Below are 69,463 nucleotides of genomic sequence, written 5' to 3'. Positions count from 1 at the left end.
GGTAGGGTTCGGGTTAGGGAACGGCAAGGTTTAGGGCACAGGTGAGGGTACGGACACGGGCTGGTGTCAGGGCACGTGCGGACGCACGGGTCAGTGTCAGCGTACGCATCAGGATTAGGGCACGGCGGAGGGTAAGGTGTAGGGCTGCTGGTGGGTTTCCGTTCCGGGCTAGGGTTCGGGTTAGGGAACGGCAAGCTGTAGGGCACAGGTGAGGGTACGGAAACGGGCTGGGGTCAGGGTACGTGCGGACGCACGGGTCAGTGTCAGCGTACGCATCAGGATTAGGGCACGGCGGAGGGTAAGGTGTACGGCTCCTGGTGGGTTTCCGTTCCGGGCTAGGGTTCGGGTTAGGGAACGGCAAGCTGTAGGGCACAGGTGAGGGTACGGAAACGGGCTGGTGTCAGGGTACGTACGACGCACGGTTCAGTATCAGCGTACGCATGAGGATTAGGGCACGGCGAAGGGTAAGGTGTAGGGCTGCTGGTGGGTTTCCGTTCCGGGCTAGGGTTCGGGTTAGGGAACGGCAAGCTGTAGGGCACAGGTGAGGGTACGGACACGGGCTGGTGTCAGGGCACGTGCGGACGCACGGGTCAGTGTCAGCGTACGCATCAGGATGAGGGCACGGCGGAAGGTAAGGTGTAGGGCTGCTGGTGGGTTTCCCTTCCGGGCTAGGGTTCGTGTTAGGGAACGGCAAGCTGTAGGGCACAGGTGAGGGTACGGAAACGGGCTGGTGTCAGGGTACGTGCGGAGGCACGGTTCAGTGTCAGTGTACGCATCAGGATTAGGGCACGGCGGAGGGTAAGGTGTAGGGCTGCTGGTGGGTTTCCGTTCTGGGCTAGGGTTCGGCTTAGGGAACGGCAAGGTTTAGGGCAGACGTGAGGGTACGGACACGGGCTGGGGTCAGGGCACGTGCGGACGCACGGGTCAGTGTCAGCGTACGCATCAGGATTAGGGCACGGCGGAGGGTAAGGTGTAGGGCTGCTGGTGTGTTTCCGTTCCATGCTAGGGTTCGGGTTAGGTAACGGAAAGGTTTAGGGCACAGGTGAGGGCACAGACACGGGCTGGGGTCAGGGCACGTGCGGACGCACAGGTCAGTGTCAGCGTACGCATCAGGATTAGGGCACGGCGGAGGGTAAGGTGTAGGGCTGCTGGTGGGTTTCCGTTCCGGGCTAGGGTTCGGGTTAGGGAACGGCAAGCTGTAGGGCACAGGTGAGGGTACGGACACGGGCCGGGGTCAGGGCACGTGCAGACGCACGGGTCAGTGTCAGCGTACGCATCAGAATTAGGTCACGGCGGAGGGTAATGTGTAGGGCTGCTGGTGGGTTTCCGTTCCGGGCTAGGGTTCGGGTTAGGGAACGGCAAGGTTTAGGGCACAGGTGAGGGTACGGACACGGGCTGGGGTCAGGGCACGTGCGGACGCACGGGTCAGTGTCAGCGTACGCATCAGGATTAGGGCACGGCGGAGGGTAAGGTGTAGCGCTGCTGGTGGGTTTCCGTTCCGGGCTAGGTTTCGGGTTAGGGAACGGCAAGGTTTAGGGCACAGGTGAGGGTACGGACACGGGCTGGTGTCAGGGCACGTGCGGACGCACGGGTCAGTGTCAGCGTACGCATCAGGATTAGGGCACGCCGGAGGGTAAGGTGTAGGGCTGCTGGTGGGTTTCCGTTCCGGGCTAGGGTTCGGGTTAGGGAACGGCAAGCTCTAGGGCACGGGTGAGGGTACGGAAATGGGCTGGGGTAAGGGTACGTGCGGACGCACGGTTCAGTGTCAGTGTACGCATCAGGATTAGGGCACGGCGGAGGGTAAGGTGTAGGGCTGCTGGTGGGTTTTCGTTCCGGTCTAGGGTTCGGGTTAGGGAACGGCAAGCTGTAGGGCACAAGTAAGTGTACGGAAACGGGCTGGGGTCAGGTTACGTGCGGACGCACGGTTCAGTGTCATTGTACGCATCAGGATTAGCGCACGGCGGAGGGTAAGGTGTAGGGCTGCTGGTGGGTTTCCATTCCGGGCTAGGGTTCGCTTTAGGGAACGGCAATGTTTAGGGCACAGGTGAGGGTACGGACACGGGCTGGGGTCAGGGCACGTGCGGACGCACGGGTCAGTGCAAGCGTACGCATCAGGATTAGGGCACGGCGTAGGGTAAGGTGTAGGGCTGCTGGTAGGTTTCCGTTCCGGGCTAGGGTTCGGGTTAGGGAACGGCTAGGTTTCGGGCACAGGTGAGGGTACGCACTTGGCCTGGGTTCGGCACGGGCGGACGCATGGGTCAGTGTCAGCGTACGCATCAGGATTAGGGCATGGCGGAGGGTAAGGTGTAGGGCTGCTGGTGGGTTTCCATTCCGGGCTAGGGTTCGCTTTAGGGAACGGCAAGGTTTAGGGCACAGGTGAGGGTACGGGCACGGGCTGGTGTCAGGGCACGTGCGGACGCACGGGTCAGTGTCAGCGTACGCATAAGGATTAGGGCACGGCGGAGTGTAAGGTGTAGGGCTGCTGGTGGGTTTCCGTTCCGGGCTAGGGTTCGGGTTAGGGAACGGCAAGCTGTAGGGCACACGTGAGGGTACGGACACGGGCTGGTGTCAGGGCACGTGCGGACGCACGGGTCAGTGTCAGCGTACGCATCAGGATTAGGGCACGGCGGAGGGTAAGGTGTAGGGCTGCTGGTGGGTTTCCGTTCCGGGCTAGGGTTCGAGTTATGGCACGGCAAGATTTAGGGCACTGGTGAGGGTACGGACATGCGTTGGGGTCAGGGCACGTGCGGACGCACTGGTCAGTGTCAGCATACGCATCAGGATTCGGGCACGGCGCAGGGTAAGGTGTAGGTCTGCTCGAGGGTTTCTGTTCCGGGCTAGGGTTCGGGTTAGGGAAGGGCAAGGTTTAGGGCACAGGTGAGGGTACGGACACGGGCTGTGGTCAGGGCACGTGCGGACGCACGGGTCAGTGTCAGCGTATGCATCAGGATTAGGGCACGGCCGAGGGTAAGGTGTAGGGCTGCTGGTGGGTTTCCGTTCCGGACTAGGGTTCGGGTTAGGGAACGGCAAGGTTTAGGGCACAGGTGAGGGTACGGACACGGGCTGGGATCAGGGCACGTCCGGACGCACGGGTCAGCGTCAGTGTACGCATCAGGATTTGGGCACGGCGGAGGGTAAGGTGTAGGGCTGCTGGTGGGTTTCCGTTCTGGGCTAGGGTTCGGGTTAGGGCACGGCAAGGTTTAGGGCACAGGTGAGGGTACGGACACGCGCTGGGGTCAGGGCATGTGTGGACGAAGTGGTCAGCGTCAGCGTACGCATCAGGATTCGGGCAAGGCGGAGGGTAAGGTGTAGGACTGCTGGCGGGTTTCCGTTCAGGGCTAGGGCTCGGGTTAGGGCACGGCAAGGTTTAGGGCACAGGTGAGGGTACAGACACGCGCTGGGGTCAGGGCACGTGCGGACGCACGGGTCAGCGTCAGCGTACGCATCAGGATTAGGGCACGGCGGAGGGTAAGTTGTAGGGTTTCTGGAGGGTTTCCGTTCCGGGCTAGGGTTCGGGTTAGGTCACGGCAAGGTTTAGGGCACAGGTGAGGGTACGGACACGGGCTGGGGTCAGGGCACGTGTGGACATACGGGTCAGTGTCAGCGTACGCATCAGTATTCGGTCACGGCGGAGGGTAAGGTGTAGGGCTGCTGGTGGGTTTCCGTTCCGGGCTAGGGTTCGGGTTAGGGAACGGCAAGCTGTAGGGCACAGGTGAGGGTATGGAAACGGGCTGCGGTCAGGGTACGTGCGGACACACGGTTCAGTGTCAGTGTACGCATCAGGATTAGGGCACGGCGGAGGGTAAGGTTTAGTGCTGCTGGTGGGTTTCCGTTCCGGGCTAGGTTTCGGGTTAGTTAACGGCAAGCTGTAGGGCACAGGTGAGGTTACGGAAACGGGCTGGGGTCAGGGTACGTGCGGACGCACGGTTCAGTGTCAGTGTACGCATCAGGATTAGGGCACGGCGGAGGGTAAGGTGTAGGGCTCCTGGTGGGTTTCCGTTCCGGGCTAGGGTTCGGGTTAGGGAACGGCAAGCTGTAGGGCACAGGTGAGGGTACGGAAACGGGCTGGGGTCAGGGTACGTGCGGACGCACGGTTCAGTGTCATTGTACGCATCAGGATTAGGGCACGGCGGAGGGTAAGGTGTAGGGCTGCTGGTGGGTTTCCGTTCCGGGTTAGGGTTCGGGTTAGGGAACGGCAAGGTTTAGGGCACAGGTGAGGTTACGGACACGGGCTGGGGTCAGGGCACGTGCTGACGCACGGGTCAGTGTCAGCGTACGCATCAGGATTAGGTCACGGCAGAGGGTAAGGTGTAGGGCTGTTGGTGGGTTTCCGTTCCGGGCTAGGGTTCGGGTTAGGGAACGGCAAGCTGTAGGGCACAGGTGAGGGTACGGAAACGGGCTGGTGTCAGGGCACGTGCGGACGCACGGTTCAGTGTCAGAGTACGCATCAGTGTTAGGGCACGGCGGAGGGTAAGGTGTAGGGCTGCTGGTGGGTTTCCGTTCCGGCCTAGTGTTCGGGTTAGGGAACGGCAAGCTGTAGGGCACGGCTGAGGGTACGGAAACGGGCTTGGGTCAGGGTACGTGCGGACGCACGGTTCAGTGTCAGTGTACGCATCAGGATTAGGGCACGGCAGAGGGTAAGGTGTAGGGCTGCTGGTGGGTTTCCGTTCCGGGCTATTGTTCGGGTTAGGGAACGGCAAGCTGTAGGGCACAGGTGAGGGTACGGAAACGGGCTGGGGTCAGGGTACGTGCGGACGCACGGTTCAGTGTCAGTGTACGCATCAGGATTAGGGCACGGCGGAGGGTAAGGTGTTGCTGGTGGGTTTCCGTTCCGGGCTAGGGTTCGGGTTAGGGAACCACAAGGTTTAGGGCACACGCGAGGGTACGGACACGGGCCGGGTCAGGGCACGTGCGGACGCACGGGTCAGTGTCAGCGTACGCATCAGGATTAGGTCACGGCGGAGGGTAAGGTGTAGGGCTGCTGGTGGGTTTCCGTTCGGGGCTAGAGTTCGGGTTAGGGAACGGCAAGCTGTAGGGCACAGGTGAGGGTACGGAAACGGGCTGGGGTCAGGGTACGTGTGGACGCACAGTTAAGTGTCAGTGTACGCATCAGTATTAGGGCACTGCGGAGGGTAAGGTGTAGTGCTGCTGGTGGTTTTCCGTTCCGTGCTAGGGTTCGGGTTAGGGAACGGCAAGGTTTAGGGCACAGGTGAGGGTACGGACACGGGCTGGGGTCAGGGCACGTGCGGACGCACGGGTCAGTGTCAGCGTACGCATCAGGATTAGGTCACGGCGGAGGGTAAGGTGTAGGGCTGCTGGTGGGTTTCCGTTCCGGGCTAGGGTTCGGGTTAGGGAACGGCAAGGTTTAGGGCACAGGTGAGGGTACGGACACGGGCTGGGGTCAGGGCACGTGCGGACGCACGGGTCAGTGTCAGCGTACGCATCAGGATTAGGGCACGGCGGAAGGTAAGGTGTAGGGCTGCTGGTGTGTTTCCGTTCCGTGCTAGGTTTCGGGTTAGGTAACGGAAAGGTTTAGGGCACAGGTGAGGGCACGGACACGGGCTGGGGTCATGGCACGTGCGGACGCACGGGTCAGTGTCAGCGTACGCATCAGGATTAGGGCACGGCGGAGGGTAAGGTGTAGGGCTGCTGGTGGGTTTCCATTCCGGGCTAGGGTTCGGGTTAGGGAACGGCAAGGTTTAGGGCACAGGTGAGGGTACGGACACGGGCTGGTGTCAGGGCACGTGAGGACGCACGGGTCAGTGTCAGCGTACGCATCAGGATTAGGGCACGCCGGAGGGTAAGGTGTAGGGCTGCTGGTGGGTTTCCGTTCCGGGCTAGGGTTCGGGTTAGGGAACGGCAAGCTCTAGGGCACGGGTGAGGGTACGGAAATGGGCTGGGGTAAGGGTACGTGCGGACGCACGGTTCAGTGTCAGTGTACGCATCAGGATTAGGGCACGGCGGAGGGTAAGGTGTAGGGCTGCTGGTGGGTTTTCGTTCCGGGCTAGGGTTCGGGTTAGGGAACGGCAAGCTGTAGGGCACAAGTGAGTGTACGGAAACGGGCTGGGGTCAGGTTACGTGCGGACGCACGGTTCAGTGTCAGTGTACGCATCAGGATTAGGGCACGGCGGAGGGTAAGGTGTAGGGCTGCTGGTGGGTTTCCATTCCGGGCTAGGGTTGGCTTTAGGGAACGGCAATGTTTAGGGAACAGGTGAGGGTACGGACACGGGCTGGGGTCAGGGCACGTGCGGACGCACGGGTCAGTGTCAGCGTACGCATCATGATTAGGGCACAGCAGAGGATCACGTGTAGGGCTGTTGGTGTGTTTCCGTTCCGGGCTAGGGTTCGGGTTAGGGAACGGCAAGGATTAGGGCACAGGTGAGGGTACGGACACGGGCTGTGGTCAGGGCACGTGCAGACGCACGGGTCAGTGCCATCGTACGCATCAGGATTAGGGGACGGCGGAGGGTGTGGTGTACGGCTGCTCGTGGGTTTCCGTTCCGGGCTAGGGTTCGGCTTTAGGGAACGGCAAGCTTTAGGGCACAGGTGAGGGTACGGACACGGGCTGGGATCAGGGCACATGCGGACGCACGGGTCAGTGCCAGCGTACGCATCACGATTAGGGCACGGCGGAGGGTGAGGTGTAGGGCTGCTGATGGGTTTCCGTTCCGGGCTAGGGTTCGGGTTAGGGAACGGCAAGCTTTAGGGCACAGGTGAGGGTACGGACACGGGCTGGGGTCAGGGCACGTGCCGATGCACGGGTCAGTGCCAGCGTACGCATCAGGATTAGGGCACGGCGGACGGTGAGGTGTAGGGCTGCTGGTGCCTTTCCGTTCCGCGCTAGGGTTCGGGTTAGGGAACGGCAAGCTTTAGGGCACAGGTGAGGGTACGGACACGGGCTGGGGTCAGGGCACGTGCGGACGCACGGGTCAGTGCCAGCGTACAGATCACGATTAGGGGACGGCGGAGGGTGAGGTGTAGGGCTACTGGTGGGTTTCCGTTCCGGGCTAGGGTTCGGGTAAGGGAACGGCAAGCTTTAGGGCACAGGTGAGGTTACGGACACGGGCTGGGGTCAGGGCACGTGCGGACGCACGGGTCAGTGCAAGCGTACGCATCAGGATTAGGGCACGGCGGAGGGTAAGGTGTAGGGCTGCTGGTAGGTTTCCGTTCCGGGCTAGGGTTCGGGTTAGGGAACGGCTAGGTTTCGGGCACAGGTGAGGGTACGCACTTGGGCTGGGCTCGGCACGGGCGGACGCATGGGTCAGTGTCAGCGTACGCATCAGGATTAGGGCATGGCGGAGGGTAAGGTGTTGGGCTGCTGGTGGGTTTCCGTTCCGGGCTAGGGTTCGGGTTAGGGAACGGCAAGGTTTAAGGCACAGGTGATGGTACGGACACGGGCTGGTGTCAGGGCACGTGCGGACGCACGGGTCAGTGTCAGCGTACGCATAAGGATTAGGGCACGGCGGAGTGTAAGGTGTAGGGCTGCTGGTGGGTTTCCGTTCCGGGCTAGGGTTCGGGTTAGTGAACAGCAAGCTGTAGGGCACACGTGAGGGTACGGAAACGGGCTGGGGTCAGGGTACGTGCGGACACACGGTTCAGTGTCAGTGTACGCATCAGGATTAGGGCACGGCGGAGGGTAAGGTTTAGTGCTGCTGGTGGGTTTCCGTTCCGGGCTAGGTTTCGGGTTAGTTAACGGCAAGCTGTAGGGCACAGGTGAGGTTACGGAAACGGGCTGGGGTCAGGGTACGTGCGGACGCACGGTTCAGTGTCAGTGTACGCATCAGGATTAGGGCACGGCGGAGGGTAAGGTGTAGGGCTGCTGGTGGGTTTCCGTTCCGGGCTAGGGTTCGGGTTAGGGAACGGCAAGCTGTAGGGCACAGGTGAGGGTACGGAAACGGGCTGGGGTCAGGGTACGTGCGGACGCACGGTTCAGTGTCATTGTACGCATCAGGATTAGGGCACGGCGGAGGGTAAGGTGTAGGGCTGCTGGTGGGTTTCCGTTCCGGGCTAGGGTTCGGGTTAGGGAATGGCAAGGTTTAGGGCACACGTGAGGTTACGGACACGGGCTGGGGTCAGGGCACGTGCTGACGCACGGGTCAGTGTCAGCGTACGCATCAGGATTAGGTCACGGCAGAGGGTAAGGTGTAGGGCTGTTGGTGGGTTTCCGTTCCGGGCTAGGGTTCGGGTTAGGGAACGGCAAGCTGTAGGGCACAGGTGAGGGTACGGAAACGGGCTGGGGTCAGGGCACGTGCGGACGCACGGTTCAGTGTCAGAGTACGCATCAGTGTTAGGGCACGGCGGAGGGTAAGGTGTAGGGCTGCTGGTGGGTTTCCGTTCCGGGCTAGGGTTCGGGTTAGGGAACGGCAAGCTGTAGGGCACGGTTGAGGGTACGGAAACGGGCTGGGGTCAGGGTACGTGCGGACGCACGGTTCAGTGTCAGTGTACGCATCAGGATTAGGGCACGGCAGAGGGTAAGGTGTAGGGCTGCTGGTGGGTTTCCGTTCCGGGCTAGGGTTCGGGTTACGGAACGGCAAGCTGTAGGGCACAGGTGAGGGTACAGAAACGGGCTGGGGTCAGGGTACGTGCGGACGCACGGTTCAGTGTCAGTGTACGCATCAGGATTAGGGCACGGCGGAGGGTAAGGTGTTGCTGGTCGGTTTCCGTTCCGGGCTAGGGTTCGGGTTAGGGAACCGCAAGGTTTAGGGCACACGCGAGGGTACGGACACGGGCCGGGTCAGGGCACGTGCGGACGCACGGGTCAGTGTCAGCGTACGCATCAGGATTAGGTCACGGCGGAGGGTAAGGTGTAGGGCTGCTGGTGGGTTTCCGTTCGGGGCTAGAGTTCGGGTTAGGGAACGGCAAGCTGTAGGGCACAGGTGAGGGTACGGAAACGGGCAGGGGTCAGGGTACGTGTGGACGCACAGTTCAGTGTCAGTGTACGCATCAGGATTAGGGCACGGCGGAGGGTAAGGTGTAGTGCTGCTGGTGGTTTTCCGTTCCGTGCTAGGGTTCGGGTTAGGGAACGGCAAGGTTTAGGGCACAGGTGAGGGTACGGACACGGGCTGGGGTCAGGGCACGTGCGGACGCACGGGTCAGTGTCAGCGTACGCATCAGGATTAGGTCACGGCTGAGGGTAAGGTGTAGGGCTGCTGGTGGGTTTCCGTTCCGGGCTAGGGTTCGGGTTAGGGAACGGCAAGTTTTAGGGCACAGGTGAGGGTACGGACACGGGCTGGTGTCAGGGCACGTGCGGACGCACGGGTCAGTGTCAGCGTATGCATCAGGATTACGGCACGGCGGAGGGTAAGGTGTAGGGCTGCTGGTGGGTTTCCGTTCCGGGCTAGGGTTTGGGCTAGGGAACGGCAAGCTGTAGGGCACAGGTGAGGGTACGGAAACGGGCTGGGGTCAGGGTACGTGCGGACGCACGGTTCAGTGTCAGTGTACGCATCAGGATTAGGGCACGGCGGAGGGTAAGGTGTAGGGCTGCTGGTGGGTTTCCGTTCCGGGCTAGGGTTCGGGTTAGGGAACGGCAAGGTTTAGGGCACACGTGAGGGTACGGACACGGGCTGGGGTCAGGGCACGTGCGGACGCACGGGTCAGTGTCAGCGTACGCATCAGGATTAGGGCACGGCGGAGGGTAAGGTGTAGGGCTGCTGGTGTGTTTCCGTTCCGTGCTAGGGTTCGGGTTAGGTAACGGAAAGGTTTAGGGCACAGGTGAGGGCACGGACACGGGCTGGGGTCAGGGCACGTGCGGACGCACGGGTCAGTGTCAGCGTACGCATCAGGATTAGGGCACGGCGGAGGGTAAGGTGTAGGGCTGCTGGTGGGTTTCCGTTCTGGGCTAGGGTTCGGGTTAGGGAACGGCAAGGTTTAGGGCACAGGTGAGGGTACGGACACGGGCTCGTGTCAGGGCACGTGAGGACGCACGGGTCAGTGTCAGCGTACGCATCAGGTTTAGGGCACGCCGGAGGGTAAGGTGTAGGGCTGCTGGTGGGTTTCCCTTCCGGGCTAGGGTTCGGGTTAGGGAACGGTAAGCTCTAGGGCACGGGTGAGGGTACGGAAATGGGCTGGGGTAAGGGTACGTGCGGACGCACGGTTCAGTGTCAGTGTACGCATCAGGATTAGGGCACGGCGGAGGGTAAGGTGTAGGGCTGCTGGTGGGTTTTCGTTCCGGTCTAGGGTTCGGGTTAGGGAATGGCAAGCTGTAGGGCACAAGTGAGTGTATGGAAACGGGCTGGGGTCAGGTTACGTGCGGACGCACGGTTCAGTGTCAGTGTACGCATCAGGATTAGGGCACGGCGGACGGTAAGGTGTAGGGCTGCTGGTGGGTTTCCATTCCGGGCTAGGGTTCGCTTTAGGGAACAGCAATGTTTAGGGCACAGGTGAGGGTACGGACACGGGCTGGGGTCAGGGCACGTGCGGACGCACGGGTCAGTGTCAGCGTACGCATCAGGATTAGGGCACAGCAGAGGATCACGTGTAGGGCTGTTGGTGTGTTTCCGTTCCGGGCTAGGGTTCGGGTTAGGGAACGGCAAGGATTAGGGCACAGGTGAGGGTACGGACATGGGCTGTGGTCAGGGCACGTGCAGACGCACGGGTCAGTGCCATCGTACGCATCAGGATTAGGGGACGGCGGAGGGTGTGGTGTACGGCTGCTCGTGGGTTTCCGTTCCGGGCTAGGGTTCGGCTTTAGGGAACGGCAAGCTTTAGGGCACAGGTGAGGGTACGGACACGGGCTGGGATCAGGGCACATGCGGACGCACGGGTCAGTGCCAGCGTACGCATCACGATTAGGGCACGGCGGAGGGTGAGGTGTAGGGCTGCTGATAGGTTTCCGTTCCGGGCTAGGGTTCGGGTTAGGGAACGGCAAGCTTTAGGGCACAGGTGAGGGTACGGACACGGGCTGGGGTCAGGGCACGTGCCGATGCATGGGTCAGTGCCAGCGTACGCATCAGGATTAGGGCACGGCGGACGGTGAGGTGTAGGGCTGCTGGTGGCTTTCCGTTCCGCGCTAGGGTTCGGGTTAGGGAACGGCAAGCTTTAGGGCACAGGTGAGGGTACGGACACGGGCTGGGGTCAGGGCACGTGCGGACGCACGGGTCAGTGCCAGCGTACAGATCACGATTAGGGGACGGCGGAGGGTGAGGTGTAGGGCTACTGGTGGGTTTCCGTTCCGGGCTAGGGTTCAGGTAAGGGAACGGCAAGCTTTAGGGCACAGGTGAGGTTACGGACACGGGCTGGGGTCAGGGCACGTGCGGACGCACGGGTCAGTGCAAGCGTACGCATCAGGATTAGGGCACGGCGGAGGGTAAGGTGTAGGGCTGCTGGTAGGTTTCCGTTCCGGGCTAGGGTTCGGGTTAGGGAACGGCTAGGTTTCGGGCACAGGTGAGGGTACGCACTTGGGCTGGGCTCGGCACGGGCGGACGCATGGGTCAGTGTCAGCGTACGCATCAGGATTAGGGCATGGCGGAGGGTAAGGTGTTGGGCTGCTGGTGGGTTTCCGTTCCGGGCTAGGGTTCGGGTTAGGGAACGGCAAGGTTTAGGGCACAGGTGAGGGTACGGACACGGGCTGGTGTCAGGGCACGTGCGGACGCACGGGTCAGTGTCAGTGTACGCATAAGGATTAGGGCACGGCGGAGTGTAAGGTGTAGGGCTGCTGGTGGGTTTCCGTTCCGGGCTAGGGTTCGGGTTAGGGAACGGCAAGCTGTAGGGCACACGTGAGGGTACGGACACGGGCTGGTGTCAGGGCACGTGCGGACGCACGGGTCAGTGTCAGCGTATGCATCAGGATTAGGGCACGGCGGAGGGTAAGGTGTAGGGCTGCTGGTGGGTTTCCGTTCCGGGCTAGGGTTCGAGTTATGGCACGGCAAGATTTAGGGTACTGGTGAGGGTACGGACATGCGTTCGGGTCAGGGCACGTGTGGACGCACTGGTCAGTGTCAGCGTACGCATCAGGATTCGGGCACGGCGCAGGGTAAGGTGTAGGTCTGCTGGAGGGTTTCTGTTCCGGGCTAGGGTTCGGGTTAGGGAAGGGCAAGGTTTAGGGCACAGGTGAGGGTACGGACACGGGCTGTGGTCAGGGCACGTGCGGACGCACGGGTCAGTGTCAGCGTATGCATCAGGATTAGGGCACGGCCGAGGGTAAGGTGTAGGGCTGCTGGTGGGTTTCCGTTCCGGGCTAGGGTTCGGGTTAGGGAACGGCAAGGTTTAGGGCACAGGTGAGGGTACGGACACGGGCTGGGGTCAGGGCACGTGCGGATGCACGTGTCAGCGTCACCGTACGCATCAGGATTCTGTCACGGCGGAGGGTAAGGTGTAGGGCTGCTGGTGGGTTTCCGTTCCGGGGTAGGGTTCGGGTTAGGGCACGGCAAGGTTTAGGGCACAGGTGAGGGTACGGACACGGGCTGGGATCAGGGCACGTCCGGACGCACGGGTAAGCGTCAGTGTACGCATCAGGATTTGGGCACGGCGGAGGGTAAGGTGTAGGGCTGCTGGTGGGTTTCCGTTCTGGGCTAGGGTTCGGGTTAGGGCACGGCAAGGTTTAGGGCACAGGTGAGGGTACGGACACGCGCTGGGGTCAGGGCATGTGTGGACGAAGTGGTCAGCGTCAGCGTACGCATCAGGATTCGGGCAAGGCGGAGGGTAAGGTGTAGGGCTGCTGGCGGGTTTCCGTTCAGGGCTAGGGCTCGGGTTAGGGCACGGCAAGGTTTAGGGCACAGGTGAGGGTACAGACACGCGCTGGTGTCAGGGCACGTGCGGACGCACCGGTCAGCGTCAGCGTACGCATCAGGATTAGGGCACGGCGGAGGGTAAGGTGTAGGGCTGCTGGTGGGTTTCCGTTCCGGGCTAGGGTTCGGGTTAGGGAACGGCAAGCTGTAGGGCACAGGTGACGGTACGGAAATGGGCTGGTATCAGGGTACGTACGACACACGGTTCAGTGTCAGCGTACGCATCAGGATTCGGTCACGGCGGAGGGTAAGGTGTAGGGCTGCTGGTGGGTTTCCGTTCCGGGCTAGGGTTCGGGTTAGGGAACGGCAAGCTGTAGGGCACAGGTGAGGGTACGGAAACGGGCTGGGGTCAGGGCACGTGCGGACGCACGGTTCAGTGTCAGCGTACGCATCAGGATTAGGGCACGGCGGAGGGTAAGGTGTAGGGCTGCTGGTGGGTTTCCGTTCCGGGCTAGGGTTCGGGTTAGGGAACGGCAAGGTTTAGGGCACATGTGAGGGTATGGACACGGGCTGGGGTCAGGGCACGTGCGGACGCACTGGTCAGTGTCAGCGTACGCATCAGGATTAGGTCACGGCGGAGGGTAAGGTGTAGTGCTGCTGGTGGTTTTCCGTTCCGGGCTAGGGTTCGGGTTAGGGAATGGCAATGTTTAGGGCACAGGTGAGGGTACGGACACGGGCTGGGGTCAGGGCACGTGCGGACGCACGGGTCAGTGTCAGCGTACGCATCAGGACTAGGTCACGGCGGAGGGTAAGGTGTAGGGCTGCTGGTGGGTTTCCGTTCCGGGCTAGGGTTTGGGTTTGGGAATGGCAAGGTTTAGGGCACAGGTGAGGGTACGGACACGGGCTGGTGTCAGGGCACGTGCGGACGCACGGGTCAGTGTCAGCGTACGCATCAGGATTAGGGCACGGCGGAGGGTAAGGTGTAGGGCTGCTGGTGGGTTTCCGTTCCGGGCTAGGGTTCGGGTTAGGGAACGACAAGCTGTAGGGCACAGGTGAGGGTACGGAAACGGGCTGGGGTCAGGGTACGTGCGGACGCACGGTTCAGTGTCAGTGTACGCATCAGGATTAGGGCACGGCGGAGGGTAAGGTGTAGGTGTGCTGGTGGGTTTCCGTTCCGGGCTAGGGTTCGGGTTAGGGAACGGCAAGCTGTAGGGCACAGGTGAGGGTACGGAAACGGGCTGGTGTCAGGGTACGTGCGGACGCACAGTTCAGTGTCAGTGTACGCATCAGGATTAGGGCACGGCGGAGGGTAAGGTGTAGGGCTGCTGGTGGGTTTCCGTTCCGGGCTAGGGTTCGGGTTAGGGAACGGCAAGCTGTAGGGCACAGGTGAGGGTACGGAAACGGGCTGGGGTCAGGGTACGTGCGGACGCACAGTTCAGTGTCAGTGTACGCATCAGGATTAGGGCACGGCGGAGGGTAAGGTGTAGTGTTGCTGGTGGTTTTCCGTTCCAGGCTAGGGTTCGGGTTAGGGAACGGTAAGCTGTAGGGCACAGGTGAGGGTACGGATACGGGCTGGGGTCAGGGCACGTGCGGACGCACGGGTCTGTGTCAGCGTACGCATCAGGATTAGGTCACGGCGGAGGTTAAGGTGTATGGCTGCTGGTGGGTTTCCGTTCCGGGGTAGGGTTCGGGTTAGGGAACGGCAAGGTTTAGGGCACAGGTGAGGGTCCGGACACGGGCTGGTGTCAGGGCTCGTGCGGACGCACGGGTCAGTGTCAGCGTACGCATCAGGATTAGGGCACGGCGGAGGGTAAGGTGTAGGGCTGCTGGTGGGTTTCCGTTCCGGGCTAGGGTTCGGGTTAGGGAACGGCAAGCTGTAGGGCACAGGTGAGGGTACGGAAACGGGCTGGGGTCAGGGTACGTGCGGACGCACGGGTCAGTGTCAGTGTACGCATCAGGATTAGGTCACGGCGGAGGGTAAGGTGTAGGGCTGCTGGTGGGTTTCCGTTCCGGGCTAGGGTTCGGGTTAGGGAACGGCAAGGTTTAGGGCACAGGTGAGGGTACGGACACGGGCTGGGGTCAGGGCACGTGCGGACGCACGGGTCAGTGTCAGCGTACGCATCAGGACTAGGTCACGGCGGAGGGTAAGGTGTAGGGCTGCTGGTGGGTTTCCGTTCCGGGCTAGGGTTCGGGTTAGGGAACGGCAAGCTGTAGGGCACAGGTGAGGGTACGGACACGGGCTGGTGTCAGGGCACGTGCGGACGCACGGGTCAGTGTCAGCGTACGCATCAGGATGAGGGCACGGCGGAAGGTAAGGTGTAGGGCTGCTGGTGGGTTTCCCTTCCGGGCTAGGGTTCGTGTTAGGGAACGGCAAGCTGTAGGGCACAGGTGAGGGTACGGAAACGGGCTGGGGTCAGGGTACGTGCGGACGCACGGTTCAGTGTCAGTGTACGCATCAGGATTAGGGCACGGCGGAGGGTAAGGTGTAGGGCTGCTGGTGGGTTTCCGTTCCGAGCTAGGGTTCGGGTTAGGGAACGGCAAGCTGTAGGGCACAGGTGAGTGTACGGAAACGGGCTGGTGTCAGGGTACGTGCGGACGCACGGTTCAGTGTCAGTGTACGCATCAGGATTAGGGCACGGCGGAGGGTAAGGTTTAGGGCTGCTGGTGGGTTTCCGTTCGGGGCTAGATTTCGGGTTAGGGAACGGCAAGCTGTAGGGCACAGGTGAGGGTACGGAAACGTGCTGGGGTCAGGGTACGTGCGGACGCACAGTTCAGTGTCAGTGTACGCATCAGGATTAGGGCACGGCGGAGGGTAAGGTGTAGTGCTGCTGGTGGTTTTCCGTTCCGTGCTAGGGTTCGGGTTAGGGAACGGCAAGGTTTAGGGCACAGGTGAGGGTACGGACACGGGCTGGGGTCAGGGCACGTGCGGACGCACGGGTCAGTGTCAGCGTACGCATCAGGATTAGGTCACGGCGGAGGGTAAGGTGTAGGGCTGCTTTTGGGTTTCCATTCCGGGCTAGGGTTCGGGTTAGGGAACGGCAAGGTTTAGGGCACAGGTGAGGGTATGGACACGGGCTGGTGTCAGGGCACGTGCGGACGCACGGGTCAGTGTCAGCGTATGCATCAGGATTAGGGCACGGCGGAGGGTAAGGTGTAGGGCTGCTGGTGGGTTTCCGTTCCGGGCTAGGGTTCGGGCTAGGGAACGGCAAGCTGTAGGGCACAGGTGAGGGTACGGAAACGGGCTGGGGTCAGGGTACGTGCGGACGCACGGTTCAGTGTCAGTGTACGCATCAGGATTAGGGCACGGCGGAGGGTAAGGTGTAGGGCTGCTGGTGGGTTTCCGTTCTGGGCTAGGGTTCGGGTTAGGGAACCGCAAGGTTTAGGGCAGACGTGAGGGTACGGACACGGGCTGGGGTCAGGGCACGTGCGGACGCACGGGTCAGTGTCAGCGTACGCATCAGGATTAAGGCACGGCGGAGGGTAAGGTGTAGGGCTGCTGGTGGGTTTCCGTTCCGGGCTAGGGTTCGGGTTAGGGAACGGCAAGGTTTAGGGCACAGGTGAGGGTATGGACACGGGCTGGGGTCAGGGCACGTGCGGACGCACGTGTCAGCGTCACCGTACGCATCAGGATTCTGTCACGGCGGAGGGTAAGGTGTAGGGCTGCTGGTGGGTTTCCGTTCCGGGGTAGGGTTCGGGTTAGGGCACGGCAAGGTTTAGGGCACAGGTGAGGGTACGGACACGGGCTGGGATCAGGGCACGTCCGGACGCACGGGTTAGCGTCAGTGTACGCATCAGGATTTGGGCACGGCGGAGGGTAAGGTGTAGGGCTGCTGGTGGGTTTCCGTTCTGGGCTAGGGTTCGGGTTAGGGCACGGCAAGGTTTAGGGCACAGGTGAGGGTACGGACACGCGCTGGGGTTAGGGCATGTGTGGACGAAGTGGTCAGCGTCAGCGTACGCATCAGGATTCGGGCAAGGCGGAGGGTAAGGTGTAGGGCTGCTGGAGGGTTTCCGTTCAGGGCTAGGGCTCGGGTTAGGGCACGGCAAGGTTTAGGGCACAGGTGAGGGTACAGACACGCGCTGGTGTCAGGGCACGTGCGGACGCACGGGTCAGCGTCAGCGTACACATCAGGATTAGGTCATGGCGGAGGGTAAGTTGTAGGGTTTCTGGTGGGTTTCCGTTCCGGGCTAGGGTTCGGGTTAGGTCACGGCAAGGTTTAGGGCACAGGTGAGGGTACGGATACGGGCTGGGGTCAGGGCACGTGTGGACATACGGGTCAGTGTCAGCGTACGCATCAGGATTCGGTCACGGCGGAGGGTAAGGTGTAGGGCTGCTGGTGGGTTTCCGTTCCGGGCTAGGGTTCGGGTTAGGGAACGGCAAGCTGTAGGGCACAGTTGAGGGTACGGAAACGGGCTGGGGTCAGGGTACGTGCGGACACACGGTTCAGTGTCAGTGTACGCATCAGGATTAGGGCACGGCGGAGGGTAAGGTTTAGTGCTGCTGGTGGGTTTCCGTTCCGGGCTAGGTTTCGGGTTAGTTAACGGCAAGCTGTAGGGCACAGGTGAGGTTACGGAAACGGGCTGGGGTCAGGGTACGTGCGGACGCACGGTTCAGTGTCAGTGTACGCATCAGGATTAGGGCACGGCGGAGGGTAAGGTGTAGGGCTGCTGGTGGGTTTCCGTTCCGGGCTAGGGTTCGGGTTAGGGAACGGCAAGCTGTAGGGCACAGGTGAGGGTACGGAAACGGGCTGGGGTCAGGGTACGTGCGGACGCACGGTTCAGTGTCATTGTACGCATCAGGATTAGGGCACGGCGGAGGGTAAGGTGTAGGGCTGCTGGTGGGTTTCCGTTCCGGGCTAGGGTTCGGGTTAGGGAATGGCAAGGTTTAGGGCACACGTGAGGTTACGGACACGGGCTGGGGTCAGGGCACGTGCTGACGCACGGGTCAGTGTCAGCGTACGCATCAGGATTAGGTCACGGCAGAGGGTAAGGTGTAGGGCTGTTGGTGGGTTTCCGTTCCGGGCTAGGGTTCGGGTTAGGGAACGGCAAGCTGTAGGGCACAGGTGAGGGTACGGAAACGGGCTGGGGTCAGGGCACGTGCGGACGCACGGTTCAGTGTCAGAGTACGCATCAGTGTTAGGGCACGGCGGAGGGTAAGGTGTAGGGCTGCTGGTGGGTTTCCGTTCCGGGCTAGGGTTCGGGTTAGGGAACGGCAAGCTGTAGGGCACGGCTGAGGGTACGGAAACGGGCTGGGGTCAGGGTACGTGCGGACGCACGGTTCAGTGTCAGTGTACGCATCAGGATTAGGGCACGGCAGAGGGTAAGGTGTAGGGCTGCTGGTGGGTTTCCGTTCCGGGCTAGGGTTCGGGTTACGGAACGGCAAGCTGTAGGGCACAGGTGAGGGTACAGAAACGGGCTGGGGTCAGGGTACGTGCGGACGCACGGTTCAGTGTCAGTGTACGCATCAGGATTAGGGCACGGCGGAGGGTAAGGTGTTGCTGGTCGGTTTCCGTTCCGGGCTAGGGTTCGGGTTAGGGAACCGCAAGGTTTAGGGCACACGCGAGGGTACGGACACGGGCCGGGTCAGGGCACGTGCGGACGCACGGGTCAGTGTCAGCGTACGCATCAGGATTAGGTCACGGCGGAGGGTAAGGTGTAGGGCTGCTGGTGGGTTTCCGTTCGGGGCTAGAGTTCGGGTTAGGGAACGGCAAGCTGTAGGGCACAGGTGAGGGTACGGAAACGGGCAGGGGTCAGGGTACGTGTGGACGCACAGTTCAGTGTCAGTGTACGCATCAGGATTAGGGCACGGCGGAGGGTAAGGTGTAGTGCTGCTGGTGGTTTTCCGTTCCGTGCTAGGGTTCGGGTTAGGGAACGGCAAGGTTTAGGGCACAGGTGAGGGTACGGACACGGGCTGGGGTCAGGGCACGTGCGGACGCACGGGTCAGTGTCAGCGTACGCATCAGGATTAGGTCACGGCTGAGGGTAAGGTGTAGGGCTGCTGGTGGGTTTCCGTTCCGGGCTAGGGTTCGGGTTAGGGAACGGCAAGTTTTAGGGCACAGGTGAGGGTACGGACACGGGCTGGTGTCAGGGCACGTGCGGACGCACGGGTCAGTGTCAGCGTATGCATCAGGATTACGGCACGGCGGAGGGTAAGGTGTAGGGCTGCTGGTGGGTTTCCGTTCCGGGCTAGGGTTTGGGCTAGGGAACGGCAAGCTGTAGGGCACAGGTGAGGGTACGGAAACGGGCTGGGGTCAGGGTACGTGCGGACGCACGGTTCAGTGTCAGTGTACGCATCAGGATTAGGGCACGGCGGAGGGTAAGGTGTAGGGCTGCTGGTGGGTTTCCGTTCCGGGCTAGGGTTCGGGTTAGGGAACGGCAAGGTTTAGGGCAGACGTGAGGGTACGGACACGGGCTGGGGTCAGGGCACGTGCGGACGCACGGGTCAGTGTCAGCGTACGCATCAGGATTAGGGCACGGCGGAGGGTAAGGTGTAGGGCTGCTGGTGTGTTTCCGTTCCGTGCTAGGGTTCGGGTTAGGTAACGGAAAGGTTTAGGGCACAGGTGAGGGCACGGACACGGGCTGGGGTCAGGGCACGTGCGGACGCACGGGTCAGTGTCAGCGTACGCATCAGGATTAGGGCACGGCGGAGGGTAAGGTGTAGGGCTGCTGGTGGGTTTCCGTTCTGGGCTAGGGTTCGGGTTAGGGAACGGCAAGGTTTAGGGCACAGGTGAGGTTACGGACACGGGCTCGTGTCAGGGCACGTGAGGACGCACGGGTCAGTGTCAGCGTACGCATCAGGTTTAGGGCACGCCGGAGGGTAAGGTGTAGGGCTGCTGGTGGGTTTCCCTTCCGGGCTAGGGTTCGGGTTAGGGAACGGTAAGCTCTAGGGCACGGGTGAGGGTACGGAAATGGGCTGGGGTAAGGGTACGTGCGGACGCACGGTTCAGTGTCAGTGTACGCATCAGGATTAGGGCACGGCGGAGGGTAAGGTGTAGGGCTGCTGGTGGGTTTTCGTTCCGGTCTAGGGTTCGGGTTAGGGAATGGCAAGCTGTAGGGCACAAGTGAGTGTATGGAAACGGGCTGGGGTCAGGTTACGTGCGGACGCACGGTTCAGTGTCAGTGTACGCATCAGGATTAGGGCACGGCGGACGGTAAGGTGTAGGGCTGCTGGTGGGTTTCCATTCCGGGCTAGGGTTCGCTTTAGGGAACAGCAATGTTTAGGGCACAGGTGAGGGTACGGACACGGGCTGGGGTCAGGGCACGTGCGGACGCACGGGTCAGTGTCAGCGTACGCATCAGGATTAGGGCACAGCAGAGGATCACGTGTAGGGCTGTTGGTGTGTTTCCGTTCCGGGCTAGGGTTCGGGTTAGGGAACGGCAAGGATTAGGGCACAGGTGAGGGTACGGACATGGGCTGTGGTCAGGGCACGTGCAGACGCACGGGTCAGTGCCATCGTACGCATCAGGATTAGGGGACGGCGGAGGGTGTGGTGTACGGCTGCTCGTGGGTTTCCGTTCCGGGCTAGGGTTCGGCTTTAGGGAACGGCAAGCTATAGGGCACAGGTGAGGGTACGGACACGGGCTGGGATCAGGGCACATGCGGACGCACGGGTCAGTGCAAGCGTACGCATCACGATTAGGGCACGGCGGAGGGTGAGGTGTAGGGCTGCTGATAGGTTTCCGTTCCGGGCTAGGGTTCGGGTTAGGGAACGGCAAGCTTTAGGGCACAGGTGAGGGTACGGACACGGGCTGGGGTCAGGGCACGTGCCGATGCATGGGTCAGTGCCAGCGTACGCATCAGGATTAGGGCACGGCGGACGGTGAGGTGTAGGGCTGCTGGTGGCTTTCCGTTCCGCGCTAGGGTTCGGGTTAGGGAACGGCAAGCTTTAGGGCACAGGTGAGGGTACGGACACGGGCTGGGGTCAGGGCACGTGCGGACGCACGGGTCAGTGCCAGCGTACAGATCACGATTAGGGGACGGCGGAGGGTGAGGTGTAGGGCTACTGGTGGGTTTCCGTTCCGGGCTAGGGTTCAGGTAAGGGAACGGCAAGCTTTAGGGCACAGGTGAGGTTACGGACACGGGCTGGGGTCAGGGCACGTGCGGACGCACGGGTCAGTGCAAGCGTACGCATCAGGATTAGGGCACGGCGGAGGGTAAGGTGTAGGGCTGCTGGTAGGTTTCCGTTCCGGGCTAGGGTTCGGGTTAGGGAACGGCTAGGTTTCGGGCACAGGTGAGGGTACGCACTTGGGCTGGGCTCGGCACGGGCGGACGCATGGGTCAGTGTCAGCGTACGCATCAGGATTAGGGCATGGCGGAGGGTAAGGTGTTGGGCTGCTGGTGGGTTTCCGTTCCGGGCTAGGGTTCGGGTTAGGGAACGGCAAGGTTTAGGGCACAGGTGAGGGTACGGACACGGGCTGGTGTCAGGGCACGTGCGGACGCACGGGTCAGTGTCAGTGTACGCATAAGGATTAGGGCACGGCGGAGTGTAAGGTGTAGGGCTGCTGGTGGGTTTCCGTTCCGGGCTAGGGTTCGGGTTAGGGAACGGCAAGCTGTAGGGCACACGTGAGGGTACGGACACGGGCTGGTGTCAGGGCACGTGCGGACGCACGGGTCAGTGTCAGCGTATGCATCAGGATTAGGGCACGGCGGAGGGTAAGGTGTAGGGCTGCTGGTGGGTTTCCGTTCCGGGCTAGGGTTCGAGTTATGGCACGGCAAGATTTAGGGCACTGGTGAGGGTACGGACATGCGTTGGGGTCAGGGCACGTGTGGACGCACTGGTCAGTGTCAGCGTACGCATCAGGATTCGGGCACGGCGCAGGGTAAGGTGTAGGTCTGCTGGAGGGTTTCTGTTCCGGGCTAGGGTTCGGGTTAGGGAAGGGCAAGGTTTAGGGCACAGGTGAGGGTACGGACACGGGCTGTGGTCAGGGCACGTGCGGACGCACGGGTCAGTGTCAGCGTATGCATCAGGATTAGGGCACGGCCGAGGGTAAGGTGTAGGGCTGCTGGTGGGTTTCCGTTCCGGGCTAGGGTTCGGGTTAGGGAACGGCAAGGTTTAGGGCACAGGTGAGGGTACGGACACGGGCTGGGGTCAGGGCACGTGCGGATGCACGTGTCAGCGTCACCGTACGCATCAGGATTCTGTCACGGCGGAGGGTAAGGTGTAGGGCTGCTGGTGGGTTTCCGTTCCGGGGTAGGGTTCGGGTTAGGGCACGGCAAGGTTTAGGGCACAGGTGAGGGTACGGACACGGGCTGGGATCAGGGCACGTCCGGACGCACGGGTAAGCGTCAGTGTACGCATCAGGATTTGGGCACGGCGGAGGGTAAGGTGTAGGGCTGCTGGTGGGTTTCCGTTCTGGGCTAGGGTTCGGGTTAGGGCACGGCAAGGTTTAGGGCACAGGTGAGGGTACGGACACGCGCTGGGGTCAGGGCATGTGTGGACGAAGTGGTCAGCGTCAGCGTACGCATCAGGATTCGGGCAAGGCGGAGGGTAAGGTGTAGGGCTGCTGGCGGGTTTCCGTTCAGGGCTAGGGCTCGGGTTAGGGCACGGCAAGGTTTAGGGCACAGGTGAGGGTACAGACACGCGCTGGTGTCAGGGCACGTGCGGACGCACCGGTCAGCGTCAGCGTACGCATCAGGATTAGGGCACGGCGGAGGGTAAGGTGTAGGGCTGCTGGTGGGTTTCCGTTCCGGGCTAGGGTTCGGGTTAGGGAACGGCAAGCTGTAGGGCACAGGTGACGGTACGGAAATGGGCTGGTATCAGGGTACGTACGACACACGGTTCAGTGTCAGCGTACGCATCAGGATTCGGTCACGGCGGAGGGTAAGGTGTAGGGCTGCTGGTGGGTTTCCGTTCCGGGCTAGGGTTCGGGTTAGGGAACGGCAAGCTGTAGGGCACAGGTGAGGGTACGGAAACGGGCTGGGGTCAGGGCACGTGCGGACGCACGGTTCAGTGTCAGCGTACGCATCAGGATTAGGGCACGGCGGAGGGTAAGGTGTAGGGCTGCTGGTGGGTTTCCGTTCCGGGCTAGGGTTCGGGTTAGGGAACGGCAAGGTTTAGGGCACATGTGAGGGTATGGACACGGGCTGGGGTCAGGGCACGTGCGGACGCACTGGTCAGTGTCAGCGTACGCATCAGGATTAGGTCACGGCGGAGGGTAAGGTGTAGTGCTGCTGGTGGTTTTCCGTTCCGGGCTAGGGTTCGGGTTAGGGAATGGCAATGTTTAGGGCACAGGTGAGGGTACGGACACGGGCTGGGGTCAGGGCACGTGCGGACGCACGGGTCAGTGTCAGCGTACGCATCAGGACTAGGTCACGGCGGAGGGTAAGGTGTAGGGCTGCTGGTGGGTTTCCGTTCCGGGCTAGGGTTTGGGTTTGGGAATGGCAAGGTTTAGGGCACAGGTGAGGGTACGGACACGGGCTGGTGTCAGGGCACGTGCGGACGCACGGGTCAGTGTCAGCGTACGCATCAGGATTAGGGCACGGCGGAGGGTAAGGTGTAGGGCTGCTGGTGGGTTTCCGTTCCGGGCTAGGGTTCGGGTTAGGGAACGACAAGCTGTAGGGCACAGGTGAGGGTACGGAAACGGGCTGGGGTCAGGGTACGTGCGGACGCACGGTTCAGTGTCAGTGTACGCATCAGGATTAGGGCACGGCGGAGGGTAAGGTGTAGGTGTGCTGGTGGGTTTCCGTTCCGGGCTAGGGTTCGGGTTAGGGAACGGCAAGCTGTAGGGCACAGGTGAGGGTACGGAAACGGGCTGGTGTCAGGGTACGTGCGGACGCACAGTTCAGTGTCAGTGTACGCATCAGGATTAGGGCACGGCGGAGGGTAAGGTGTAGGGCTGCTGGTGGGTTTCCGTTCCGGGCTAGGGTTCGGGTTAGGGAACGGCAAGCTGTAGGGCACAGGTGAGGGTACGGAAACGGGCTGGGGTCAGGGTACGTGCGGACGCACAGTTCAGTGTCAGTGTACGCATCAGGATTAGGGCACGGCGGAGGGTAAGGTGTAGTGTTGCTGGTGGTTTTCCGTTCCAGGCTAGGGTTCGGGTTAGGGAACGGTAAGCTGTAGGGCACAGGTGAGGGTACGGATACGGGCTGGGGTCAGGGCACGTGCGGACGCACGGGTCTGTGTCAGCGTACGCATCAGGATTAGGTCACGGCGGAGGTTAAGGTGTATGGCTGCTGGTGGGTTTCCGTTCCGGGGTAGGGTTCGGGTTAGGGAACGGCAAGGTTTAGGGCACAGGTGAGGGTCCGGACACGGGCTGGTGTCAGGGCTCGTGCGGACGCACGGGTCAGTGTCAGCGTACGCATCAGGATTAGGGCACGGCGGAGGGTAAGGTGTAGGGCTGCTGGTGGGTTTCCGTTCCGGGCTAGGGTTCGGGTTAGGGAACGGCAAGCTGTAGGGCACAGGTGAGGGTACGGAAACGGGCTGGGGTCAGGGTACGTGCGGACGCACGGGTCAGTGTCAGTGTACGCATCAGGATTAGGTCACGGCGGAGGGTAAGGTGTAGGGCTGCTGGTGGGTTTCCGTTCCGGGCTAGGGTTCGGGTTAGGGAACGGCAAGGTTTAGGGCACAGGTGAGGGTACGGACACGGGCTGGGGTCAGGGCACGTGCGGACGCACGGGTCAGTGTCAGCGTACGCATCAGGACTAGGTCACGGCGGAGGGTAAGGTGTAGGGCTGCTGGTGGGTTTCCGTTCCGGGCTAGGGTTCGGGTTAGGGAACGGCAAGCTGTAGGGCACAGGTGAGGGTACGGACACGGGCTGGTGTCAGGGCACGTGCGGACGCACGGGTCAGTGTCAGCGTACGCATCAGGATGAGGGCACGGCGGAAGGTAAGGTGTAGGGCTGCTGGTGGGTTTCCCTTCCGGGCTAGGGTTCGTGTTAGGGAACGGCAAGCTGTAGGGCACAGGTGAGGGTACGGAAACGGGCTGGGGTCAGGGTACGTGCGGACGCACGGTTCAGTGTCAGTGTACGCATCAGGATTAGGGCACGGCGGAGGGTAAGGTGTAGGGCTGCTGGTGGGTTTCCGTTCCGAGCTAGGGTTCGGGTTAGGGAACGGCAAGCTGTAGGGCACAGGTGAGTGTACGGAAACGGGCTGGTGTCAGGGTACGTGCGGACGCACGGTTCAGTGTCAGTGTACGCATCAGGATTAGGGCACGGCGGAGGGTAAGGTTTAGGGCTGCTGGTGGGTTTCCGTTCGGGGCTAGATTTCGGGTTAGGGAACGGCAAGCTGTAGGGCACAGGTGAGGGTACGGAAACGTGCTGGGGTCAGGGTACGTGCGGACGCACAGTTCAGTGTCAGTGTACGCATCAGGATTAGGGCACGGCGGAGGGTAAGGTGTAGTGCTGCTGGTGGTTTTCCGTTCCGTGCTAGGGTTCGGGTTAGGGAACGGCAAGGTTTAGGGCACAGGTGAGGGTACGGACACGGGCTGGGGTCAGGGCACGTGCGGACGCACGGGTCAGTGTCAGCGTACGCATCAGGATTAGGTCACGGCGGAGGGTAAGGTGTAGGGCTGCTTTTGGGTTTCCATTCCGGGCTAGGGTTCGGGTTAGGGAACGGCAAGGTTTAGGGCACAGGTGAGGGTATGGACACGGGCTGGTGTCAGGGCACGTGCGGACGCACGGGTCAGTGTCAGCGTATGCATCAGGATTAGGGCACGGCGGAGGGTAAGGTGTAGGGCTGCTGGTGGGTTTCCGTTCCGGGCTAGGGTTCGGGCTAGGGAACGGCAAGCTGTAGGGCACAGGTGAGGGTACGGAAACGGGCTGGGGTCAGGGTACGTGCGGACGCACGGTTCAGTGTCAGTGTACGCATCAGGATTAGGGCACGGCGGAGGGTAAGGTGTAGGGCTGCTGGTGGGTTTCCGTTCTGGGCTAGGGTTCGGGTTAGGGAACGGCAAGGTTTAGGGCAGACGTGAGGGTACGGACACGGGCTGGGGTCAGGGCACGTGCGGACGCACGGGTCAGTGTCAGCGTACGCATCAGGATTAGGGCACGGCGGAGGGTAAGGTGTAGGGCTGCTGGTGTGTTTCCGTTCCGTTGTAGGGTTCGGGTTAGGTAACGGCAAGGTTTAGGGCACAGGTGAGGGCACGGACACGGGCTGGGGTCAGGGCACGTGCGGACGCACGGGTCAGTGTCAGCGTACGCATCAGGATTAGGGCACGGCGGAGGGTAATGTGTAGGGCTGCTGGTGGGTTTCCGTTCCGGGCTAGGGTTCGGGTTAGGGAACGGCAAGCTGTAGGGCACAGGTGAGGGTACGGACACGGGCCGGGGTCAGGGCACGTGCAGACGCACGGGTCAGTGTCAGCGTACGCATCAGAATTAGGTCACGGCGGAGGGTAAGGTGTAGGGCTGCTGGTGGGTTTCCGTTCCGGGCTAGGGTTCGGGTTAGGGAACGGCAAGGTTTAGGGCACAGGTGAGGGTACGGACACGGGATGGGGTCAGGGCACGTGCGGACGCACGGGTCAGTGTCAGCGTACGCATCAGGATTAGGGCACGGCGGAGGGTTAGGTGTAGGGCTGCTGGTGGGTTTCCGTTCCGGGCTAGGTTTCGGGTTAGGGAACGGCAAGGTTTAGGGCACAGGTGAGGGTACGGACACGGGCTGGTGTCAGGGCACGTGCGGAGGCACGGGTCAGTGTCAGCGTACGCATCAGGATTAGGGCACAGCAGAGGATCACGTGTAGGGCTGTTGGTGTGTTTCCGTTCCGGGCTAGGGTTCGGGTTAGGGAACGGCAAGGATTAGGGCACAGGTGAGGGTACGGACATGGGCTGTGGTCAGGGCACGTGCAGACGCACGGGTCAGTGCCATCGTACGCATCAGGATTAGGGGACGGCGGAGGGTGTGGTGTACGGCTGCTCGTGGGTTTCCGTTCCGGGCTAGGGTTCGGCTTTAGGGAACGGCAAGCTATAGGGCACAGGTGAGGGTACGGACACGGGCTGGGATCAGGGCACATGCGGACGCACGGGTCAGTGCCAGCGTACGCATCACGATTAGGGCACGGCGGAGGGTGAGGTGTAGGGCTGCTGATAGGTTTCCGTTCCGGGCTAGGGTTCGGGTTAGGGAACGGCAAGCTTTAGGGCACAGGTGAGGGTACGGACACGGGCTGGGGTCAGGGCACGTGCCGATGCATGGGTCAGTGCCAGCGTACGCATCAGGATTAGGGCACGGCGGACGGTGAGGTGTAGGGCTGCTGGTGGCTTTCCGTTCCGCGCTAGGGTTCGGGTTAGGGAACGGCAAGCTTTAGGGCACAGGTGAGGGTACGGACACGGGCTGGGGTCAGGGCACGTGCGGACGCACGGGTCAGTGCCAGCGTACAGATCACGATTAGGGGACGGCGGAGGGTGAGGTGTAGGGCTACTGGTGGGTTTCCGTTCCGGGCTAGGGTTCAGGTAAGGGAACGGCAAGCTTTAGGGCACAGGTGAGGTTACGGACACGGGCTGGGGTCAGGGCACGTGCGGACGCACGGGTCAGTGCAAGCGTACGCATCAGGATTAGGGCACGGCGGAGGGTAAGGTGTAGGGCTGCTGGTAGGTTTCCGTTCCGGGCTAGGGTTCGGGTTAGGGAACGGCTAGGTTTCGGGCACAGGTGAGGGTACGCACTTGGGCTGGGCTCGGCACGGGCGGACGCATGGGTCAGTGTCAGCGTACGCATCAGGATTAGGGCATGGCGGAGGGTAAGGTGTTGGGCTGCTGGTGGGTTTCCGTTCCGGGCTAGGGTTCGGGTTAGGGAACGGCAAGGTTTAGGGCACAGGTGAGGGTACGGACACGGGCTGGTGTCAGGGCACGTGCGGACGCACGGGTCAGTGTCAGTGTACGCATAAGGATTAGGGCACGGCGGAGTGTAAGGTGTAGGGCTGCTGGTGGGTTTCCGTTCCGGGCTAGGGTTCGGGTTAGGGAACGGCAAGCTGTAGGGCACACGTGAGGGTACGGACACGGGCTGGTGTCAGGGCACGTGCGGACGCACGGGTCAGTGTCAGCGTATGCATCAGGATTAGGGCACGGCGGAGGGTAAGGTGTAGGGCTGCTGGTGGGTTTCCGTTCCGGGCTAGGGTTCGAGTTATGGCACGGCAAGATTTAGGGCACTGGTGAGGGTACGGACATGCGTTGGGGTCAGGGCACGTGTGGACGCACTGGTCAGTGTCAGCGTACGCATCAGGATTCGGGCACGGCGCAGGGTAAGGTGTAGGTCTGCTGGAGGGTTTCTGTTCCGGGCTAGGGTTCGGGTTAGGGAAGGGCAAGGTTTAGGGCACAGGTGAGGGTACGGACACGGGCTGTGGTCAGGGCACGTGCGGACGCACGGGTCAGTGTCAGCGTATGCATCAGGATTAGGGCACGGCCGAGGGTAAGGTGTAGGGCTGCTGGTGGGTTTCCGTTCCGGGCTAGGGTTCGGGTTAGGGAACGGCAAGGTTTAGGGCACAGGTGAGGGTACGGACACGGGCTGGGGTCAGGGCACGTGCGGATGCACGTGTCAGCGTCACCGTACGCATCAGGATTCTGTCACGGCGGAGGGTAAGGTGTAGGGCTGCTGGTGGGTTTCCGTTCCGGGGTAGGGTTCGGGTTAGGGCACGGCAAGGTTTAGGGCACAGGTGAGGGTACGGACACGGGCTGGGATCAGGGCACGTCCGGACGCACGGGTAAGCGTCAGTGTACGCATCAGGATTTGGGCACGGCGGAGGGTAAGGTGTAGGGCTGCTGGTGGGTTTCCGTTCTGGGCTAGGGTTCGGGTTAGGGCACGGCAAGGTTTAGGGCACAGGTGAGGGTACGGACACGCGCTGGGGTCAGGGCATGTGTGGACGAAGTGGTCAGCGTCAGCGTACGCATCAGGATTCGGGCAAGGCGGAGGGTAAGGTGTAGGGCTGCTGGCGGGTTTCCGTTCAGGGCTAGGGCTCGGGTTAGGGCACGGCAAGGTTTAGGGCACAGGTGAGGGTACAGACACGCGCTGGTGTCAGGGCACGTGCGGACGCACCGGTCAGCGTCAGCGTACGCATCAGGATTAGGGCACGGCGGAGGGTAAGGTGTAGGGCTGCTGGTGGGTTTCCGTTCCGGGCTAGGGTTCGGGTTAGGGAACGGCAAGCTGTAGGGCACAGGTGACGGTACGGAAATGGGCTGGTATCAGGGTACGTACGACACACGGTTCAGTGTCAGCGTACGCATCAGGATTCGGTCACGGCGGAGGGTAAGGTGTAGGGCTGCTGGTGGGTTTCCGTTCCGGGCTAGGGTTCGGGTTAGGGAACGGCAAGCTGTAGGGCACAGGTGAGGGTACGGAAACGGGCTGGGGTCAGGGCACGTGCGGACGCACGGTTCAGTGTCAGCGTACGCATCAGGATTAGGGCACGGCGGAGGGTAAGGTGTAGGGCTGCTGGTGGGTTTCCGTTCCGGGCTAGGGTTCGGGTTAGGGAACGGCAAGGTTTAGGGCACATGTGAGGGTATGGACACGGGCTGGGGTCAGGGCACGTGCGGACGCACTGGTCAGTGTCAGCGTACGCATCAGGATTAGGTCACGGCGGAGGGTAAGGTGTAGTGCTGCTGGTGGTTTTCCGTTCCGGGCTAGGGTTCGGGTTAGGGAATGGCAATGTTTAGGGCACAGGTGAGGGTACGGACACGGGCTGGGGTCAGGGCACGTGCGGACGCACGGGTCAGTGTCAGCGTACGCATCAGGACTAGGTCACGGCGGAGGGTAAGGTGTAGGGCTGCTGGTGGGTTTCCGTTCCGGGCTAGGGTTTGGGTTTGGGAATGGCAAGGTTTAGGGCACAGGTGAGGGTACGGACACGGGCTGGTGTCAGGGCACGTGCGGACGCACGGGTCAGTGTCAGCGTACGCATCAGGATTAGGGCACGGCGGAGGGTAAGGTGTAGGGCTGCTGGTGGGTTTCCGTTCCGGGCTAGGGTTCGGGTTAGGGAACGACAAGCTGTAGGGCACAGGTGAGGGTACGGAAACGGGCTGGGGTCAGGGTACGTGCGGACGCACGGTTCAGTGTCAGTGTACGCATCAGGATTAGGGCACGGCGGAGGGTAAGGTGTAGGTGTGCTGGTGGGTTTCCGTTCCGGGCTAGGGTTCGGGTTAGGGAACGGCAAGCTGTAGGGCACAGGTGAGGGTACGGAAACGGGCTGGTGTCAGGGTACGTGCGGACGCACAGTTCAGTGTCAGTGTACGCATCAGGATTAGGGCACGGCGGAGGGTAAGGTGTAGGGCTGCTGGTGGGTTTCCGTTCCGGGCTAGGGTTCGGGTTAGGGAACGGCAAGCTGTAGGGCACAGGTGAGGGTACGGAAACGGGCTGGGGTCAGGGTACGTGCGGACGCACAGTTCAGTGTCAGTGTACGCATCAGGATTAGGGCACGGCGGAGGGTAAGGTGTAGTGTTGCTGGTGGTTTTCCGTTCCAGGCTAGGGTTCGGGTTAGGGAACGGTAAGCTGTAGGGCACAGGTGAGGGTACGGATACGGGCTGGGGTCAGGGCACGTGCGGACGCACGGGTCTGTGTCAGCGTACGCATCAGGATTAGGTCACGGCGGAGGTTAAGGTGTATGGCTGCTGGTGGGTTTCCGTTCCGGGGTAGGGTTCGGGTTAGGGAACGGCAAGGTTTAGGGCACAGGTGAGGGTCCGGACACGGGCTGGTGTCAGGGCTCGTGCGGACGCACGGGTCAGTGTCAGCGTACGCATCAGGATTAGGGCACGGCGGAGGGTAAGGTGTAGGGCTGCTGGTGGGTTTCCGTTCCGGGCTAGGGTTCGGGTTAGGGAACGGCAAGCTGTAGGGCACAGGTGAGGGTACGGAAACGGGCTGGGGTCAGGGTACGTGCGGACGCACGGGTCAGTGTCAGTGTACGCATCAGGATTAGGTCACGGCGGAGGGTAAGGTGTAGGGCTGCTGGTGGGTTTCCGTTCCGGGCTAGGGTTCGGGTTAGGGAACGGCAAGGTTTAGGGCACAGGTGAGGGTACGGACACGGGCTGGGGTCAGGGCACGTGCGGACGCACGGGTCAGTGTCAGCGTACGCATCAGGACTAGGTCACGGCGGAGGGTAAGGTGTAGGGCTGCTGGTGGGTTTCCGTTCCGGGCTAGGGTTCGGGTTAGGGAACGGCAAGCTGTAGGGCACAGGTGAGGGTACGGACACGGGCTGGTGTCAGGGCACGTGCGGACGCACGGGTCAGTGTCAGCGTACGCATCAGGATGAGGGCACGGCGGAAGGTAAGGTGTAGGGCTGCTGGTGGGTTTCCCTTCCGGGCTAGGGTTCGTGTTAGGGAACGGCAAGCTGTAGGGCACAGGTGAGGGTACGGAAACGGGCTGGGGTCAGGGTACGTGCGGACGCACGGTTCAGTGTCAGTGTACGCATCAGGATTAGGGCACGGCGGAGGGTAAGGTGTAGGGCTGCTGGTGGGTTTCCGTTCCGAGCTAGGGTTCGGGTTAGGGAACGGCAAGCTGTAGGGCACAGGTGAGTGTACGGAAACGGGCTGGTGTCAGGGTACGTGCGGACGCACGGTTCAGTGTCAGTGTACGCATCAGGATTAGGGCACGGCGGAGGGTAAGGTTTAGGGCTGCTGGTGGGTTTCCGTTCGGGGCTAGATTTCGGGTTAGGGAACGGCAAGCTGTAGGGCACAGGTGAGGGTACGGAAACGTGCTGGGGTCAGGGTACGTGCGGACGCACAGTTCAGTGTCAGTGTACGCATCAGGATTAGGGCACGGCGGAGGGTAAGGTGTAGTGCTGCTGGTGGTTTTCCGTTCCGTGCTAGGGTTCGGGTTAGGGAACGGCAAGGTTTAGGGCACAGGTGAGGGTACGGACACGGGCTGGGGTCAGGGCACGTGCGGACGCACGGGTCAGTGTCAGCGTACGCATCAGGATTAGGTCACGGCGGAGGGTAAGGTGTAGGGCTGCTTTTGGGTTTCCATTCCGGGCTAGGGTTCGGGTTAGGGAACGGCAAGGTTTAGGGCACAGGTGAGGGTATGGACACGGGCTGGTGTCAGGGCACGTGCGGACGCACGGGTCAGTGTCAGCGTATGCATCAGGATTAGGGCACGGCGGAGGGTAAGGTGTAGGGCTGCTGGTGGGTTTCCGTTCCGGGCTAGGGTTCGGGCTAGGGAACGGCAAGCTGTAGGGCACAGGTGAGGGTACGGAAACGGGCTGGGGTCAGGGTACGTGCGGACGCACGGTTCAGTGTCAGTGTACGCATCAGGATTAGGGCACGGCGGAGGGTAAGGTGTAGGGCTGCTGGTGGGTTTCCGTTCTGGGCTAGGGTTCGGGTTAGGGAACGGCAAGGTTTAGGGCAGACGTGAGGGTACGGACACGGGCTGGGGTCAGGGCACGTGCGGACGCACGGGTCAGTGTCAGCGTACGCATCAGGATTAGGGCACGGCGGAGGGTAAGGTGTAGGGCTGCTGGTGTGTTTCCGTTCCGTTGTAGGGTTCGGGTTAGGTAACGGAAAGGTTTAGGGCACAGGTGAGGGCACGGACACGGGCTGGGGTCAGGGCACGTGCGGACGCACGGGTCAGTGTCAGCGTACGCATCAGGATTAGGGCACGGCGGAGGGTAATGTGTAGGGCTGCTGGTGGGTTTCCGTTCCGGGCTAGGGTTCGGGTTAGGGAACGGCAAGCTGTAGGGCACAGGTGAGGGTACGGACACGGGCCGGGGTCAGGGCACGTGCAGACGCACGGGTCAGTGTCAGCGTACGCATCAGAATTAGGTCACGGCGGAGGGTAAGGTGTAGGGCTGCTGGTGGGTTTCCGTTCTGGGCTAGGGTTCGGGTTAGGGAACGGCAAGGTTTAGGGCACAGGTGAGGGTACGGACACGGGATGGGATCAGGGCACGTGCGGACGCACGGGTCAGTGTCAGCGTACGCATCAGGATTAGGGCACGGCGGAGGGTTAGGTGTAGGGCTGCTGGTGGGTTTCCGTTCCGGGCTAGGTTTCGGGTTAGGGAACGGCAAGGTTTAGGGCACAGGTGAGGGTACGGACACGGGCTGGTGTCAGGGCACGTGCGGAGGCACGGGTCAGTGTCAGCGTACGCATCAGGATTAGGGCACGCCGGAGGGTAAGGTTTAGGGCTGCTGGTGGGTTTCCGTTCCGGGCTAGGGTTCGGGTTAGGGAACGGCAAGCTGTAGGGCACAGGTGAGGGTACGGACACGGTCTGGGGTCAGGGTACGTACGACGCACGGTTCAGTGTCAGCGTACGCATGAGGATTAGGGCACGGCGGAGGGTAAGGTGTAGGGCTGCTGGTGGGTTTCCGTTCCGGGCTACGGTTCGTGTTAGGGAACGGCAAGCTGTAGCTCACAGGTGAGGGTACGGAAACGGGCTGGGGTTAGGGTACGTGCGGACGCACGGTTCAGTGACAGTGTACGCATCAGGATTAGGGCACGGCGGAGGGTAAGGTGTAGGGCTGCTGGTGGGTTTCCGTTCCGGGCTAGGGTTCGGGTTAGGGAACGGCAAGCTGTAGGGCACAGGTGAGTGTACGGAAACGGGCTGGTGTCAGGGTACGTGCGGACGCACGGTTCAGTGTCAGTGTACGCATCAGGATTAGGGCACGGCGGAGGGTAAGGTGTAGGGCTGCTGGTGGGTTTCCGTTCGGGTCTAGAGTTCGGGTTAGGGAACGGCAAGCTGTAGGGCACAGGTGAGGGTACGGAAACGGGCTGGGGTCAGGGTACGTGCGGACGCACGGGTCAGTGTCAGCGTACGCATCAGGATTAGGGCACGGCGGAGGGTAAGGTGTAGGGCTGCTGGTGGGTTTCCGTTCCGGGCTAGGGTTCGAGTTATGGCACGGCAAGATTTAGGGCACTGGTGAGGGTACGGACATGCGTTGGGGTCAGGGCACGTGCGGACGCACTGGTCAGTGTCAGCGTACGCATCAGGATTAGGGCACGGCGGAGGGTAAGGTGTAGGGCTGCTGGTGGGTTTCCGTTCCGGGCTAGGGTTCGGGTTAGGGAACGGCAAGGTTTAGGGCAGACGTGAGGGTACGGACACGGGCTGGGGTCAGGGCACGTGCGGACGCACGGGTCAGTGTCAGCGTACGCATCAGGATTAGGGCACGGCGGAGGGTAAGGTGTAGGGCTGCTGGTGTGTTTCCGTTCCGTGCTAGGGTTCGGGTTAGGAAACGGAAAGGTTTAGGGCACAGTTGAGGGCACCGACACGGGCTGGGGTCAGGGCACGTGCGGACGCACGGGTCAGTGTCAGCGTACGCATCAGGATTAGGGCACGGCGGAGGGTAAGGTGTAGGGCTGCTGGTGGGTTTCCGTTCCGGGCTAGGGTTCGGGTTAGGGAACGGCAAGGTTTAGGGCATAGGTGAGGGTACGGACACGGGCTGGTGTCAGGGCACGTGAGGACGCACGGGTCAGTGTCAGCGTACGCATCAGGATTAGGGCACGCCGGAGGGTAAGGTGTAGGGCTGCTGGTGGGTTTCCGTTCCGGGCTAGGGTTCCGGTTAGGGAACGGCAAGCTCTAGGGCACGGGTGAGGGTACGGAAATGGGCTGGGGTAAGGGTACGTGCGGACGCACGGTTCAGTGTCAGTGTACGCATCAGGATTAGGGCACGGCGGAGGGTAAGGTGTAGGGCTGCTGGTGGGTTTCCATTCCGGGCTAGGGTTCGCTTTAGGGAACGGCAATGTTTAGGGCACAGGTGAGGGTACGGACACGGGCTGGGGTCAGGGCACGTGCGGACGCACGGGTCAGTGTCAGCGTATGCATCAGGATTAGGGCACAGCAGAGGATCACGTGTAGGGCTGTTGGTGTGTTTCCGTTCCGGGCTAGGGTTCGGGTTAGGGAACGGCAAGGATTAGGGCACAGGTGAGGGTACGGACACGGGCTGTGGTCAGGGCACGTGCAGACGCACGGGTCAGTGCCATCGTACGCATCAGGATTAGGGGACAGCGGAGGGTGTGGTGTACGGCTGCTCGTGGGTTTCCGTTCCGGGCTAGGGTTCGGCTTAGGGAACGGCAAGCTTTAGGGCACAGGTGAGGGTACGGACACGGGCTGGGATCAGGGCACATGCGGACGCACGGGTCAGTGCCAGCGTACGCATCACGATTAGGGCACGGCGGAGGGTGAGATGTAGGGCTGCTGATGAGTTTCCGTTCCGGGCTAGGGTTCGGGTTAGGGAACGGCAAGCTTTAGGGCACAGGTGAGGGTACGGACACGGGCTGGGGTCAGGGCACGTGCCGATGCACGGGTCAGTGCCAGCGTACGCATCAGGATTAGGGCACGGCGGACGGTGAGGTGTAGGGCTGCTGGTGGCTTTCCGTTCCGCGCTAGGGTTCGGGTTAGGGAACGGCAAGCTTTAGGGCACAGGTGAGGGTACGGACACGGGCTGGGGTCAGGGCACGTGCGGACGCACTGGTCAGTGTCAGCGTACGCATCAGGATTCGGGCACGGCGCAGGGTAAGGTGTAGGTCTGCTGGAGGGTTTCTGTTCCGGGCTAGGGTTCGGGTTAGGGAAGGGCAAGGTTTAGGGCACAGGTGAGGGTACGGACACGGGCTGTGGTCAGGGCACGTGCGGACGCACGGGTCAGTGTCAGCGTATGCATCAGGATTAGGGCACGGCCGAGGGTAAGGTGTAGGGCTGCTGGTGGGTTTCCGTTCCGGGATAGGGTTCGGGTTAGGGAACGGCAAGGTTTAGGGCACAGGTGAGGGTATGGACACGGGCTGGGGTCAGGGCACGTGCGGACGCACGTGTCAGCGTCACCGTACGCATCAGGATTCTGTCACGGCGGAGGGTAAGGTGTAGGGCTGCTGGTGGGTTTCCGTTCCGGCGTAGTGTTCGGGTTAGGGCACGGCAAGGTTTAGGGCACAGGTGAGGGTACGGACACGGGCTGGGATCAGGGCACGTCCGGACGCACGGGTCAGCGTCAGTGTACGCATCAGGATTTGGGCACGGCGGAGGGTAAGGTGTAGGGCTGCTGGTGGGTTTCCGTTCTGGGCTAGGGTTCGGGTTAGGGCACGGCAAGGTTTAGGGCACAGGTGAGGTTACGGACACGCGCTGGGGTCAGGGCATGTGTGGACGAAGTGGTCAGCGTCAGCGTACGCATCAGGATTCGGGCAAGGCGGAGGGTAAGGTGTAGGGCTGCTGGCGGGTTTCCGTTCAGGGCTAGGGCTCGGGTTAGGGCACGGCAAGGTTTAGGGCACAGGTGAGGGTACAGACACGCGCTGGGGTCAGGGCACGTGCGGACGCACGGGTCAGCGTCAGCGTACGCATCAGGATTAGGGCATGGCGGAGGGTAAGTTGTAGGGTTTCTGGTGGGTTTCCGTTCCGGGCTAGGGTTCGGGTTAGGTCACGGCAAGGTTTAGGGCACAGTTGAGGGTACGGACACGGGCTGGGGTCAGGGCACGTGTGGACATACGGGTCAGTGTCAGCGTACGCATCAGGATTCGGTCACGGCGGAGGGTAAGGTGTAGGGCTGCTGGTGGGTTTCCGTTCCGGGCTAGGGTTCGGGTTAGGGAACGGCAAGCTGTAGGGCACTGGTGAGGGTACGGAAACGGGCTGGGGTCAGGGTACGTGCGGACGCACGGTTCAGTGTCAGTGTACGCATCAGGATTAGGGCACGGCGGAGGGTAAGGTGTTGCTGGTGGGTTTCCGTTCCGGGCTAGCGTTCGGGTTAGGGAACCGCAAGGTTTAGGGCACACGCGAGGGTACGGACACGGGCCGGGTCAGGGCACGTGCGGACGCACGGGTCAGTGTCAGTGTACGCATCAGGATTAGGGCACGGAGGAGGGTAAGGTGTAGGGCTGCTGGTGGGTTTCCGTTCCGGGCTAGGGTTCGGGTTAGGGAACGGCAAGGTTTAGGGCACACGTGAGGGTACGGACACGGGCTGGGGTCAGGGCACATGCGGACGCACTGATCAGTGTCAGCGTACGCATCAGGATTAGGTCACGGCGGAGGGTAAGGTGTAGGGCTGCTGGTGGGTTTTTGTTCCGGGTTAGGGTTCGGGTTAGGGAACCTCAAGCTGTAGGGCACAGGTGAGGGTACGGAAACGGGCTGGGGTCAGGGTACGTGCGGACGCACGGGTCAGTGTCATCGTACGCAGCAGGATTAGGGCACGGCGGAGGGTATGGTGTGGGGCTGCTTGTGGGTTTCCGTTCCGGGCTAGGGTTCGAGTTAGGGAACGGCAAGGTTTAGGGCACACGTGAGGGTACTGACACGGGCTGGGGTCAGGGCACGTGCGGACGCACGGGTCAGTGTCAGCGTACGCATCAGGATTAGGGCACGGTGGAGGGTAAGGTGTAGGGCTGCTGGTGGGTTCCCGTTCCAGGCTATGGTTCGGGTTAGGGAACGGCAAGCTGTAGGGCACAGGTGAGGGTACGGAAACGGGCTGGGGTCAGGGTACGTGCGGGTGCACGGTTCAGTGTCAGTGTACGCATCAGGATTAGGGCACGGCGGAGGGTAAGGTGTAGGGCTGCTGGTGGGTTTCCGTTCCGGGCTAGGGATCGGGTTAGGGAACGGCAAGCTATAGGGCAAACGTGAGGGTACGGACACGGGCTGGGGTCAGGGCACGTGCGGACGCACGGGTCAGTGTCAGCGTACGCAACAGGATTAGGGCACGTCGGAGGGTAAGGTGTAGGGCTCCTGGTGGGTTTCCGTTCCGGGGTAGGGTTCGGGTTAGGGAACGGCAAGGTATAGGGCACAGGTGAGGGTACGGAAACTGGCTGGGGTCAGGGTACGTGCGGACGCACAGTTCAGTGTCAGTGTACGCATCAGGATTCGGGCACGGCGGAGGGTAAGGTGTAGTGCTGCTGGTGGGTTTCCGTTCCGGGCTAGGGTTCGGGTTAGGGAACGGCAAGCTGTAGGGCACAGGTGAGGGTACGGAAACGGGCTGGGGTCAGGGCACGTGCGGACGCACGGTTCAGTGTCAGAGTACGCATCAGGGTTAGGGCACGGCGGAGGGTAATGTGTAGGGCTGCTGGTGGGTTTCCTTTCCGGGCTAGGGTTCGGGTCAGGGAACGGCAAGCTGTAGGGCTCAGGTGAGGTTACGGAAACGGGCTGGGGTCAGGGTACGTGCGGACGCACGGTTCAGTGTCAGTGTACGCATCAGGATTAGGGCACGGCGGAGGGTAAGGTGTAGGGCTGCTGGTGGGTTTCCGTTCCGGGCTAGGGTTCGGGTTAGGGAACGGCAAGCTGTAGGGCACAGGTGAGGGTACGGAAACGGGCTGGGGTCAGGGTACGTGCGGACGCATGGTTCAGTGTCAGTGTAGGCATCAGGATTAGGGCACGGCGGAGGGTAAGGTGTAGGGCTGCTGGGGGGTTTCCGTTCCGGGCTAGGGTTCGGGTTAGGGAACGGCAAGGTTTAGGGCACAGGTGAGGGTACGGACACGGGCTGGGGTCAGGGCACGTGCAGACGCACGGGTCAGTGTCAGCGTACGCGTCAGGATTAGGTCACGGCGGAGGGTAAGGTGTAGGGCTGTTAGTGGGTTTCCGTTCCGGGCTAGGGTTCGGGTTAGGGAACGGCAAGCTGTAGGGCACAGGTGAGGGTACGGAAACGGGCTGGGTTCAGGGCACGTGCGGACGCACGGTTCAGTGTCAGAGTACGCATCAGGATTAGGGCACGGCGGAGGGTAAGGTGTAGGGCTGCTGGTGGGTTTCCGTTCCGGGCTAGGGTTCGGGTTAGGGAACGGCAAGCTGTAGGGCACAGGTGAGGGTACGGAAACGGGCTGGGGTCAGGGTACGTGCGGACGCACGTGTCAGTGTCAGCGTACGCAGCAGGATTAGGGCACGGCGGAGGGTAAGGTGTGGGGCTGCTTGTGGGTTTCCGTTCCGGGCTAGGGATTGGGTTAGGGAACGGCAAGTTATAGGGCACACGTGAGGGTACGGGCACGGGCTGGGCTCAGGGCACGTGCGGATGCACGGGGCAGTGTCAGCGTACGCATCAGGATTAGGGCACGGCGGAGGGTAAGGTGTAGGGCTGCTGGTGGGTTTCCGTTCCGGCCTAGGGTTCTGGTTAGGGAACGGCAAGCTGTAGGGCACAGGTGAGGGTACGGAAACGGGTTGGGGTCAGGGTACGTGCGGACGCACGGTTCAATGTCAGTGTACGCATCAGGATTAGGGCACGGCGGAGGGTATGGTGTAGGGCTGCTGGTGGGTTTCCGTTCCGGGCTAGGGTTCGGGTTAGGGAACGGCAAGCTGTAGGGCACAGGTGAGGGTACGGAAACGGGCTGGGGTCAGGGTACGTGCGGACGCACGGTTCAGTGTCAGTGTACGCATCTGGATTAGGGCACGGCGGAGGGTAAGGTGTAGGGCTGCTGGTGGGTTTCCGTTCCGGGCTAGGGTTTGTGTTAGGGAACGGCAAGTTTTAGGGCACACGTGAGGGTACGTACACGGGCTGGTGTCAGGGCCCGTGCGGACGCTCGGGTCAGTGTCAGCGTACGCATCAGGATTAGGGCACGGCGGAGAGTAAGGTGTAGGGCTGCTGGTGGGTTTCCGGTCCGGGCTAGGGTTCGGGTTAGGGAACGGCAAGGTTTAGGGCACACGTGAGGGTACGGACACGGGCTGGTGTCAGGGCACGTGCAGAAACACGGGTCAGTGTCAGCGTACGCATCAGGATTAGGGCACGGCGGAGGGTAAGGTGTAGGGCTGCTGGTGGGTTTCCGTTCCAGTCTAGGGTTCGGGTTAGGGAACGGCAAGCTGTAGGGCACAGGTGAGGGTACGGAAACGGGCTGGGGTCAGGGTACGTGCGGACGCACGGTTCAGTGTCAGTGTACGCATCAGGATTAGGGCACGGCCGAGGGTAAGGTGTAGGGCTGCTGGTGGGTTTCCGTTCCAGGCTAGGGTTTGTGTTAGGGAACAGCAAGGTTTAGGGCACAGGTGAGGGTACGCACACGGGCTGGTGTCAGGGCCCGTGCGGACGCACGGGTCAGTGTCAGCGTACGCATCAGGATTAGGGCACGGCAGAGGGTAAGGTGTAGGGCTGCTGGTGGTTTTCCGTTCAGGGCTAGGGTTCGGGTTAGGGAACGGCAAGGTTTAGGGCACAGGTGAGGGTACGGACACGGGCTGGGGTCAGGGCACGTGCGGACGCACGGGTCAGTGTCAGCGTACGCATCAGGATTAGGGCACGGCGGAGGGTAAGGTGTAGGGCTGCTGGTGGGTTTCCGTTCCGGGCTAGGGTTCGGGTTAGGGATCGGCAAGCTGTAGGGCACAGGTGAGGGTACGGAAACGGGCTGGGGTCAGGGAACTTGTGGACGCACAGTTCAGTGTCAGTGTACGCATCAGGATTAGGGCACGGCGGAGGGTAAGGTGTAGGGCTGCTCGTGGGTTTCCGTTCCGGGCTAGGGTTCGGGTTAGGGAACGGCAAGGTGTAGGGCACAGGTGAGGGTTCGGAAACGGGCTGCGGTCAGGTTACGTGCGGACGCACGGTTCAGTGTCAGTGTACTCATCAGGATTAGGGCACGGCAGAGGGTAAGGTGTAGGGCTGCTGGTGGGTTTCCGTTCCGGGCTAGGGATCGGGTTAGGGAACGGCAAGCTATAGGGCACACGTGAGGGTACGGACACGGGCTGGGGTCAGGGCACGTGCGGACGCACGGGTCAGTGTCAGCGTACGCATCAGGATTAGGGCACGGCGGAGGGTAAGGTGTAGGGCTGCTGGTGGGTTTCCGTTCCGGGCTAGGGTTCGGGTTAGGGAACGGCAAGCTGTAGGGCACAGGTGAGGGTACGGAAACGGGCTGGGGTCAGGGTACGTGCGGACGCACGGTTCAGTGTCAGCGTACGCCTCAGGATTAGGGCACGGCGGAGGGTAAGGTGTAGGGCTGCTAGCGGGTTTCCGTTCCGGGCTAGGGTTCGGGTTAGGGAACGGCAAGCTGTAGGGCACAGGTGAGGGTACGGAAACGGGCTGGGGTCAGGGTACGTGTGGACGCACGGTTCAGTGTCAGTGTTCGCATCAGGATTAGGGCACGGCGGAGGGTAAGGTGTAGGGCTGCTGGTGGGTTTCCGTTCCGGGCTAGGGTTTGTGGTAGGGAACGGCAAGTTTTAGGGCACACGTGAGGGTACGTACACGGGCTGGTGTCAGGGCCCGTGCGGACGCTCGGGTCAGTGTCAGCGTATGCATCAGGATTAGGGCACGGCGGAGGGTAAGGTGTAGGGCTGCTGGTGGGTTTCCGTTCCGGGCTAGGGTTCGGGTTAGGGAACGGCAAGGTGTAGGGCACAGGTGAGGGTTCGGAAACGGGCTGGGGTCAGGGTACGTGCGGACGCACGGATCAGTGTCAGTGTACGCATCAGGATTAGGGCACGGCGGAGGGTAAGGTTTAGGGCTGGTGGTGGGTTTCCGTTCTTGGCTAGGGTTCGGGTTAGGGAACGGCAAGCTGTAGGGCTCAGGTGAGGGTACGGAAACGGGCTGGGGTCAGGGCACGTGCAGACGCACGGGTCAGTGTCAGTGTACGCATCAGGATTAGGGCACGGCGGAGGGTAAGGTTTAGGGCTGCTGGTGGGTTTCCGTTCCGGGCTAGGGTTCGGGTTAGGGAACGGCAAGCTGTAGGGCACAGGTGAGGGCACGGAAACGGGCTGGGGTCAGGGTACGTGCGGACGCACGGTTCAGTGTCAGTGTACGCATCAGGATTAGGGCACGGCGGAGGGTAAGGTGTAGGGCTGCTGTTTGGTTTCCGTTCCGGGCTAGGGTTCGGGTTAGGGAACGGCAAGGTTTAGGGCACACGTGAAGTTTCGCACACGGGTTGGGGTCAGGGCACGTGCGGACGCACGGGTCAGTGTCAGCGTACGCATCAGGATTAGGGCACGGCGGAGGGTAAGGTGTAGGGCTGCTGGTGGGTTTCCGTTCCGGGCTAGGGTCCGGGTTAGGGAACGGCAAGGTTTAGGGCACAGGTGAGGGCACGGATACGGGCTGGGGTCAGGGCACGTGCGGACGCACGGGTCAGTGTCAGCGTACGCATCAGGATTAGGTCACGGCGTAGGGTAAGGTGTAGGGCTGTTGGTGGGTTTCCGTTCCGGGCTAGGTTTGTGGTTAGGGAACGGCAAGCTGTAGGGCACAGGTGAGGGTACGGAAACGGGCTGGCGTCAGGGTACGTGCGGACGCACGGGTCAGTTTCAGCGTACGCATCAGGATAAGGGCACCGTGGAGTGTAAGGTGTAGGGCTGCTGGTGGGTTTCCATTCCGGGCTAGGGTTCGGGTTAGGGAACGGCAAGGTTTAGGGCACACGTGAGGGTACGGACATGGGTTGGTGTCAGGGCACGAGCGGACGCACGGTTCAGTGTCAGCGTACACAGCAGGATTAGGACACGGCGGACGGTAAGGTGTAGGGCTGCTGGTTGGTTTCCGTTCCGGGCTATGGTTCGGGTTAGGGAACATTAAGCTGTAGGGCACAGGTAAGGGTACGGAAACGGGCTGGGGTCAGGGTACGTGCGGACGCACGGTTCAGTGTCACTCTACGCATCACGGTTAGGGCACGGCAGAGGGTAAGGTGTAGGGCTGCTGGTGGGTATCCGTTCCGGGCTAGGGTTTGGGTTAGGGAACGGCAAGCTGTAGGGCACAGGTGTGGGTACGGTCACGGGCTGGGGTCAGGGCACGTGCGGACGCACGGGTCAGTGTCAGCGTACGCATCAGGATTAGGTCACAGCGGAGGGTAAGTTTTAGGGCTGCTGGTGGGTTTCCGTTCCGGGCTAGGGTTCGGGTTAGGGAACGGCAAGCTGTAGGGCACAGGTGAGGGTACGGAAACGGGCTGGGGTCAGGGTACGTGCGGACGCAAGGGTCAGTGTCAGCGTACGCATCAGGATTAGGGCACGGCGGAGGGTAAGGTGTAGGGCTGCTGGTGGGTTTCCGTTCCGGGCTACGCTTCGGGTTAGGGAACAGCAAGGTTTAGGGCACACGTGAGGGTACGGACACGGGCTGGGGTCAGGGCACGTGCGGACGCACTGGTCTGTGTCAGCGTACGCATCAGGATTAGGGCACGGCGGAGGGTAAGGTGTAGGGCTGCTGGTGGTTTTCCGTTCCGGGCTAGGGTTCGGGTTAGGGAACGGCAAGCTGTAGGGCACAGGTGAGGGTACGGAAACGGGCTGGGGTCAGGGTACGTGCGGACGCACGGTTCAGTGTTAGTGTATGCATCAGGATTAGGGCACGGCGGAGGGTAAGGTGTAGGGCTGCTGGTGGGTTTCCGTTCCGGGCTAGGGTTCGGGTTAGGGAACGGCAAGCTGTAGGGCACAGGTGAGGGTACGGAAACGGGCTGGGGTCAGGGTACGTGCGGACGCACGGTTCAGTGTCAGTGTACGCATCAGGATTAGGGCACGGCAGAGGGTAAGGTGTAGGGCTGCTGGTGGGTTTCCGTTCCGGGCTAGGGTTCGGGTTAGGGCACGGCAAGGTTTAGGGCACACGCGAGGGTACGGACACGGGCTGGGGTAAGGGCACGTGCGGACGCACGTGTCAGTGTCAGCGTACGCATCAGGATTAGGGCACGGCGGAGGGTAAGGTGTAGGGCTGCTGGTGGGTTTCCGTTCCGGGCTAGGGTTCGGGTTAGGGAACGGCAAGGTTTAGGGCACACGTGAGGGTACGGACACGGGCTGGGGTCAGGGCACGTGCGGACGCACAGATCAGTGTCAGCGTACGCATCAGGATTAGGTCACGGCGGAGGGTAAGGTTTAGGGCTGCTGGTGGGTTTTTGTTCCGGGCTAGGGTTCGGGCTAGGGAACGGCAAGCTGTAGGGCACAGGTGAGGGTACGGAAACGGGCTGGGGTCAGGGTACGTGCGGACGCACGGGTCAGTGTCACTGTACGCATCAGGATAAGGGCATGGCGGAGGGTAAGGTGTGGGGCTGCTTGTGGGTTTCTGTTCTGGAGTAGGGTTCGGGTTAGGGAACGGCAAGGTTTAGGGCACACGTGAGGGTACGGACACGGGCTGGGGTCAGGTTACGTGCGGACGCACGGGTCAGTGTCAGCGTACGCATCAGGATTAGGGCACGGCGGAGGGTAAGGTGTAGGGCTGCTGGTGGGTTTCCGTTCCGGGCTAGGGTTCGGGTTACGGAACGGCAAGCTGTAGGCCACAGGTGAGGGTACGGAAACGGGCTCGGGTCAGGGTACGTGCGGACGCACGGTTCAGTGTCAGTGTATGCATCAGGATTAGGGCACGGCGGAGGGTAAGGTGTAGGGCTGCTGGTGGGTTTCCGTGCCGGGCTAGGGTTCGGGTTAGGGAATGGCAAGGCTTAGGGCACAGGTGAGGGTACGGATACGGGCTGGGGTCAGGGTACGTGCGGACCCACGGGTCAGTTTCAGCGTATGCATCAGGATTAGGGCACGGCGGAGGGTAAGTTTTAGGGCTGCTGGTGGGTTTCCGTTCCGGGCTAGGGTTCGGGTTAGGGAACGGCAAGCTGTAGGGCACAGGTGAGGGTACGGAAACGGGCTGGGGTCAGGGTACGTGCGGACGCAAGGGTCAGTGTCAGCGTACGCATCAGGATTAGGGCACGGCGGAGTGTAAGGTGTAGGGCTGCTGGTGGGTTTCCGTTCCGGGCTAGGCTTCGGGTTAGGGAACAGCAAGGTTTAGGGCACACGTGAGGGTATGGACACGGGCTGGGTTCAGGGCACGTGCGGACGCACGGGTCTGTGTCAGCGTACGCATCAGGATTAGGGCACGGCGGAGTGTAAGGTGTAGGGCTGCTGGTGGTTTTCCGTTCCGGGCTAGGGTTCGGGTTAGGGAACGGCAAGCTGTAGGGCACAGGTGATGGTACGGAAACGGGCTGGGGTCAGGGTACGTGCGGACGCACGGTTCAGTGTCAGTGTATGCATCAGGATTAGGGCACGGCGGAGGGTAAGGTGTAGGGCTGCTGGTGGGTTTCCGTTCCGGGCTAGGGTTCGGGTTAGGGAACGGCAAGCTGTAGGGCACAGGTGAGGGTACGGAAACGGGCTGGGGTCAGGGTACGTGCGGACGCATGGTTCAGTGTCAGTGTACGCATCAGGATTAGGGCACGGCGGAGGGTAAGGTGTAGGGCTGCTGGTGGGTTTCAATTCCGGGCTAGGGTTCGGGTTAGGGAACTGCAAGCTGTAGGGCACAGGTGAGGTTACGGAAAAGGGCTGGGGTCAGGGTACGTGCGGACGCACGTTTCAGTGTCAGTGTACGCATCAGGATTAGGGCACGGCGGAGGGTAAGGTGAAGGGCTGCTGTTGGGTTTCCGTTCCGGGCTAGGGTTCGGGTTAGGGAACGGCAAGGTTTAGGGCACACGTGAGGTTACAAACACGAGCTGGGTTCAGGGCACGTGCGGACGCACGGTTCAGTGTCAGCGTACGCATCAGGATTAGGTCACAGCGGAGGGTAAGGTGTAGGGCTGCTGGTGGGTTTCCGTTCCGGGCTAGGGTTCGGGTTAGGGAACGGCAAGCTGTAGGGCACAGGTGAGGGTACGGAAACATGCTGTGGTCAGGTTACGTGCGGACGCACTGTTCAGTGTCAGTGTACGCATCAGGGTTAGGGCACGGCGGAGGGTAAGGTGTAGTGCTGCTGGTGGGTTTCCGTTCCGGGCTAGGGTTCGGGTTAGGGAACGGCAAGCTGTAGGGCACAGGTGAGGGTACGGAAACGGGCTGGGGTCAGGGCACGTGCGGACGCACGGTTCAGTGTCAGAGTACGCATCAGGGTTAGGGCACGGCGGAGGGTAATGTGTAGGGCTGCTGGTGGGTTTCCTTTCCGGGCTAGGGTTCGGGTCAGGGAACGGCAAGCTGTAGGGCTCAGGTGAGGTTACGGAAACGGGCTGGGGTCAGGGTACGTGCGGACGCACGGTTCAGTGTCAGTGTACGCATCAGGATTAGGGCACGGCGGAGGGTAAGGTGTAGGGCTGCTGGTGGGTTTCCGTTCCGGGCTAGGGTTCGGGTTAGGGAACGGCAAGCTGTAGGGCACAGGTGAGGGTACGGAAACGGGCTGGGGTCAGGGTACGTGCGGACGCATGGTTCAGTGTCAGTGTAGGCATCAGGATTAGGGCACGGCGGAGGGTAAGGTGTAGGGCTGCTGGGGGGTTTCCGTTCCGGGCTAGGGTTCGGGTTAGGGAACGGCAAGGTTTAGGGCACAGGTGAGGGTACGGACACGGGCTGGGGTCAGGGCACGTGCAGACGCACGGGTCAGTGTCAGCGTACGCGTCAGGATTAGGTCACGGCGGAGGGTAAGGTGTAGGGCTGTTAGTGGGTTTCCGTTCCGGGCTAGGGTTCGGGTTAGGGAACGGCAAGCTGTAGGGCACAGGTGAGGGTACGGAAACGGGCTGGGTTCAGGGCACGTGCGGACGCACGGTTCAGTGTCAGAGTACGCATCAGGGTTAGGGCACGGCGGAGGGTAAGGTGTAGGGCTGCTGGTGGGTTTCCGTTCCGGGCTAGGGTTCGGGTTAGGGAACGGCAAGCTGTAGGGCACAGGTGAGGGTACGGAAACGGGCTGGGGTCAGGGTACGTGCGGACGCACGTGTCAGTGTCAGCGTACGCAGCAGGATTAGGGCACGGCGGAGGGTAAGGTGTGGGGCTGCTTGTGGGTTTCCGTTCCGGGCTAGGGATTGGGTTAGGGAACGGCAAGTTATAGGGCACACGTGAGGGTACGTACACGGGCTGGTGTCAGGGCCCGTGCGGACGCTCGGGTCAGTGTCAGCGTATGCATCAGGATTAGGGCACGGCGGAGGGTAAGGTGTAGGGCTGCTGGTGGGTTTCCGTTCCGGGCTAGGGTTCGGGTTAGGGAACGGCAAGGTGTAGGGCACAGGTGAGGGTTCGGAAACGGGCTGGGGTCAGGGTACGTGCGGACGCACGGATCAGTGTCTGTGTACGCATCAGGATTAGGGCACGGCGGAGGGTAAGGTTTAGGGCTGGTGGTGGGTTTCCGTTCTTGGCTAGGGTTCGGGTTAGGGAACGGCAAGCTGTAGGGCTCAGGTGAGGGTACGGAAACGGGCTGGGGTCAGGGCACGTGCAGACGCACGGGTCAGTGTCAGTGTACGCATCAGGATTAGGGCACGGCGGAGGGTAAGGTTTAGGGCTGCTGGTGGGTTTCCGTTCCGGGCTAGGGTTCGGGTTAGGGAACGGCAAGCTGTAGGGCACAGGTGAGGGCACGGAAACGGGCTGGGGTCAGGGTACGTGCGGACGCACGGTTCAGTGTCAGTGTACGCATCAGGATTAGGGCACGGCGGAGGGTAAGGTGTAGGGCTGCTGTTTGGTTTCCGTTCCGGGCTAGGGTTCGGGTTAGGGAACGGCAAGGTTTAGGGCACACGTGAAGTTTCGCACACGGGTTGGGGTCAGGGCACGTGCGGACGCACGGGTCAGTGTCAGCGTACGCATCAGGATTAGGGCACGGCGGAGGGTAAGGTGTAGGGCTGCTGGTGGGTTTCCGTTCCGGGCTAGGGTTCGGGTTAGGGAACGGCAAGGTTTAGGGCACAGGTGAGGGCACGGATACGGGCTGGGGTCAGGGCACGTGCGGACGCACGGGTCAGTGTCAGCGTACGCATCAGGATTAGGTCACGGCGTAGGGTAAGGTGTAGGGCTGTTGGTGGGTTTCCGTTCCGGGCTAGGTTTGTGGTTAGGGAACGGCAAGCTGAAGGGCACAGGTGAGGGTACGGAAACGGGCTGGCGTCAGGGTACGTGCGGACGCACGGGTCAGTTTCAGCGTACGCATCAGGATAAGGGCACCGTGGAGTGTAAGGTGTAGGGCTGCTGGTGGGTTTCCATTCCGGGCTAGGGTTCGGGTTAGGGAACGGCAAGGTTTAGGGCACACGTGAGGGTACGGACATGGGTTGGTGTCAGGGCACGAGCGGACGCACGGTTCAGTGTCAGCGTACACAGCAGGATTAGGACACGGCGGACGGTAAGGTGTAGGGCTGCTGGTGGGTTTCCGTTCCGGGCTATGGTTCGGGTTAGGGAACATTAAGCAGTAGGGCACAGGTAAGGGTACGGAAACGGGCTGGGGTCAGGGTACGTGCGGACGCACGGTTCAGTGTCACTGTACGCATCACGGTTAGGGCACGGCGGAGGGTAAGGTGTAGGGCTGCTGGTGGGTATCCGTTCCGGGCTAGGGTTTGGGTTAGGGAACGGCAAGCTGTAGGGCACAGGTGTGGGTACGGTCACGGGCTGGGGTCAGGGCACGTGCGGACGCACGGGTCAGTGTCAGCGTACGCATCAGGATTAGGTCACAGCGGAGGGTAAGTTTTAGGGCTGCTGGTGGGTTTCCGTTCCGGGCTAGGGTTCGGGTTAGGGAACGGCAAGCTGTAGGGCACAGGTGAGGGTACGGAAACGGGCTGGGGTCAGGGTACGTGCGGACGCAAGGGTCAGTGTCAGCGTACGCATCAGGATTAGGGCACGGCGGAGGGTAAGGTGTAGGGCTGCTGGTGGGTTTCCGTTCCGGGCTACGCTTCGGGTTAGGGAACAGCAAGGTTTAGGGCACACGTGAGGGTACGGACACGGGCTGGGGTCAGGGCACGTGCGGACGCACGGGTCTGTGTCAGCGTACGCATCAGGATTAGGGCACGGCGGAGGGTAAGGTGTAGGGCTGCTGGTGGTTTTCCGTTCCGGGCTAGGGTTCGGGTTAGGGAACGGCAAGCTGTAGGGCACAGGTGAGGGTACGGAAACGGGCTGGGGTCAGGGTACGTGCGGACGCACGGTTCAGTGTTAGTGTATGCATCAGGATTAGGGCACGGCGGAGGGTAAGGTGTAGGGCTGCTGGTGGGTTTCCGTTCCGGGCTAGGGTTCGGGTTAGGGAACGGCAAGCTGTAGGGCACAGGTGAGGGTACGGAAACGGGCTGGGGTCAGGGTACGTGCGGACGCACGGTTCAGTGTCAGTGTACGCATCAGGATTAGGGCACGGCAGAGGGTAAGGTGTAGGGCTGCTGGTGGGTTTCCGTTCCGGGCTAGGGTTCGGGTTAGGGCACGGCAAGGTTTAGGGCACACGCGAGGGTACGGACACGGGCTGGGGTAAGGGCACGTGCGGACGCACGTGTCAGTGTCAGCGTACGCATCAGGATTAGGGCACGGCGGAGGGTAAGGTGTAGGGCTGCTGGTGGGTTTCCGTTCCGGGCTAGGGTTCGGGTTAGGGAACGGCAAGGTTTAGGGCACACGTGAGGGTACGGACACGGGCTGGGGTCAGGGCACGTGCGGACGCACAGATCAGTGTCAGCGTACGCATCAGGATTAGGTCACGGCGGAGGGTAAGGTTTAGGGCTGCTGGTGGGTTTTTGTTCCGGGCTAGGGTTCGGGCTAGGGAACGGCAAGCTGTAGGGCACAGGTGAGGGTACGGAAACGGGCTGGGGTCAGGGTACGTGCGGACGCACGGGTCAGTGTCACTGTACGCATCAGGATAAGGGCATGGCGGAGGGTAAGGTGTGGGGCTGCTTGTGGGTTTCTGTTCTGGAGTAGGGTTCGGGTTAGGGAACGGCAAGGTTTAGGGCACACGTGAGGGTACGGACACGGGCTGGGGTCAGGTTACGTGCGGACGCACGGGTCAGTGTCAGCGTACGCATCAGGATTAGGGCACGGCGGAGGGTAAGGTGTAGGGCTGCTGGTGGGTTTCCGTTCCGGGCTAGGGTTCGGGTTACGGAACGGCAAGCTGTAGGCCACAGGTGAGGGTACGGAAACGGGCTCGGGTCAGGGTACGTGCGGACGCACGGTTCAGTGTCAGTGTACGCATCAGGATTAGGGCACGGCGGAGGGTAAGGTGTAGGGCTGCTGGTGGGTTTCCGTGCCGGGCTAGGGTTCGGGTTAGGGAATGGCAAGGCTTAGGGCACAGGTGAGGGTACGGATACGGGCTGGGGTCAGGGCACGTGCGGACCCACGGGTCAGTTTCAGCGTATGCATCAGGATTAGGGCACGGCGGAGGGTAAGTTTTAGGGCTGCTGGTGGGTTTCCGTTCCGGGCTAGGGTTCGGGTTAGGGAACGGCAAGCTGTAGGGCACAGGTGAGGGTACGGAAACGGGCTGGGGTCAGGGTACGTGCGGACGCAAGGGTCAGTGTCAGCGTACGCATCAGGATTAGGGCACGGCGGAGTGTAAGGTGTAGGGCTGCTGGTGGGTTTCCGTTCCGGGCTAGGCTTCGGGTTAGGGAACAGCAAGGTTTAGGGCACACGTGAGGGTATGGACACGGGCTGGGTTCAGGGCACGTGCGGACGCACGGGTCTGTGTCAGCGTACGCATCAGGATTAGGGCACGGCGGAGTGTAAGGTGTAGGGCTGCTGGTGGTTTTCCGTTCCGGGCTAGGGTTCGGGTTAGGGAACGGCAAGCTGTAGGGCACAGGTGATGGTACGGAAACGGGCTGGGGTCAGGGTACGTGCGGACGCACGGTTCAGTGTCAGTGTACGCATCAGGATTAGGGCACGGCGGAGGGTAAGGTGTAGGGCTGCTGGTGGGTTTCCGTTCCGGGCTAGGGTTCGGGTTAGGGAACGGCAAGCTGTAGGGCACAGGTGAGTGTACGGAAACGGGCTGGGGTCAGGGTACGTGCGGACGCATGGTTCAGTGTCAGTGTACGCATCAGGATTAGGGCACGGCGGAGGGTAAGGTGTAGGGCTGCTGGTGGGTTTCAATTCCGGGCTAGGGTTCGGGTTAGGGAACTGCAAGCTGTAGGGCACAGGTGAGGTTACGGAAACGGGCTGGGGTCAGGGTACGTGCGGACGCACGTTTCAGTGTCAGTGTACGCATCAGGATTAGGGCACGGCGGAGGGTAAGGTGAAGGGCTGCTGTTGGGTTTCCGTTCCGGGCTAGGGTTCGGGTTAGGGAACGGCAAGGTTTAGGGCACACGTGAGGTTACAAACACGAGCTGGGTTCAGGGCACGTGCGGACGCACGGTTCAGTGTCAGCGTACGCATCAGGATTAGGTCACAGCGGAGGGTAAGGTGTAGGGCTGCTGGTGGGTTTCCGTTCCGGGCTAGGGTTCGGGTTAGGGAACGGCAAGCTGTAGGGCACAGGTGAGGGTACGGAAACATGCTGTGGTCAGGTTACGTGCGGACGCACTGTTCAGTGTCAGTGTACGCATCAGGGTTAGGGCACGGCGGAGGGTAAGGTGTAGGGCTGCTGGTGGGTTTTTGTTCTGGGCTAGGGTTTGGGTTAGGGAACGGCAAGGTTTAGTGCACAGGTGATGGTACGGACACGGGCTGGGGTCAGGGTACATGCGGACGCACGGTTCAGTGTCAGTGTACGCATCAGGATTAGGGCACGGCGGAGGGTAAGGTGTAGAGCTGCTGGTGGGTTTCCGTTCCGGGCTAGGGTTCGGGTTAGGGAACGGCAAGGTTTAGGGCACACGTGAGGGTACGGACACGGGCTGGTGTCAGGGCACGTGCGGACGCACGGGTCAGTGTCAGCGTACGCATCAGGATTAGGGAACGGAGGAGGGTAAGGTTTAGGGCTGCTGGTGGGTTTCCGTTCCGGGCTAGGGTTCGGGTTAGGGAATGGCAAGGTTTAGGGCACACATGAGGGTATGGACACGGGTTGGTTTCAGGGCACGTGCGGACGCACGGGTCAGTGTCAGCGTACGCATCAGGATTAGGGCACGGCGGAGGGTAAGGTGTAGGGCTGGTGCTGGGTTTCCGTTCCGGGCTAGGGTTCGGGTTAGGGAACGGCGAGGTTTAGGGCACACGTGAGGGTACGGACACGGGCTGGGGTCAGGGCACGTGCGGACGCACGGTTCAGTGTCAGCGTACTTATCAGGACTAGGGCACGGCGGTGGGTAAGGTGTAGTGCTGCTGGTGGTTTTCCGTTCCGGGCTAGGGTTCGGGTTAGGGAACGGCAAGCTGTAGGGCACAGGTGAGGGTACGGACACGGGCTGGGGTCAGGGCACGTGCGGAGGCACGGGTCAGTGTCAGCGTACGCATCAAGGTTAGGTCACCGCGGAGGGTAAGGTGTAGGGTTGCTGGTGGGTTTCCGTTCCGGGCTAGGGTTCGGGTTAGGGAACGGCAAGGTTTAGGGCACACGTGAGGGTACGGACACGGGCTGGGGTCAGGGCACGTGCGGACGCACGGGTCAGTGTCAGCGTACGCATCAGGATTAGGGCACGCCGGAGGGTAAGGTGTAGGGCTGCTGGTGGGTTTCCGTTCTGGGCTAGGGTTCGGGTTAGGGAACGGCAAGCTGTAGGGCACAGGTGAGGGTACGGAAACGGGCTGGGGTCAGGGTACGTGTGGAAGCACTGGTCAGTGTCAGTGTACGCATCAGGATTGGGGTACGGCGGAGGGTAAGGTGTAGGGCTGCTGGTGGGTTTCCGTTCCGGGCTAGGGTTCGGGTTAGGGAACGGCAAGGATTAGGGCACACGTGAGGTTACGGACACGGGCTGGGGTCAGGGCACGTGCGGACGCACGGGTCAGTGTCAGCATACGCATCAGGATTAGGGCACGGCGGAGGGTAAGTTGTAGGGCTGCTGGTGGGTTTCCGTTCCTGGCTGGGGTTCGGGTTAGGGAACGGCAAGGTTTAGGGCACAGGTGAGGGCACGGACACGGGCTGGGGTCAGGGCACGTGCGGACACAGGGGTCAGTGTCAGCGTACGCATCAGGATTAGGGCACGGCGGAGGGTAAGGTGTAGGGCTGCTGGTGGGTTTCCGTTCCGGGCTAGGGTTGGGGTTAGGGAACGGCAAGGTTTAGGGCACAGGTGAGGGTACGGATACGGGCTGGGGTCAGGGCACGTGCGGACGCACGGGTCAGTGTCAGCGTACGCATCAGGATTAGGGCACGGCGGAGTGTAAGGTGTAGGGCTGCTGGTGGGTTTCCGTTCCGGGCTAGGTTTCGGGTTAGGGAACGGCAAGCAGTAGGGCACAGGTGAGGGTACGGAAACGGGCTGGGGTCAGGGTACGTGCGGACGCATGGGTCAGTGTCAGCGTACGTATCAGGATTAGGGCACGGCGGAGGGTAAGGTGTAGGGCTGCTGGTGGGTTTCCGTTCCGGGCTAGGGTTTGGGTTAGGGAACGGCAAGGTTTAGGGCACAGGTGAGGGTACGGACACGGGCTGGGGTCAGGGCACGTGTGGACGCACGTGTCAGTGTCAGCGTACGCATCAGGATTAGGGCACGGCGGAGGGTAAGGTGTAGGGCTGCTGGTGTGTTTCCGTTCTGGGCTAGGGTTCGGGTTAGGGAACGGCAAGCTGTAGGGCACAGGTGAGGGTACGGAAACGGGTTGGGGTCAGGGTACGTGCGGACGCACGTTTCAGTGTCAGTGTACGCATCAGGATTAGGGCACGGCGGAGGGTAAGGTGTAGGGCTGCTGGTGGGTTTCCATTCCGGGCTAGGGTTCGGGTTAGGGAACGGCAAGCTGTAGGGCACAGGTGAGGGTACGGAAACGGGCTGGGGTCAGGGTACGTGCAGACGCACGGTTCAGTGTCAGTGTACGCATCAGGATTAGGGCACGGCGGAGGGTAAGGTGTAGGGCTGCTGGTGGGTTTCCGTTCCGGGCTAGGGTTTGGATTAGGGAACGGCAAGCTGTAGGGCACACGTGAGAGTACGGACACGGGCTGGTGTCAGGGCACGTGCGGACGCACGGGTCAGTGTCAGCGTACGCATCAGGATTAGGGCACGGCGGAGGGTAAGGTGTAGGGCTGCTGGTGGGTTTCCGTTCCGGGCTAGGGTTCGGGTTAGGGAACGGCAAGCTGTAGGGCACACGTGAGGGTACGGACACGGGCTGGTGTCAGGGCATGTGCGGACGCACGGGTCAGTGTCAGCGAACGCATCAGGATTAGGGCACGGTGGCAGGTAAGGTGTAGGGCTGCTGTTGGGTTTCCGTTCCGGGCTAGGGTTCGGGTTAGGGAACGGCAAGGTTTAGGGCACACGTGAGGGTATGGATACGGCCTGGTTTCAGGGCACGTGCGGATGCACGGGTCAGTGTCAGTGTACGCATCAGGATTAGGGCACGGCGGAGGGTAAGGTGTAGGGCTGCTGGTGGGTTTCCGTTCCGGGCTAGGGTTCGGGTTAGGGATCGGCAACTGTAGGGCACAGGTGAGTGTTCGGAAACAGGCTGGGGTCAGGGTACGTGCGGACGCACGGTTCAGTGTCAGTGTACGCATCAGGATTAGGGCACGGCGGAGGGTAAGGTGTAGGGCTGCTGGTGGGTTTCCGTTCAGGGCTAGGGTTCGGGTTAGGGAACGGCAAGCTGTAGGGCACAGGTGAGGGTGCGGAAACGGGCTGGGGTCAGGGTACGTGCGGACGCACGGTTCAGTGTCAGTGTATGCATCAGGATTAGGGCACTGCTGAGGGTAAGGTGTAGGGCTGCTGGTGGGTTTCCGTTCCGGGCAGGGTTCGGGTTAGGGAACAGCAAGCTGTAGGGCACAGGTGAGGGTACGGAAACGGGCTGGGGTCAGGGTACCTGAGGACGCACAGTTCAGTGTCAGCGTACGCATCAGGATTAGGGCACGGCGGAGGGTAAGGTGTAGGGCTGCTGGTGGGTTTCCGTTCCGGGCTAGGGTTCGGGTTAGGGAACGGCAAGGTTTAGGGCACACGTGAGGGTACGGACACGGGCTGGGGTCAGGGCACGTGCAGACGCACGGTTCAGTGTCAGCGTACTTATCAGGATTAGGTCACGGTGGAGGGTAAGGTGTAGTGCTGCTGGTGGTTTTCCGTTCCGTGCTAGGGTTCGGGTTAGGGAACGGCAAGGTTTAGGGCACAGGTGAGGGTACGGACACGGGCTGGGGTCAGGGCACTTGCGGACGCACGGGTCAGTGTCAGCGTACGCATCAGGATTAGGGCACGCCGGAGGGTAAGGTGTAGGGCTGCTGGTGGGTTTCCGTTCCGGGCTAGGGTTCGGGTTAGGGAACGGCAAGGTTTAGGGCACACGTGAGGGTACAGACACGGGCTGGTGTCAGGGCACGTGCGGACGCACGGGTCAGTGTCAGCATACGCATCAGGATTAGGGCACGGCGGAGGGTAAGGTGTAGGGCTGCTGGTGGGTTTCCGTTCCGGCCTAGGGTTCGGGTTAGGGAACGGCAAGCTGTAGGGCACAGGTGAGGGTACGGAAACGGGCTGGGGTCAGGGTACGTGCGGACGCACGGTTCAGTGTCAGTGTACGCATCAGGATTAGGTCACGGCGGAGGGTAAGGTGTAGGGCTGCTGGTGGGTTTCCGTTCCGGGCTAGGGTTCGGGTTAGGGAACGGCAAGGTTTAGGGCACAGGTGAGGGTACGGACACGGGTTGGGGTCAGGGCATGTGCGGACGCACGGGTCAGTGTCAGCGTACTTATCAGGATTAGGGCACGGCGGAGGGTAAGGTGTAGTGCTGCTGGTGGTTTTCCGTTCCGTGCTAGGGTTCGGGTTAGGGAACGGCAAGGTTTAGGGCACAGGTGAGGGTACGGACACGGGCTGGGGTCAGGGCACGTGCGGACGCACGGGTCAGTGTCAGCGTACGCATCAGGATTAGGGCACGCCGGAGGGTAAGGTGTAGGGCTGCTGGTGGCTTTCCGTTCCGGGCTAGGGTTCGGGTTAGGGAACGGCAAAGTTTAGGGCACAGGTGAGGGTACGGACACGGGTTGGGGTCAGGGCACGTGCGGACGCACGTGTCATTGTCAGCGTACTCATCAGGATTAGGGCACGGCGGAGGGTAAGGTGTAGGGCTGCTGGTGAGTTTCCGTTCCGGGCTAGGGTTCGGGTTAGGGAACGGCAAGGTTTAGGGCACAGGTGAGGGTACGGACACGGGCTGGTGTCAGGGCACGTGCGGACGCACGGGTCAGTGTCAGCGTACGCATCAGGGTTAGGGCACGCCGGAGGGTAAGGTTTAGGGCTGCTGGTGGGTTTCCGTTCTGGGCTAGGGTTCGGGTAAGGGAATGGCAAGCTGTAGGGCACAGGTGAGGGTACGGAAACGGGCTGGGGTCAGGGTACGTGCGGAAGCACTGGTCAGTGTCAGTGTACGCATCAGGATTAGGGCACGGCGGAGGGTAAGGTGTAGGGCTGCTGGTGGGTTTCCGTTCCGGGCTAGGGTTCGGGTTAGGGAACGGCAAGGTTTAGGGCACACGTGAGGGTACGGACACGGGTTGGGGTCAGGGCACGTGCGGACGCACGGGTCAGTGTCAGCGTACGCATCAGGATTAGGGCACGGCGGAGGGTAAGGTGTAGGGCTGCTGGTGGGTTTCCGTTCCGGGCTAGGGTTCGGGTTAGGGAACGGCAAGGTTTAGGGCACAGGTGAGGGCACGGACACGGGCTGGGGTCAGGGCACGTGCGGACACAGGGGTCAGTGTCAGCGTACGCATCAGGATAAGGGCACGGCGGAGGGTAAGGTGTAGGGCTGCTGGTTGGTTTCCGTTCCGGGCTAGGGTTCGGGTTAGGGAACGGCAAGCTGTATGGCACAGGTGAGGGTACGGAAACGGGCTGGGGTCAGGGTACGTTCGGACGCACGGTTCAGTGTCAGTGTAAGCATCAGGATTAGGGCACGGCGGAGGGTAAGGTGTAGGGCTGCTGGTGGGTTTCCGTTCCGGGCTAGGGTTCGGGTTAGGGAACGGCAAGCAGTAGGGCACAGGTGAGGGTACGGAAACGGGCTGGAGTCAGGTTACGTGCGGACGCACGGGTCAGTGTCAGCGTACGCATCAGGATTAGGGCACGGCGGAGGGTAAGGTGTAGGGCTGCAGGTGGGTTTCCGTTCCGGGCTAGGGTTTGGGTTAGGGAACGGCAAGGTTTAGGGCACAGGTGAGGGTACGGACACGGGCTGGGTTCAGGGCACGTGCGGACGCACGTGTCAGTGTCAGCGTACGCATCAGGATTAGGGCACGGCGGAGGGTAAGGTGTAGGTCTGCTGGTGGGTTTCCGTTCCGGGCTAGGGTTCGGGTTAGGGAACGGCAAGGTTTAGGGCACAGGTGAGGGCATGAATACGGGCTGGGGTCAGGGCACGTGCGGACGCACGTGTCAGTGTCAGCGTACGCATCAGGATTAGGTCACGGCGGAGGGTAAGGTGTAGGGCTGTTGGTGGGTTTCCGTTCCGGGCTAGGTTTCGGGTTAGGGAACGGCAAGCTGTAGGGCACAGGTGAGGGTACGGAAACGGGCTGGGGTCAGGGTACGTGCGGACGCACGGGTCAGTTTCAGCGTACGCATCAGGATAAGGGCACGGCGGAGTGTAAGGTGTAGGGCTGCTGGTGGGTTTCCATTCCGGGCTAGGGTTCGGGTTAAGGAATGGCAAGGTTTAGGGCACACGTGAGGGTACAGACACGGGCTGGTGTCAGGGCACGTGCGGACGCACGGGTCAGTGTCAGCGTACGCATCAGGATTAGGGCACGGCGGAGGGTAAGGTGTAGGGCTGCTGGTGGGTTTCCGTTCCGGGCTAGGGTTCGGGTTAGGGAACGGCAAGCTGTAGGGCACAGGTGAGGGTATGGAAACGGGCTGGGGTCAGGGTACGTGCGGACTCACGGTTCAGTGTCATTGTACGCATCAGGATTAGGGCACAGCGGAGGGTAAGGTGTAGGGCTGCTGGTGGGTTTCCTTTCCGAACTAGGGTTCGGGTTAGGGAACGGCAAGGTTTAGGGCACAGGTGAGGGCACGGGCACGGGCTGGGGTCAGGGCACGTGCGGACGCACGGGTCAGTTTCAGTGTATGCATCAGAATTAGGTAACGGCGGAGGGTAAGGTGTAGGGCTGTTGGTGGGTTTCCGTTCCGGGCTAGGGTTCGGGTTAGGGAACGGCAAGCTGTAGGGCACAGGTGAGGGTACGGAAACGGGCTGGGGTCAGGGTACGTGCGGACGCACGGGTCCGTTTCAGCGTACGCATCAGGATTAGGGCACGGCGGAGGGTAAGGTGTAGGGCTGCTGGTGGGTTTCCGTTCCGGGCTAGGGTTCGTGTTAGGGATCGGCAAGCTGTAGGGCACAGGTGAGTGTTCGGAAACGGGCTGGGGTCAGGGTACGTGCCGACGCACGGTTCAGTGTCAGTGTACGCAGCAGGATTAGGGCACGGCGGAGGGTAAGGTGTAGGGCTGCTGGTGGGTTTCCGTTCTGGGCTAGGGTTCGGGTTAGGGAACGGCAAGCTGTGGGGCACAGCAGAGGGTGCGGAAACGGGCTGGGGTCAGGGTACGTGCGGACGCACGGTTCAGTGTCAGTGTACGCATCAGGATTAGGGCACTGCTGAGGGTAAGGTGTAGGGCTGCTGGTGGGTTTCCGTTCCGGGCTAGGGTTCGGGTTAGGGAACTGCAAGCTGTAGGGCACAGGTGAGGGTACGGAAACGGGCTGGGGTCAGGGTACGTGCGGACGCACAGTTCAGTGTCAGTGTACGCATCAGGATTAGGGCACGGCGGAGGGTAAGTTGTAGAGTTGCTGGTGGGTTTCCGTTCCGGGCTAGGGTTCGGGTTAGGGAATGGCAAGGTTTAGGGCACACGTGAGGGTACGGACACGGGCTGGGGTCAGGGCACGTGCGGATGCACGGTTCAGTGTCAGCGTACTTATCAGGATTAGGGCACGACGGAGGGTAAGGTGTAGTGCTGCTGGTGGTTTTCCGTTCCGGGCTAGGGTTCGGGTTAGCGAACGGCAAGGTTTAGGGCACAGGTGAGGGTACGGACACGGGCTGGGGTCAGGGCACGTGCGGACGCACGGGTCAGTGTCAGCGTACGCATCAGGATTAGGTCACGGCGGAGGGTAAGGTGTAGGGCTGCTGGTGGGTTTCCGTTCCGGGCTAGGGTTCGGGTTAGGGAACCCAAGCAGTAGGGCACAGGTGAGTGTACGGAAACGGGCTGGGGTCAGGGTACGTGCGGACGCATGGGTCAGTGTGAGCGTATGCATCAGGATTAGGGCACGGCGGAGGGTAAGGTGTAGGGCTGCTGGTGGGTTTCCGTTCCGGGCTAGGGTTTGGGTTAGGGAACGGCAAGGTTTAGGCACAGGTGAGGGTACAGACACGGGCTGGGGTCAGGGCACGTGCAGACGCATGTGTCAGTGTGAGCGTACGCATCAGGATTAGGGCACGGCGGAGGGTAAGGTGTAGGGCTGCTGGTGGGTTTCCGTTCCGGGCTAGGGTTCGGGTTAGGGAACGGCAAGCTGTAGGGCACAGGTGAGGGTACGGAAACGGGCTGGGGTCAGGGTACGTGCGGACGCACGGTTCAGCGTCAGTGTACGCATCAGGATTAGGGCACGGCGGAGGGTAAGGTGTAGGGCTGCTGGTGGGTTTCCGTTCCGGGCTAGGGTTCGGGTTAGGGAACGGCAAGGTTTAGGGCACACGTGAGGGTAGGGACACAGGCTGGGGTCAGGGCACGTGTGGACGCATGGTTCAGTGTCAGCGTACTTATCAGGATTAGGGCACGGCGGAGGGTACGGTGTAGTGCTGCTGGTGGTTTTCCGTTCCGGGCTAGGGTTCGGGTTAGGGAACGGCAAGGTTTAGGGCACAGGTGAGGGTACAGACATGGGCTGGGGTCAGGGCACGTGCGGACGCACGGGTCAGTGTCAGCGTACGCATCAGGATTAGGTCACGGCGGAGGGTAAGGTGTAGGGCTGCTGGTGGGTTTCCGTTCCGGGCTAGGGTTCGGGTTAGGGAACGGCAAGGTTTAGGGCACAGGTGAGGGTACGGACACGGGCTGGTGTCAGGGAACGTGCGGACGCACGGGTCAGAGTCAGCGTACGCATCAGGATTAGGGCACGCCGGAGGGTAAGGTGTAGGGCTGCTGGTGGGTTTCCGTTCCGGGCTAGGGTTCGGGTTAGGGAACGGCAAGGTTTAGGGCACAGGTGAGGGTACGGACACGGGCTGGTGTCAGGGCACGTGCGGACGCACGGGTCAGTGTCAGCGTACGCATCAGGATTAGGGCACGGCGGAGGGAAAGTTGTAGAGTTGCTGGTGGGTTTCCGTTCCGGGCTAGGGTTCGGGTTAGGGAATTGCAAGGTTTAGGGCACACGTGAGGGTACGGACACGGGCTGGGGTCAGGGCACGTGCGGATGCACGGTTCAGTGTCAGCGTACTTATCAGGATTAGGGCACGACGGAGGGTAAGGTGTAGTGCTGCTGGTGGTTTTCCGTTCCGGGCTAGGGTTCGGGTTAGCGAACGGCAAGGTTTAGGGCACAGGTGAGTGTACGGACACGGGCTGGGGTCAGGGCACGTGCGGACGCACGGGTCAGTGTCAGCGTACGCATCAGGATTAGGTCACGGCGGAGGGTAAGGTGTAGGGCTGCTGGTGGGTTTCCGTTCCGGGCTAGGGTTCGGGTTAGGGAACCCAAGCAGTAGGGCACAGGTGAGTGTACGGAAACGGGCTGGGGTCAGGGTACATGCGGACGCACGGGTCAGTGTGAGCGTATGCATCAGGATTAGGGCACGGCGGAGGGTAAGGTGTAGGGCTGCTGGTGGGTTTCCGTTCCGGGCTAGGGTTTGGGTTAGGGAACGGCAAGGTTTAGGCACAGGTGAGGGTGCAGACACGGGCTGGGGTCAGGGCACGTGCGGACGCATGTGTCAGTGTGAGCGTACGCATCAGGATTAGGGCACGGCGGAGGGTAAGGTGTAGGGCTGTTGGTGGGTTTCCGTTCCGGGCTAGGGTTCGGGTTAGGGTACGGCAAGCTGTAGGGCACAGGTGAGGGTACGGAAACGGGCTGGGGTCAGGGTACGTGCGGACGCACGGGTCCGTTTCAGCGTACGAATCAGGATTAGGGCACGGCGGAGGGTAAGGTGTAGGGCTGCTGGTGGGTTTCCGTTCCGGGCTAGGGTTCGGGTTAGGGAATGCAAGCTGTAGGGCACAGGTGAGGGTACGGAAACGGGCTGGGGTCAGGGTACGTGCGGACGCACGGTTCAGTGTCAGTGTACGCATCAGGACTAGGGCACGGCGGAGGTTAAGGTGTAGGGCTGCTGCTGGGTTTCCGTTCCGGGCTAGGGTTCGGGTTAGGGAACGGCAAGCTGTAGGGCACAGGTGAGGGTACGGAAGCGGGCTGGGGTCAGGGTACGTGCGGACACACGGTTCAGTGTCAGTGTACGCATCAGGATTAGGGCACGGCGGAGGGTAAGGTGTATGGCTGCTGGTGGCTTTCCGTTCCGGGCTAGGGTTCGGGTTAGGGAACAGCAAGGTTTAGGGCACACGTGAGGGTACGGATACGGGCTGGGGTCAGGGCACGTGCAGACGCATGTGTCAGTGTCAGCGTACGCATCAGGATTAGGGCACGGCGGAGGGTAAGGTGTAGGGCTGCTGGTGGTTTTCCGTTCCGGGCTAGGGTTCGGGTTAGGGAACGGCAAGCTGTAGGGCACAGGTGAGGGTACGGAAACGGGCTGGGGTCAGGGTACGTGCGGACGCATGGTTCACTGTCAGTGTATGCATCAGGATTAGGGCACGGCGGAGGGTAAGGTGTAGGGCTGCTGGTGGGTTTCCGTTCCGGGCTAGGGTTCGGGTTAGGGAACAGCAAGGTGTAGGGCACAGGTGAGGGTACGGAAACGGGCTGGGTTCAGGGTACGTGCGGACGCACGGTTCAGTGTCAGTGTACGCATCAGGATTAGGGCACGGCGGAGAGTAAGGTGTAGGGCTGCTGATGGGTTTCCGTTCCGGGCTAGGGTTTGGGTTAGGGAACGGCAAGGTTTAGGGCACACGCGAGGGTACGGACACGGGCTGGGGTAAGGGCACGTGCGGACGCACGGGTCAGTGTCAGCGTACGCATCAGGATTAGGGCACGGCGGAGGGTAAGGTGTAGGGCTGCTGGTGGGTTTCCGTTCCGGGCTAGGGTTCGGGTTAGGGAACGGCAAGGTTTAGGGCACACGTGAGGGTACGGACACGGGCTGGGGTCAGGGCACGTGCGGAAGCACTGATCAGTGTCAGCGTACGCATCAGGATTAGGTCACAGCGGAGGGTAAGGTTTAGGGCTGCTGGTGGGTTTTTGTTCCGGGCTAGGGTTCGGGCTAGGGAACGGCAAGCTGTAGGGCACAGGTGAGGGTACGGAAACGGGCTGGGGTCAGGGTACGTGCGAACGCATGGGTCAGTGTCAGCGTACGCATCAGGATAAGGGCATGGCGGAGGGTAATGTGTGGGGCTGCTTGTGGGTTTCTCTTCCGGGTTAGGGTTCGGGTTAGGGAACGGCAAGGTCTAGGGCACACGTGAGGGTACAGACACGGGATGGGGTCAGGGCACGTGCGGACGCACGGGTCAGTGTCAGCGTACGCATCAGGATTAGGGCACGGCGGAGGGTAAGGTGTAGGGCTGCTGGTGGGTTTCCGTTCCGGCCTAGGGTTCGGGTTAGGGAACGGCAAGCTGTAGGGCACAGGTGAGGGTACGGAAACGGGCTGGGGTCAGGGTATGTGCGGACGCACGGTTCATTGTCCGTGTACGCATCATGATTAGGGCATGACGGAGGGTAAGGTGTAGGGCTGCTGGTGGGTTTCCGTTCCGAACTAGGTTTCGGGTTAAGGGACGGCAAGGTTTAGGGCACAGGTGAGGGCACGGGCACGGGCTGGGGTCAGGGCACGTGCGGACCCACGGGTCAGTTTCAGCGTATGCATCAGGATTAGGTAACGGCGGAGGGTAAGGTGTAGGGCTGTTGGTGGGTTTCCGTTCCGGGCTAGGGTTCGGATTAGGGAATGGCAAGCTGTAGGGCACAGGTGAGGGTACGGAAACGGGCTGGGGTCAGGGTACGTGCGGACGCATGGTTCAGTGTCAGTGTACGCATCAGGATTAGGGCACGGCGGAGGGTAAGGTGTAGGGCTGCTGGTGGGTTTCCGTTCCGGGCTAGGGTTCGGGTTAGGGAACGGCAAGCTGTAGGGCACAGGTGAGGGTACGGAAACGGGCTGGGGTCAGGGTACGTGCGGACGCACGGTTCAGTGTCAGTGTACGCATCAGGATTAGGGCACGCCGGAGAGTAAGGTGTAGGGCTGCTGGTGGGTTTCCGTTCCGGGCTAGGGTTTGGGTTAGGGAACGACAAGGTTTAGGGCACACGCGAGGGTACGGACACGGGCTGGGGTAAGGGCACGTGCGGACGCACGGGTCAGTGTCAGCGTACGCATCAGGATTAGGGCACGGCGGAGGGTAAGGTGTAGGGCTGCTGGTGGGTTTCCGTTCCGGGCTAGGGTTCGGGTTAGGGAACGGCAAGGTTTAGGGCACACGTGAGGGTACGGACACGGGCTGGTGTCAGGGCACGTGCGGACGCACTGATCAGTGTCAGCGTACGCATCAGGATTAGGTCACGGCGGAGGGTAAGGTTTAGGGCTGCTGGTGGGTTTTTGTTCCGGGCTAGGGTTCGGGCTAGGGAACGGCAAGCTGTAGGGCACAGGTGAGGGTACGGAAACGGGCTGGTGTCAGGGTACGTGCGGACGCATGGTTCAGTGTCAGTGTACGCATCAGGACTAGGGCACGGCGGAGAGTAAGGTGTACGGCTGCTGCTGGGTTTCCGTTCCGGGCTAGGGTTCGGGTTAGGGAACGGCAAGCTGTAGGGCACAGGAGAGGGTATGGAAACGGGCTGGGGTCAGGGTAAGTGCGGATGCACGGTTCAGTGTCAGTGTACTCATCAGGCTTAGGGCACGGCGGAGGGTAAGGTGTAGGGCTGCTGGTGGGTTTCCGTTCCGGGCTAGGGTTCGGGTTAGGGAACGGCAAGCTGTAGGGCACAGGTGAGGGTACGGAAACGGGCTGGCGTCAGGGTATGTGCGGACGCATGGTTCAGTGTCAGTGTACGCATCAGGATTAGGGCACGGCGGAGCGTAAGGTGTAGGGCTGCTGGTGGGTTTCCGTTCCGGGCTAGGGTTCTTGTTAGGGAATGGCAAGCTGTAGGGCACAGGTGAGGGTACGGAAATGGGCAGGTGTCAGGGTACGTGCGGACGCACGGTTCAGTGTCCGTGTAGGCATCAGGATTAGGGCACGGCGGAGGGTAAGGTGTAGGGCTGCTGGTGGGTTTCCATTCCGGGCTAGGGTTCGGGTTAGGGAATGGCAAGGTTTAGGGCACACGTGAGGTTACGGACACGAGCTGGGGTCAGGGCACGTGCGGACGCACGGGTCAGTGTCAGCGTACGCATCAGGATTAGGGCACGGCGGAGGGTAAGGTGTAGGGCTGCTGGTGGGTTTCCGTTCCGGGCTAGGGTTCGGGTTAGGGAACGGCAAGGTTTAGGGCACAGGTGAGGGCACGGATACGGGCTGGGGTCAGGGCACGTGCGGACGCACGGGTCAGTGTCAGCGTACGCATCAGGATTAGGTCACGGCGGAGGGTAAGGTGTAGGGCTGTTGGTGGGTTTCCGTTCCGGGCTAGGTTTCGGGTTAGGGAACGGCAAGCTGTAGGGCACAGGTGAGGGTACGGAAACGGGCTGGGGTCAGGGTACGTGCGGACGCACGGTTCAGTGTCAGTGTACGCATCAGGATTAGGGCACGGCGGAGGGTAAGGTGTAGGGCTGCTGGTGGGTTTCCGTTCCGGGCTAGGGTTCGGGTTAGGGAACGGCAAGCTGTAGGGCACAGGTGAGGGTACGGAAACGGGCTGGGGTCAGGGTACGTGTGGACGCATGGTTCAGTGTCAGTGTAGGCATCAGGATTAGGGCACGGCGGAGGGTAAGGTGTAGGGCTGCTGCTGGGTTTCCGTTCCGGGCTAGGGTTCGGGTTAGGGAACGGCAAGGTTTAGGGCACAGGTGAGGGTACGGAAACGGGCTGGGGTCAGGGCACGTGCGGACGCACGGGTCAGTGTCAGCGTACGCATCAGGATTAGGTCACGGCGGAGGGTAAGGTGTAGGGCTGTTAGTGGGTTTCCGTTCCGGGCTAGGGTTCGGGTTAGGGAACGGCAAGCTGTAGGGCACAGGTGAGGGTACGGAAACGGGCTGGGGTCAGGGCACGTGCGGACGCACGGTTCAGTGTCAGAGTACGCATCAGGGTTAGGGCACGGCGGAGGGTAAGGTGTAGGGCTGCTGGTGGGTTTCCGTTCCAGGCTAGGGTTCGGGTTAGGGAACGGCAAGCTGTAGGGCACAGGTGAGGGTACGGAAACGGGCTGGGGTCAGGGTACGTGCGGACGCACGTGTCAGTGTCAGCGTACGCAGCAGGATTAGGGCACGGTGGAGGGTAAGGTGTGGGGCTGCTTGTGGGTTTCCGTTCCGGGCTAGGGATTGGGTTAGGGAACGGCAAGTTATAGGGCACACGTGAGGGTACGGGCACGGGCTGGGCTCAGGGCACGTGCGGATGCACGGGTCAGTGTCAGCGTACGCATCAGGATTAGGGCACGGCGGAGGGTAAGGTGTAGGGCTGCTGGTGGGTTTCCGTTCCGGGCTAGGGTTCGGGTTAGGGAACGGCAAGCTGTAGGGCACAGGTGAGGGTACGGAAACGGGCTGGGGTCAGGGTACGTGCGGACGCACGGTTCAGTGTCAGTGTACGCCTCAGGATTAGGGCACGGCCGAGGGTAAGGTGTAGGGCTGATGGTGGGTTTCCGTTCCGGGCTAGGGTTTGGGTTAGGGAACAGCAAGGTTTAGGGCACAGGTGAGGGTACGGACACGGGCTGGTGTCAGGGCCCGTGCGGACGCACGGGTCAGTGTCAGCGTACGCATCAGGATTAGGGCACGGCAGAGGGTAAGGTGTAGGGCTGCTGGTGGTTTTCCGTTCCGGGCTAGGGTTCGGGTTAGGGAACGGCAAGGTTTAGGGCACAGGTGAGGGTACGGACACGGGCTGGGGTCAGGGCACGTGCGGACGCACGGGTCAGTGTCAGCGTACGCATCAGGATTAGGGCACGGCGGAGGGTAAGGTGTAGGGCTGCTGGTGGGTTTCCGTTCCGGGCTAGGGTTCGGGTTAGGGAACGGCAAGCTGTAGGGCACAGGTGAGGGTACGGAAACGGGCTGGGGTCAGGGTACTTGCGGACGCACAGTTCAGTGTCAGTGTACGCATCAGGATTAGGGCACGGCGGAGGGTAAGGTGTAGGTCTGCTCGTGGGTTTCCGTTCCGGGCTAGGGTTCGGGTTAGGGAACGGCAAGGTGTAGGGCACAGGTGAGGGTTCGGAAACGGGCTGCGGTCAGGTTACGTGCGGACGCACGGTTCAGTGTCAGTGTATGCATCAGGATTAGGGCACGGCAGAGGGTAAGGTGTAGGGCTGCTGGTGGGTTTCCGTTCCGGGCTAGGGATCGGGTTAGGGAACGGCAAGCTATAGGGCACACGTGAGGGTACGGACACGGGCTGGGGTCAGGGCACGTGCGGACGCACGGGTCAGTGTCAGCGTACGCATCAGGATTAGGGCACGGCGGAGGGTAAGGTGTAGGGCTGCTGGTGGTTTTCCGTTCCGGGCTAGGGTTCGGGTTAGGGAACGGCAAGCTGTAGGGCACAGGTGAGGGTACGGAAACGGGCTGGGGTCAGGGTACGTGCGGACGCACGGTTCAGTGTCAGTGTACGCATCAGGATTAGGGCACTGTGGAGGGTAAGGTGTAGGGCTGCTAGTGGGTTTCCGTTCCGGGCTAGGGTTCGGGTTAGGGAACGGCAAGCTGTAGGGCACAGGTGAGGGTACGGAAACGGGCTGGGGTCAGGGTACGTGCGGACGCACGGTTCAGTGTCAGTGTTCGCATCCGGATTAGGGCACGGCGGAGGGTAAGGTGTAGGGCTGCTGGTGGGTTTCCGTTCCGGGCTAGGGTTTGTGTTAGGGAACGGCAAGTTTTAGGGCACACGTGAGGGTACGTACACGGGCTGGTGTCAGGGCCCGTGCGGACGCTCGGGTCAGTGTCAGCGTATGCATCAGGATTAGGGCATGGCGGAGGGTAAGGTGTAGGGCTGCTGGTGGGTTTCCGTTCCGGGCTAGGGTTCGGGTTAGGGAACGGCAAGGTGTAGGGCACAGGTGAGGGTTCGGAAACGGGCTGGGGTCAGGGTACGTGCGGACGCACGGTTCAGTGTCAGTGTACGCATCAGGATTAGGGCACGGCGGAGGGTAAGGTTTAGGGCTGGTGGTGGGTTTCCGTTCTTGGCTAGGGTTCGGGTTAGGGAACGGCAAGCTGTAGGGCACAGGTGAGGGTACGGAAACGGGCTGGGGTCAGGGCACGTGCAGACGCACGGGTCAGTGTCAGTGTACGCATCAGGATTAGGGCACGGCGGAGGGTAAGGTTTAGGGCTGCTGGTGGGTTTCCGTTCCGGGCTAGGGTTCGGGTTAGGGAACGGCAAGCTGTAGGGCACAGGTGAGGGCACGGAAACGGGCTGGGGTAGGGTACGTGCGGACGCACGGTTCAGTGTCAGTGTACGCATCAGGATTAGGGCACGGCGGAGGGTAAGGTGTAGGGCTGCTGTTTGGTTTCCGTTCCGGGCTAGGGTTCGGGTTAGGGAACGGCAAGGTTTAGGGCACACGTGAAGTTACGCACACGGGCTGGGGTCAGGGCACGTGCGGACGCACGGGTCAGTGTCAGCGTACGCATCAGGATTAGGGCACGGCGGAGGGTATGGTGTAGGCCTGCTGGTGGGTTTCCGTTCCGGGCTAGGGTTCGGGTTAGGGAACGGCAAGGTTTAGGGCACAGGTGAGGGCACGGATACGGGCTGGGGTCAGGGCACGTGCGGACGCACGGGTCAGTGTCAGCGTACGCATCAGGATTAGGTCACGGCGGAGGGTAAGGTGTAGGGCTGTTGGTGGGTTTCCGTTCCGGGCTAGGTTTGTGGTTAGGGAACGGCAAGCTGTAGGGCACAGGTGAGGGTATGGAAACGGGCTGGGGTCAGGGTACGTGCGGACGCACGGTTCAGTGTCAGTGTATGCATCAGGATTAGGGCATGGCGGAGGGTAAGGTGTAGGGCTGCTGGTGGGTTTCCGTTCCGGGCTAGGGTTCGGGTTAGGGAATGGCAAGCTGTAGGGCACAGGTGAGGGTACGGAAACGGGCTGGGGTCAGGGTACGTGCGGACGCACGGTTCAGTGTGAGTGTACGCATCAGGATTAGGGCACGGCAGAGGGTAAGGTGTAGGGCTGCTGGTGGGTTTCCGTTCCGGGCTAGGGTTCGGGTTAGGGCACGGCAAGGTTTAGGGCACACGCGAGGGTACGGACACGGGCTGGGGTAAGGGCACGTGCGAATGCACGTGTCAGTGTCAGCGTACGCATCAGGATTAGGGCACGGCGGAGGGTAAGGTGTAGGGCTGCTGGTGGGTTTCCGTTCCGGGCTAGGGTTCGGGTTAGGGAACGGCAAGGTTTAGGGCACACGTGAGGGTACGGACACGGGCTGGGGTCAGGGCACGTGCGGACGCACAGATCAGTGTCAGCGTACGCATCAGGATTAGGTCACGGCGGAGGGTAAGGTTTAGGGCTGCTGGTGGGTTTTTGTTCCGGGCTAGGGTTCGGGCTAGGGAACGGCAAGCTGTAGGGCACAGGTGAGGGTACGGAAACAGGCTGGGGTCAGGGTACGTGCGGACGCACGGGTCAGTGTCACTGTACGCATCAGGATAAGGGCATGGCGGAGGGTAAGGTGTGGGGCTGCTTGTGGGTTTCTGTTCTGGACTAGGGTTCGGGTTAGGGAACGGCAAGGTTTAGGGCACACGTGAGGGTACGGACACGGGCTGGGGTCAGGGCACGTGCGGACGCACGGGTCAGTGTCAGCGTACGCATCAGGATTAGGGCACGGCGGAGGGTAAGGTGTAGGGCTGCTGGTGGGTTTCCGTTCCGGGCTAGGGTTCGGGTTACGGAACGGCAAGCTGTAGGCCACAGGTGAGGGTACGGAAACGGGCTCGGGTCAGGGTACGTGCGGACGCACGGTTCAGTGTCAGTGTACGCATCAGGATTAGGGCACGGCGGAGGGTAAGGTGTAGGGCTGCTGGTGGGTTTCCGTGCCGGGCTAGGGTTCGGGTTAGGGAATGGCAAGGCTTAGGGCACAGGTGAGGGTACGGATACGGGCTGGGGTCAGGGCACGTGCGGACCCACGGGTCAGTTTCAGCGTATGCATCAGGATTAGGTCACGGCGGAGGGTAAGTTTTAGGGCTTCTGGTGGGTTTCCGTTCCGGGCTAGGGTTCGGGTTAGGGAACGGCAAGCTGTAGGGCACCGGTGAGGGTACGGAAACGGGCTGGGGTCAGGGTACGTGCGGACGCAAGGGTCAGTGTCAGCGTACGCATCAGGATTAGGGCACGGCGGAGTGTAAGGTGTAGGGCTGCTGGTGGGTTTCCGTTCCGGGCTAGGCTTCGGGTTAGGGAACAGCAAGGTTTAGGGCACACGTGAGGTTACGGACACGGGCTGGGTTCAGGGCACGTGCGGACGCACGGGTCTGTGTCAGCGTACGCATCAGGATTAGGGCACGGCGGAGTGTAAGGTGTAGGGCTGCTGGTGGTTTTCCGTTCCGGGCTAGGGTTCGGGTTAGGGAACGGCAAGCTGTAGGGCACAGGTGAGGGTACGGAAACGGGCTGGGGTCAGGGTACGTGCGGACGCACGGTTCAGTGTCAGTGTACGCATCAGGATTAGGGCACGGCGGAGGGTAAAGTGTAGGGCTGCTGGTGGGTTTCCGTTCCTGGTTAGGGTTCGGGTTAGGGAACGTCAAGCTGTAGGGCACAGGTGAGGGTACGGAAACGGGCTGGGGTCAGGGTACGTGCGGACGAATGGTTCAGTGTCAGTGTACGCATCAGGATTAGGGCACGGCGGAGGGTAAGGTGTAGGGCTGCTGGTGGGTTTCCGTTGCGGGCTAGGGTTCGGGTTAGGGAACGGAAAGGTTTAGGGCACACGTGAGGTTACAAACACGAGCTGGGTTCAGGGCACGTGCGGACGCACGGTTCAGTGTCAGCGTACGCATCAGGATTAGGGCACAGCGGAGGGTAAGGTGTAGGGCTGCTGGTGGGTTTCCGTTCCGGGCTAGGGTTCGGGTTAGGGAACGGCAAGGTTTAGGGCACACGTGATGGTACGGACACGGGCTGGTGTCAGGGCACGTGCGGACGCACGGGTCAGTGTCAGCGTACGCATCAGGATTAGGGCACGGCGGAGGGTAAGGTGTAGGGCTGCTGGTGGGTTTCCGTTCCGGGCTAGGGTTTGGGTTAGGGAACGGCAAGCTGTAGGGCACAGGTGAGGGTACGGAAACATGCTGTGGTCAGGTTACGTGCGGACGCACTGTTCAGTGTCAGTGTACGCATCAGGGTTAGGGTACGGCGGAGGGTAAGGTGTAGGGCTGCTGGTGGGTTTCCGTTCCGGGCTAGGGTTCGGGTTAGGGAACGGCAAGCTGTAG

This window comes from Hyperoodon ampullatus, assembly GCF_949752795.1.
Source record: "Hyperoodon ampullatus genome assembly, chromosome: 15".
Taxonomy (NCBI): domain Eukaryota; kingdom Metazoa; phylum Chordata; class Mammalia; order Artiodactyla; family Ziphiidae; genus Hyperoodon; species Hyperoodon ampullatus.
Note: the sequence above shows the minus strand (reverse complement) of the source record.